General features: G+C 68.4%; 1 protein-coding gene across 3 annotated transcripts; it reads left to right on the top strand.

Annotated features, from left to right (window-relative positions):
• Window positions 1-17,144: 17,144 nt before the first annotated feature.
• Window positions 17,145-52,995, top strand: LTBP4 (latent transforming growth factor beta binding protein 4). Of its 3 annotated transcripts, XM_030546717.1 has the most exons (30): window positions 17,145-17,220; window positions 18,072-18,304; window positions 19,230-19,332; window positions 19,612-19,686; window positions 27,580-27,702; window positions 28,210-28,374; window positions 28,930-29,088; window positions 30,573-30,677; window positions 31,048-31,176; window positions 31,288-31,413; window positions 32,225-32,350; window positions 32,553-32,678; window positions 35,197-35,322; window positions 35,563-35,688; window positions 35,902-36,021; window positions 36,797-36,922; window positions 36,995-37,120; window positions 37,824-37,946; window positions 38,310-38,441; window positions 38,730-38,861; window positions 39,165-39,290; window positions 39,521-39,664; window positions 41,021-41,218; window positions 44,414-44,482; window positions 45,020-45,148; window positions 45,916-46,065; window positions 47,387-47,539; window positions 48,361-48,807; window positions 50,854-50,994; window positions 52,061-52,995. In XM_030546717.1, exons 2-30 carry the CDS (start codon window positions 18,083-18,085, stop codon window positions 52,213-52,215), a joined length of 4,182 nt encoding a protein of 1,393 aa, XP_030402577.1. In that variant the 5' UTR covers window positions 17,145-17,220; window positions 18,072-18,082; the 3' UTR covers window positions 52,216-52,995. The 3 variants fall into 3 exon arrangements, with proteins under 3 accessions (XP_030402577.1, XP_030402578.1, XP_030402579.1); XM_030546718.1 differs by lacking the exon at window positions 35,197-35,322 and having other exon boundaries at window positions 31,045-31,176; XM_030546719.1 differs by lacking the exon at window positions 36,797-36,922 and having other exon boundaries at window positions 31,045-31,176.
• Window positions 52,996-54,222: the final 1,227 nt, after the last annotated feature.

Genomic DNA, 54,222 nt, shown 5'->3' with positions numbered 1-54,222 from the left:
CAGGAGAGTCCCTGAGGCCCCTGCCCGGGGTGGGGGCTAGCTCTCGACACCCCCAAACACCACAGCCTGAGCTGGGAAGAGTTCCAGACTTTTCTACACCCCCCCCAGTTCTTCCGTACCCGGCGTTTGCTCTGGCGAGGGAATTGTGCCAAACACGGGGGGGGGGGGGTCTTTGTCCTCCTGCCTGGCGGGAGGCAGCTTTTGTACCAATCCTGTGGTAATTTGGTGGTTTTATATGCAAGGGGGGTGTGAAACAATCACAATGAAATATTGAGAGACGTCAGGGCCCGGCTGGTGGAAATGCAGCTGGATGGGGTGCGGGGTGCAGGGAGCCCCTGGTCTGCCCCGCCAGGGGGTCTGGCTGGGTGTCCGTCTGTCTGTCCCTGCTCCCCACCGGGCACCTTGCGGCCCCATCGTCCAGCTCTGTGGAGCTCCCAGGCGCCAGCGGCTGGGGATTCCTGGCCTCCGGGGTCAGCAGTCAGGTCGGGAGGCTCCGTTCTCTTTCTGGACCCTCCACTGACCTGGCTGGGGTTCAGAATCTGCCCGTCCCAGCCCCTCCCATCTCTGTGCCACCCCCAGGGTGGCTTTAACCCACTGGGTAGCTAGGCCAAGGGCAGAGGGAAACTGAGGCACCATCAGAATAGGACAGGAAATCCCCACGTGGTTAGTGTGTGTCACTGGGTCTGCCTGGGTATGTGTCTGTGGGTCTGTCCGTCCCTCTGGCTGTCCCGTCAGCCCTTCTCCTTCCTCCCCTCACCACTGGCTGGGGGGGGGGGGGCGCTGTCCAGGGGTGGGATTACAGATCAAGCCCAGGCAGCAGGGTTAGCTCCTGTCCCCCCCATGCTCCCTCCCCAGCAACCCTCACAGAGCAGCCCAGAAACAACACAGGCGGGGGGCGGGGGCTGGAGCCATGACTCCCGGGTTCTCTCCCTGGCTCTGGGAGGGAAATGGGGGCTGGTGGTTAGAGCAGGGGGGGCTGCAGCCAGGACTCCTGGGTTCTCTCCCGGACTCTGGGAGGGGCGTGGGGGCCAGGACTCCTGGGTTCTCTTCCCGGCTCTGGGAGGGGAGTGGGGGCCAGGACTCCTGGGTTCTCTCCTGGACTCTGGGAGGGGAGTGGGGGCTGGTGGTTAGAGCAGGGGGGGCTGCAGCCAGGACTCCTGGGTTCTCTCCCAGACTCTGGGAGGGGTGTGGGGGCCAGGACTCCTGGGTTCTCTTCCCGCTCTGGGAGGGGAGTGGGGGTCAGGACTCCCGGGTTCTCTCCCTGCCTCTGGGAGGGAAGTGGGGGCTGGTGGTTAGAGCAGGGGGGGCTGCGGGCCAGGACTCCCGGGTTCTCTCCCTGGCTCTGGGAGGGAAGTGGGGACTGGTGGTTAGAGCAGGGGGGGCTGCGGGCCAGGACTCCCGGGTTCTCTCCCTGGCTCTGGGAGGGAAGTGGGGGCTGGTGGTTAGAGCAGGGGGGGGCTGCAGCCAGGACTCCTGGGTTCTCTCCCGGACTCTGGGAGGGGCGTGGGGGCCAGGACTCCTGGGTTCTCTTCCCGGCTCTGGGAGGGGAGTGGGGGCCAGGACTCCTGGGTTCTCTCCCGGACTCTGGGAGGGGCGTGGGGGCCAGGACTCCTGGGTTCTCTTCCCGCTCTGGGAGGGGAGTGGGGGTCAGGACTCCCGGGTTCTCTCCCTGCCTCTGGGAGGGAAGTGGGGGCTGGTGGTTAGAGCAGGGGGGGCTGCGGGCCAGGACTCCTGGGTTCTCTCCCTGGCTCTGGGAGGGAAGTGGGGGCTGGTGGTTAGAGCAGGGGGGGGCTGCAGGCCAGGACTCCTGGGTTCTCTCCCGGGCTCTGGGAGGGAAGTGGGGGCCAGGACTCCTGGGTTCTCTCTCTCCTCCCAGTCTGTCTCCCGGGATCCAGGCGCTGTCTCCCGCTCGGCCCCGCCCCAGGGCTGCAGCCCCCTCCAAGCACCTGCGCTGCGGGGCCCCTCCCCGGCCCCCGGCCATTGGCTGCGGGGAGGGAGGGCCGGAGACCGGGCCTGGCCGGGCTCCCATTGGCGGGCGGCGAGGAGCCGGCTCCGCGCTTCGCTCTTATCTCCTGCCGGAGGGAGCCCCGAGCCGCGCGCGCCGGGCCGCGCCCCCCCAACGCCCCGGGACCCCCCTGCGCCCCGATCAGCGCCCCGGGACCCCCCTGCGCCCCGATCCGCGCCCCAGGGCCCCCCTGCTCCCCGATCCGCGCCCCAGGGCCCCCCTCGCCCCGATCCGCGCCCCAGGACCCCCCCGCGCCCCCATTCGAGCCCCAGGACCCCCCCGGACCCCCCTGCGCCTCGATCCGCGCCCCAGGACCCCCGCATCCCGATCCGCGCCCCGGGACCCCCCGCGCCCCGATCCGCACCCCAGGACCCCCCGTGCGCCCCGCCCCGGGGGATGCTCCAGGGCTCCCCGCCAAGATGCAGCCCCCGGCCCTGGCTGCCCTCACCCTGCTGGCCGCGCTGCAGCTGCTGGAGGTGCGAGGTCTGGGCGGGGCGGGGTCCCAGGTGCTGAGCGCCGCCCCCAGGGACCAGCCCCCCCGCCTGGAGAAGCGCAGCCGGAGTCTGGCCCGTCGGGGGCAGCGGCCCCCCAAGGCAGGCAGGTGAGTGGGGCCCCCCTGGGGCTCTGGGCTCAGATCCGTCTCCATCCCCCCCCGGCTGCCCCCTGCCCGGCCTCTCCAGCCCCCTCTGCCCCCCACCCCTCTCCATCCCCCCGGCTGCGCCCTGCCCGGCCTCTCCAGCCCCCTCTGCCCCCCACCCCTCTCCATCCCCCCGGCTGCCCCCTGCCCGGCCGCTCCTCGCCCCTCTCCAGCCCCCTCTGCCCCCCACCCCTCTCCATCCCTCCCTGGCTGCCCCCTGCCCGGCCTCTCCAGCCCCCCTCTGCCCCCCACCCCTCTCCATCCCCCCCTGGCTGCCCCCTGCCCGGCCTCTCCAGCCCCCTCTGCCCCCCACCCCTCTCCATCCCCCCGGCTGCCCCCTGCCCGGCCTCTCCAGCCCCCCTCTGCCCCCCACTTCTCTCCAGGCCCCCGCCCGTCCCCCCTCGCTCCCTGCCCCTTGCCTGGCCGAGGAGCCCAGAGCTGGGGGCAGGGGCGAGTGGGGGGTGGGATCGGCTGAGCTGAGCCCAAGCCCCAGGCGGCCCCCCCAGCTCCAGGCTGGAAGCTCCGTGTGGGGGCTGGGCTGCGTCTGTTCCCCTCGTCAGGCGGCGGGGGGTGGCCGGGCCCGGCTCCATCTGGAAACCCGCTCGGGGGGCCAGGCAGGCGCTGAGCTGGCGGTGGCAGGGTCCTGTGCCCGCCCCCCGCCCACGCCCATCCCTCCTCACCCCCTGCCCCAGCCCATCCCTCCTCACCCCCTGCCCCGTCCCCTCTGCTCCCTGCCCCCCAACCCCTGCCCCCCATCTCGCCCCCTGCTCCCACCCCACCCATCCCCCCTCACCCCCTGCCCCCATCCCCTCTGCTCCTTGCCCCCCCAGCCCCTGCCCTCACCTCACCCCCTGCCCCATCCCCTCTGCTCCCTGCCCCCCCAACCTCTGCCCTCCATCTCACCCCCTGCTCCCACCCCACCCATCCCCCCTCACCCCCTGCCCACCCCACCTCACCCCCTGCCCCATCCCCTCTGCTCCCTGCCCCCCACCCACCCCACCACACCCCTGCCCCCCAACCCCTGCCCCCATTCCCCCTATGCACCGCAACCCCCACCTCGCCCCCCTGCCCCTCTGTCCCCTGCCCACACCCCCATCCCCCCTCGCCCCCTGCCCACCCCTACCCCCGCCCCCACCTCGCCCCCTGCCTCCATCCCCTCTGTCCCCTGCCCACCCCAACCCCCGCCCCCCATCTCACCCCATGCCCCCATCACCTCTGCCCTTCACCCCTGCCCACCCCACCCATTTCACCATACTCCCTGCCCACCCCAACCCTGCTCACCTCCTCGCCCCCTGCCCCCATCCCCTCTGCTCCCTGCCCCCCACCAATTCCACCACACCCCTGCCCACCCCAACCCCTGCTCCCCACCTCGCCCCCTGCTCCCATCCCCCCTACGCACCCCAATCCCCACCTCGTCCTCTGCCCCCACCCCCACCTCACCCCCTGCCCCTCCCCTCTGCTCCCTGCCTGCCCTACCCATCCCACCCCACCTCACTCCCTGCCCCATCCCCTCTGCCCTTCACCCTTCAACCCCTGCCCCCATCGCCTCTGCCCCCTGCCTGCCCCACTCATCCCACCACACCCCCTGCCCAGCCCAACCCCTGCCCCGCACCTCACCCCCTGCCCCTATCTGGTGCCCCCCACTCCTGACCCGCAGCCCCCTGCCAGCCCAGCCCTCCCAGTGCCCCCCACTCCTGACCCACAGCCCGTGCTCCCCCTGCCCTGGGCTCCCCTGGCCCTGCTGGTGCCCCTCACTCCCGACCCGCAGCCCCTGCTAGCCCGGCCCTGGGCTCCCTCCACCCCAGCTCTGTTGCCTCTCAAGCCTAGCTGAAGGGAGCAAGGTTTTGGTTCTGGTCCCCATGCTCTGGCCAGCACCTTGGCCCCTGGAGCCCGGCTCCTTTGCCATCAGCGAGTCTTCAGCCCAGAGCCCCAGTCAGCCGGCTGCAAACTCCCCTGCATGTAGCCCCAGGGGCCAGCTCTGTCTAGCAGGGCCTGCGGGTAACTGGGAGGGTGGGGAGGGGAGTGTTTGGGGAATTTGCATTTGAGGGAGGTCTGGCCCATGGCTGCCCCAAAGGAAAACGGCCTCAGAGGGCACCTGGAGGGGTCAGACCTGCAGCCACCTGGCAGGGAGGGTCTCAGACTCCAGGGTGAGATGCTGTGGGGGACAGAGACAGACGCGCTGAGGGATCTGTGGGGGGAGAATGGGCCCTGCCCTGCGGTCGGCGTTGGGCTGAGTCCCTGGAGCCCATCAGGGTCCCTGTCTCAGAACATCCTGGGTTGCAAGGGGGCCCCCACTCCTGCCCCCCACCCTCCACTCCTCCTTCTGCAAAACCACCTTGTAATGGGATCATGTAACTATGAGGGGATCATGGCGGAGGGGCACTGGCAGGGGGGAGCCCAGGGCTGGGCTGGCAGGGGGCTGCAGGTCGGGAGTGAGGGGTACCTGTACAGCTGGGGGAGGGGCAGGGCTGGGCTAGCAGGGGCCGTGGATCAGGAGTGAGGGGCACCGGCAGAGCTGGGTGGGGCAGGGCTGGGCTAGCAGGGTCTGCAGGTTGGCAGTGAGGGGCACCGGCGGAGCTGGGGGGAGTGGGGCAGGCAGGGGGGCAGAGGGGATGGGGGCAGGGGACGAGGTGGGGGTTGGGGTGCGTGGGGGGGATGGGAGCAGGGGCGAGGTGGGGAGCAGGGGTTGGGGTGGGCAGGGGCTGTGGGTCGGGAGTGAGGGGCACTGGCAGGGCTGGGGGGTCAGTGGGCTGGGAACTGGATCAGCCTTGGCCCTGGGTTGGGAGTCGGGGCCCGGTGCAGGGGTCAGATGCCCTGGCTGGCCTAGAGGTCGCCCCCCTGCCCGCACTGCCCCCCACAGGCCTGGCCCCCGGCTGTGCTCTGTGGGGCAGGGAGTGGGCGGCTGATGGCTTTTCCGTGCGGCTGGGGGGCTGCGGGGGAGGGGCCCTGGCAGCTCCTGGAGGAAACGTGGCTGAGGAATTTTGGGGCCAAGTTTCCACCTCCTGGTGCTGCCCCTCCCCCACCACGTCTCTGCAGCGCGGGGGGGGGAGCCTGATTCTGCCAGGAGAGGAGCCCCCACTCTGGGTGCGTGGCGGGGAGGGGCAGGGCAAGGGGGGCCCGGCCAGTACAGCTGGGGGGGAGGCAGCCCCAGCCTGGGGGCCGGTTCCTGTGCTTGGCTCCCAGCTGCAAAAGGCTTTTGGGGCACAGGAGGCTCTGCTAGAGGCCAGGATCCCCAGCCCCCCCCCGGCCCCCAGGACATAGCCCCCCCCAGATCCCCCTCCAGCTCCCCCTGGCCAGAGCCCCTCCAGCCCCCCAGGACAAAGCAGCCCCAGGCCCCCCAGCCACAGCCCCTCTAGTCTGCGCAGGTCAGAGCCCCTCCAGCCCCCCCTGACCAGAGCCCCTCCAGCCCCCCAGGACAAAGCAGCCCTAGCCCCCCCTCCAGCCTCTCCAGGACATAGCCCCCCCAGCCCCCCCTCCAGCCCCCCAGCCAGAGCCCCTCCAGCCTGTGCGGGACAGAGCCCCCCCAGACCTCCCTCCAGCCCCCCCGACCAGAGCCCCTCCAGCCCCCCAGGACAAAGCAGCCCCAGCCCCCCCCCTCCAGCGCCCCAAGCCATAGCCCCTCCAGCCTGCGCAGGACAGAGCCCCCCCCCAGGCCTCCCTCCAGCTCCCCCAGACAGAGCATCCCCAGTCCCCCAGGACAAAGCAGCCACAGCTCCCCCTCCAGCCCCCCCGGACAGAGCCCCTCCAGCCCCCTCCATTCCCACCCTTGGATCTGCTGTGGGGCCGGGGGGTGCAATGTTCACTCTAACAAATGAATTTTATGATGTGCCCCTTATGGAGATGACGTGTGGTGGGGTGGGGCCAAAGGGGTTCAGAGTGCAGGGGGGGCTCAGGGCTGGGGCAGAGGGTTGGGGTGCAGGGGGGGTGCAGGCTCCAGGGTGGGGCCGAGGATGCAGGGTTTGGGGTGCAGGCTGCCCCGTGGCTACAGTGGGGGGAGAGGACTCTCCCCCCCCCCAGCCCTCTGCAGCTGTCTGGGCCCGGAGGAGGGGTGCGTCTCCCCGCTGTGATAGTCTGCTGCAGGGCCCCACAGCTTAGGGGGAGCTTGGGTGGGGAGTGGGGGCTAGTGGTTAGAGGGGGGGCTGGGAGTCCAAACTCCTGGGTTCTCTCCCTGGCTCTGAGAGGGGAGTGGGGGTTGGTGATGGGGGGGGGGCTGTCCTTTCCCATCTGTCCTGTGGAATTGCCGCCTCCTGTCCCCCACCCCCCAGAGGCAGGGGACTTCCCCCCCACCCCCGGCCCGTTGTGCTGCCCAGGGGGGTCTGACCACGCCCCCCTCTCAGTTTCACTCTAACTTGTGTGGGGGCTGGAGGGGCTGGATCTGCTCTGTGCCCTAGGACTGGGGGGGCCAGGTCAGGCAGGGCCTTGGGGGGCGCCGAGTCCTGGGGTGGGGGTAGGGCTGAGCTGCCTGGCCCTGGGGTCCCCCCCTCACCATGCTCTGTCCCCTCTGCAGCCCCCCCCACGTGTGCGGCATGACCTGCTGCCCCGGCTGGAGCCTGGCCCCCAAAACCCAGAAGTGCACAAAAGGTACCGGGGGGGTGAGCTGGGACATGGGGGGGGCAGGAACACAGAGTGGGGCCCCCGTCCTCAGTGCAATCACTGAGGAATCATGTCCCCCCCCCGCGCAGTCTGTCTCATCCTGGCCCCGTCCTGCCCCCCTCTGCCCCCCGGTGCTGCTCCCAGTCTGGGCTGTAGGGAGCAGCAGACCCCCACCTGAAAGGCCCGGGGATGGGGGGGACTCCCGGGGGGAGCCTGGCCAGGTCCCCCCCTTTCCCTCCCTCTCTCCAGCCACGCACTTGGGGTCAGCATCAGCCTCCCCAGGCCAGGAGCGGGGACCCTGCGGAGGAAGCCGATCTGCCCCTGTTCTGGGTTCAGGGCACAGCCGCGGGGCCATGGGAAGGTGGGGGCTGTGGGGGGCCAGGGGGCCTGGGGCTGGGAAGTGGGGGGACGCGGGGGGGGGAAACTGAGGCCGGGAAGGGAGGGGGAGCTGGGGGCGGGGCTGAGCCTGGGAAATGGGGTGAAGCTACGGGAGCTGGGACTGGGAAGTGGGGGGGGCGAGCTGAGGGGCTGGGGAGCTGGTTCAGGATTGGGGGTTACTGGGGGAGGGAAGCAGCAGGGGCTGTGGGGAGGGAGGGCTGGGAATTGGGGGGAGCCGCGGTTGGGGGGCTGGGGCTAGGAAGTGGGGTGAAGCTGGGGGCTGGAAAGTGAGGGGGAGCTGGGGAGCTGGTTCGGGATTGGGGGTTACTGGGGGAGGGAAGCAGCAGGGGCTGTGGGGAGGGAGGGTTGGGAATTGTGGGAAGCCACAGTTGGAGAGATGGGGCAGGGGGTCACTGGGGGGGGCAGGGTGTGGGGGAAGGGTAGGTCTCTCCCCCCATGACCCCTCGTCTCTCCCCCCAGCCATCTGCACCCCGAAGTGCCGCAATGGGGGGCTGTGCCGGGAGCCCCAAGTCTGCACCTGCCGCCCGGGGTTCGCTGGCCACCGGTGTGAGCAGCTGGTGCCCACCGACCCCACCTCGGGGCTCCCCCCAGCGCCCACCTCCCACCCGGCCGGCGCCTCCACCCCGCACCCCACAGGCCCCAGTGCCAGGAGGGCAGCGTCCGTGAACTGGCGGCCACTGACGTGAGTGGGGTGATTGGGGAGGGGCAGGGGCCCTGGGGAGGAGGGTGATTGGGGTGACGAGGGCCAGGGGTGATTCGGGTGATTGGGGGAAGCGAGGGTCATGGGGAGGGGAGTGATGGGGGGGTGAGGCCTGTGGGGTGATTGGGGGTGACTGGGGGGGACCTCTGTGGTTTTGATCTGTTCCTCTAAAATCTCACAGCCAATTGTTCCCTTGGCTCTGGCCGGGCCCCGCAGGGGGCCCCCATTAGGCTGGCTGATTTTGGGTGCTCCAGGGCCCTGGTTTGGGGTGCCCGGGGGGGCGGCTCTAAGTTCTTTGGGGGCAGGGGCAAGGCAGACCCCCTCGCGAGCCCCCGACACCCCCCAGGAGACACAGCCCCCCAAGGGGGAACCACACAGGGGGAGCTACTGGCCGTGGGGGGCGGCACCCCCAGAGTGGAGCCCCCCCGCCTGGGGCCTGTGGGGCGATGCTCCAGTCTCTCCGGCGGCCAGTGGCTCCGGGGCTATTTATAGACCTATTAAAATTCTCTTCCTCCCAGACTGACCCCCCACCACGGCCATTTATCACCCCCCCGCCTGCTGCTGTCTGCCCCTATTTGGTAGCAGACACTCTAGGAGGGCAGTAGAGGGGGCCGGGGGGGGGGGGTTCAGCAGCATCGGGCCCCTGGCCTGCTTGGCCAACCCCCCTGGGGGGGTCTGACACCCCCCAGCCCCTCCCCCCCGAGCTGCTGGGGTTTCCTGTGCTGTTCTCAGCCTTGGGGGCAGGGTCTGTCCCTCTGCAGGGGTCACGTTCCCATGCGGGGGCTGAGCCGTGTGATTTGGGGGGGCTGGGGTGAGCAGGGCACCCTGGGCTCACCCCCCTGGGCCCCGGCTTGGGGGGAGCTGGCGGTTCCCTGGCCCTGCCCTTCCCGGCTGGCCAGGGCTTGAGCTCCTGCCCCAGCAGACCTGGAGGGGGAGAGAGACCAAGGAGCTGGAGGGGGGTGAGGGTTGCGGGGAAGGAGCAGAGGGGGTCCCTGGAGGACAGGGGGTTCCTCGGGGGGGGTCAGTGAGTGGGGAAAGGGTGGCATTGGATGACAGGGGTCACTTGGGGTCGGTGGGTGGGGGACGGGACAGTGGGGACACTGAGGGACAGGGGAGTCGCTCGGGACGTGGATGGGGAAGGGGCAGGGGCGGCACTAGGGGATGAGGGAGCCTGGCGGGGGGGTCGGTGGGTGGGGGAAGGCTGTCACTGGGGGTCAGTGGGTGGGGAAGGGGCAGAGGGGGCATTGGGATACAGGGGGTTTATGGGGGGCAGTGGGTGGGGGAAGGGGATCACCGAGTATTGGTGGGTGGGGAAGGGGCAGAGGGGGCACTGGGGGGCAGGTGGCCCCTGGGGGGGCACTGGGGGACAGGGGAGTCCCCGGGGGGGGAAGAGGCAGGGGCGACACTGGGGATGCGGGGTCTGAGGGGGGTCGGTGGGTGGGGGAAGGGGCAGAGGAGGCACTAGGGGGTCAGAAGAGGTGGGGGCACAGGGAGGTCCCTGGGCATGGGGCCCCCCACTCAGTGTCCCGCTCCCCCCCAGGCTGGCCGAGCTCCAGGCCGTGCTGCAGCGCCGGGCGGCCGGCCCCACAGACAAGATGGCATCGGTGCTGGCCAAGCGCCTGGAAGCCCAGCAGGGCAGGACAGCCCACCCCATGCCCCCCCCCAGCACCCGGCCCCCCCAGAGGCGGCAGACCCTGCACCACAGCCCCCGGCCTGGTAAGGGGACAGGGCAGAGTTGGGGGGGTGGGCCATGCAGGGGGCAGGAGATGGGGTGGGTGGGCGGGGAAGGGGTGGCACCACCAGCCAGGTCCCTTCCCCCACCACTTGCCCCAGGCAGGTAGGTGCTCCCAGCCCCCCCTTGGCAGGGAGGGGGCTCACTGGGGCCAGCTGCCCCATTGCCCCTCCCTCTGGCTCCCTGAGGAGGGGGCTCTGCCCCCCCCCCGACCCTGGCAGCTGTAAGAAGCATTTAGCTAATTAACTGGCGCTTTTCCCAGGGTCTGACATGGGAGAATGAAAGTGCAGCGGTGGGAGGGCACCAGAGATACCCCCTTGGGGCACCCAGAGCCAGGGCAGAGCCCCATCCCTCTCGCTGCACAGGGGTCACTGGGACTGGGGCATGTGGGGAGCCCAGGGCCGGGGTAGCAGGGGGCTGCAGGTCAGGAGTGAGAGGCACCGGCAGGTCTGGAGGGGGGGAGCCTTGGGCTGGGCTAGCAGGGGCTGCGGGTCGGGAGTGAGGGGCACTGGCAGGTCTCGGGGGGGGGGGAGCCTTGGGCTGGGCTAGCAGGGGCTGCGGGTCGGGAGTGAGGGGCACCGGCAGGTCTCGGGGGTGGGGGGGAGCCTTGGGCTGGGCTAGCCGGGGCTGCGGGTCGGGAGTGAGGGGCACCGGCAGGTCTCGGGGGGTGGGGGTGGGGCCTTGGGCTGGGCTAGCCGGGGCTGCGGGTCGGGAGTGAGGGGCACCGGCAGGTCTGGGGGGAGCCTTGGGCTGGGCTAGCAGGGGCTGCGGGTCGGGAGTGAGGGGCACCGGCAGATCTCGGGGTGGGGGAGCCCAGGGCTGGGCTAGCAGGGGCTGCGGGTCGGGAGTGAGGGACACCGGCAGGTCTGGGGGGAGCCCAGGGCGTCTCCTGTTTCCCACTCAGTGGGTCCTGTGCAGGGTTGGGTGACTGGGGTGAGGAGGGGGCAGGCAGGAGCTTGTGTGGGGTCATTGGTGAGGGGGGGCATCTGCGTCTCTGCTCCCCCCCCCAACTGTGGCAGGAAAAGGTGACATCACAGCTGTCTCCATGGCAACTGGGCATGACATCATGGGTGGATTGTCCCTCTGGGGATGGGCCAGCTCCCCCCACCCCCACCCCGTCTGGGAGACCTGGCACCCAGCCTCTGCTCACGCTGCCCCCACCCCAATGCACAGGAGGGCCCCCTGCTCCCCCCAGCTCAGCCCTGGGTCCCGCAGTATAACAGACAAATGGGGGGACTGCGCTGGGGCTGGGGGGTTGCAGTCAGGTCACAGCCGTGGCTCTGTGGGGGGGGGGGGCAGGGACACGGCCGCTGGTGCCCGTGAGCTCGCACTAGTGAATGTGGGCGACACCCCTGAGCCCCTGGAGCCGGGCAGGGGCTGCAGGGCCCTGGGTGGGGCCGGGCGCCGGGCCGGGGGGGTGGGTTAACGCAGCCGGCGGGGGCTGAGCTCCTCACAAACATTGTTGCTGGCGCCCGGCCCAGTCCAGCTCCGCGCACTGCTTCCAATTAGCTGTCAGGACACTCGCTGCGGAGCCGGAGCCGTGCACCGTCGCTTCCTGCCTGCGCCGCCGGCCCCGGGGGCAGACGCAGGCATGGCCGGAGCCCTCGCCCGCCTGCTGCTGCCCGCAGCCCTGCTCCTGCTGCCCGCCCGCCTGCCCCCGCCCGCCGCCCAGGCCCCCAGCCAGCTGCGGGTGCTGTTCACGCCCACGGTGTGCCGCGTGCACTGCGCCGGGCACCGATGCACCCACCGCTGTGAGCGGGGCAACGCCACCGTCCTGTACAGCGGGGAGCCCGCCGGCCCCGCCGCCCGCGCCACCGGCTTCCGTGTCTGTGAGTACCCGGGCGGTGCCCGGCTCCCGTCGCACCGTGCCCGGCTGGCAGCCTCAGTCCTGCACCTGCACCCGCTGGCTGGGCAGGGGGTGGTTTGGGGTTCCCAGCACTCCCCCCGCCCAGTCTCTGGCTGAGGGAGGGGCTGTGGGGTGTGTGGCAGGGAGCCGAGCTGCCCATCTCGCCCTGGACGCCATTTCTGTGGGGTAGAAGGGGCTGGGCTGCTCCCCCCACTTGCCCCCTGTGCTCCTGGGGGGTTGCCCCCACCTCGTCCCATCAGGCTGAGCTGAGGCAGGGGCCCCAGGCTGCATCCCAGACCCCCGGTCTGCCCCACAGGCTGGGAGAACCAATGCCCCCTATACAGTCCCCTGGCAGCCCTATGCTGTGGGGCAGGCCTGAGTGTCTGGAGTGCACCATGCCCCCCCCCGCCCCCAGCTCAGTCGCTCCTCGGCCCAGCACGGGGGGAGGGCTCGGGGGCTGAGGCTGAGGAGTTGCTGTGGGCGGTGGCTGTCAGAGGACAGGGCTGGTTGGGGGGCTGGCGGGGGACAGGTCTGGTTGGCGGACTGGGGGCCTGGCAGGGGCTGTGCTGGCTGGGGGACAGGGCTGGTTGGGGGCTGGGCTGAGGGGCTGGCAGGGGGGCTAGGCTGTCTGGGGGGCTGGGCTAGTTGGGGGCTGGCAGGGGCTGGGCTGTGGGCTGGACTGGCTGGGGGGCTGAGTGGTCGGGGGGCTGTCTGGGGGGCTGGCGGGCTGGGCTATGGGCTGTGCTGGCTGGGGGACAGGGCTGGTTGGGGGCTGGGCTGGGGGGCTGGCAAGCAGGCTGGGCTGTCTGGGGGGCTGGTGGGGACTGGGCTGGCTGTGGGCTGGTCTGGTTGGGGGGCTGGCTGTGGGCTGGGCTACCTGGGGAGCTAGTCTGGTTGGGGGGCTGGCAGGGGCTGGTCTGGTTGGGGGGCTGGCGGGGGCTGGTCTGGTCAAGGGACTGGCTGGGAGGCTGGCGGGGGCTGGGCTGGTTGGGGGTTGGCGGGGGCTGGACTGTCTGGGGGACGACTGGGCTGGCGAGGGGGCTGGGCTGGTTGGGGGGCTGGCGAGGGCTGGTCTGGTTGGGGGGCTAGACTAGCAGGTGACAGGGATGGCGGGGGCTGGTCTGGTCGGGGGGCTGGTTGGGGGACTGGGCTAGTTGGGGGGCTGGCTGGGGGGATTGGCTGGGAGGCTGGCAGGGGCTGGGCTGGTTGGGGGTTGGCGGGGGCTGGACTGTCTGGGGGACGACTGGGCTGGCTGGGGGCTGGCAAGGGGGCTGGACTAGCTGGGGGGCTGGGCTAGTTGGGGGTTGGCGGGGGCTGGGCTGGTTGGGGGTTGGCGGGGGCTGGACTGTCTGGGGGACGACTGGGCTGGCGAGGGGGCTGGGCTGGTTGGGGGGTTGGCGGGGGCTGGGCTGGCAGGGGCTGGGCTAGTTGGGGGGTTGCCGGGGGCTGGACTGTCTGGGGGACGACTGGGCTGGCTAGGGGCTGGCGGAGGGCTGGACTAGCTGGGGGGCTGGGCTAGTTGGGGGGTTGGCGGGGGCTGGGCTGGTTGGGGGGCTGGCAAGGGCTGTAGGTTTAGCTCTGGCCGGGAGCTGGGGGAGGCTTTTCCCAGCCTGTCCCAGCTGCTCCGGGTCCCACCCACGCTGGCCCATGAGCTCATCCCCGGCACCTCGCGTGTGACCCCCGCTCCCCCCCAGCCCCGGGTGGGTGTGGACCCCTCGTCTGGAGCCAGCTCCGCCCCGGCTCCACGGCTGGACCCACCCGAATTTCCGGGGGCGAAACCTGGGAAGTTGGAGAATAAACAAGGGCCTCAGCAAGGGAGTCCCAGTCCCGTCCTCCCCCCCCCGCACCCCCCAGACGCCTGGGTTCTCTCCCTGCTCGGGGAGGGGAGTGGGGTCCAGTGGTGGTGGGGGGGAAGGGGGCTGGGCACCAGAGCACCTAGGTTCTACCTTGAGCGAGGCCCTTCCCCTCCTGGTGCCTCAGTTTCCCCCGGCGTGGGGCTGAGCCAAGGCACCATGTCTCCAGTGAACGTTACCCAGACGAGGTCCCCATGTCCCCAGCGCTCTGGGCTGGGGGGTGTCTGCCCAGCCTGCGCCCCATCCCTGGGGAGTCTGGGGGAGGCAGCCCCCAGGGGCAGGGGCCAAGCCCCTCCGGGCGGTGAGAGCACGAACCATGGCCTGGCCTCCTGGGTCCCTGGGGCACCCTCTGGCCCCGTCCTGGCACGGCCCCCTGAGCTCTGGCCAGCCCCTGCCATGCTCTGGGCTCACCCCCTGCCCTCCCGGCTGGACCCACAGCTGCGCCCTGGGCCAGTGCCGTCCACCCCATAGGGACCAGCTGGCTGTGGGGCCGGCAGCAGGGTCCCACACAGTCTGGGAGCAGGATAGGGGGGATGGCAGGACCCAGCACCCCCCTTCCTCAGCTGTTCCCAGCTGCTGTGGCTGGTGGCATCCCTGAATGGGGGGGTATTCCCCGCCCTGTGGGGCTCAGTCCTGGGCACCAGCTGCCTCCTCCCCCCTGAGCTCATCCCCTCGCAGGCCCTGGGCAGAGCAGGGGGTGCAGGCAAAGCCCCCCCAGTTCCCCCAGGAGGGCTCTGCCCCCTTCCCGGGAGGGGCTGGCTTAAGCCCAGGGAGCCCTGTGCCAGGAGCTCCGAGGCTGCCTGACCCCCCCCCCATCTCGGTTCCTGGCGTCCCCTCGGTCTGACCCTGTCCCAGCTGCTCAGGCCCCGCATGGGGCAGGCGGGGACGCAGGCTGCCAAGGGGGTGGGGGAGGGGCACAGCTGGCTGGGCTAGGAACATCTGTGCATTGGGACCACAGCCAGGCTTGGGGGAGGCAGCTGGGGCGGGGGGGGGGCACTCGGCTGCCGTGGGTCCAGTGAGATGAGCTGCTGGGTCTCTGCCCATCCCTGGCGCAGGCTTGTTGGGCCCATTTCCCAGCCATCGCAACCCAGAGGGACCCAGGCGTCCGGGGGCCTGCCTTAGCCGTTCCCACATGGGGAGGGGGGGTCCTGGTGGGACCTCGGCCCTGCTGGGGGGGACAGTGGGGCTGGAGCTTTGGGTCCCTGGACGTCCCCCCATCATGGATACTCTGCGGCATCCTGCTCCATGCCGGGGGAGGGGGGAATTGGGGTAACTGGCCCCAGCACCCTTAGGGTTAATGGCTGAATTGTGTTGGAGAAACATCTGGATCCAGGCAGCCCCCCCGCAGCTGTGCCTTTGTGCTGGGACCTTGGAACAGCCAGACAAGGGCTGAGCCGCCTCCCTCCTGACCTGCAGCCCCCCCGCAGCCCTGCTGGTGCCCCTCACTGCCCCCCCGCAGCCCCCTACTCCCGCCCCAGTCCTGCCAGTGCGCCTCACTCCCGACCCGCCACCTCCCCCAGCCCTTCCGGTGCCCCTAACTCCCAACCCGCAGCCCCCTACTCCCTCCCCAGCCCTGCCAGTGCCCCTCACTCCGCAGCCCTCTATCCCCCCCAGCCCTGCCAGTGCCCCTCACTCCCGACCCGCAGCCCCCTACTCCCGCCCCAGCCCTGCTGATGCTCCTCACTCCCCCCCCCGCAGCCCCCTACTCCCGCCCCAGCCCTGCCAGTGCTCCTCACTCCCCCCCCGCAGCCCCCTACTCCCGCCCCAGCCCTGTCAGTGCTCCTCACTCCCCCCCCGCAGCCCCCTACTCCCGCCCCAGCCCTGTCAGTGCTCCTCACTCCCCCCCCGCAGCCCCCTACTCCCGCCCCAGCCCTGCCAGTGCCCCTCACTCCCGACCCGCAGCCCCCTACTCCCGCCCCAGCCCTGCTGATGCTCCTCACTCCCCCCCCGCAGCCCCCTACTCCCACCCCAGCCCTGTCAGTGCTCCTCACTCCCCCCCCGCAGCCCCCTACTCCCGCCCCAGCCCTGCCAGTGCCCCTCACTCCCGACCCGCAGCCCCCTACTCCCGCCCAGCCCTGCTGATGCTCCTCACTCCCCCCCCGCAGCCCCCTACTCCCACCCCAGCCCTGCCAGTGCGCCTCACTCCCCCCCCGCAGCCCCCTACTCCCGCCCCAGCCCTGCCAGTGCCCCTCACTCCCAACCCGCAGCCTCCTACTCCCGCCCCAGCCCTGCTGATGCTCCTCACTCCCCCCCCCGCAGCCCCCTACTCCCGCCCCAGCCCTGCCAGTGCCCCTCACTCCCGACCCGCAGCCCCCTACTCCCGACCCACAGCTCCCTACTCCCCCCCAGCCCTGCCAGTGCCCCTCACTCCCAACCCGCAGCCTCCTACTCCCCCCATCCCTGCCAGTGCCCCTCACTCCGCAGCCCTATACCCCCCCCAGCCCTGCCAATGCCCCTCACTCCCAACCCGCAGCCCCCTACTCCCTCCCCAGCCCTGCTGATGCTCCTCACTCCCGACCCGCAGCCCCCTACTCCCGACCCACAGCCCCCTACTCCCGCCCCAGCCCTGCCAGTGCCCCTCACTCCCAACCTGCAGCCTCCTACTCCCGCCCCAGCCCTGCTGATGCTCCTCACTCCCGACCCGCAGCCCCCCTGTTCCCCTCCCAGCCCTGCCAGTGCCCCTCACTCCCGACCCGCAGCCCCCTACTCCCGACCCACAGCCCCCTACTCCCCCCCAGCCCTGCCAGTGCCCCTCACTCCCAACCCGCAGCCTCCTACTCCCGCCCCAGCCCTGCTGATGCTCCTCACTCCCGACCCGCAGCCCCCTACTCCCGACCCGCAGCCCCCTACTCCCGACCCACAGCCCCCTACTCCCCCCCAGCACTGCCAGTGCCCCTCACTCCCGACCCGCCACCTCCCCCAGCCCTGCCGGTGCCCCTCACTCCCGACCCGCAGCCCCGTGTGTGTAGCTCAGTTTCTGGGCTGGCCCAGCCCCATCTTTCGGGACGCGCTGGTTTAGCCAGACACAATCCAGGCCCTGTCACGCAGCCCCTCGCGGAAGGCGGAAGGCGGCGTTTGGCTCCCACCCGCCATGTGACACAACCAGATCTCCCCAGCTGGCCCCTCCCACCACAGGAAGCCCTGGGAGGGGCACTTGGGGGGGGTCCCTGGGTCCTGCTCTGCAGCACCCTCGGGGGAGACGCCCCCAGTACCTTCTGACTTCTGCCTTTGCCTTGCAGTCCTGTGCCCCCTGCTCTGCCAGAATGGGGGGGTCTGCATCAGGAAGGACCAGTGTCTCTGCCCTCCCAGCTTCACCGGCAAGTTCTGCCAGATCCAGTCCCCCCGGCCCCAGGCCCCAGCCCCAGGGCAGGAGGTCGACAGCCCGGGGGGGGCACAGCCCCTCACCAAATCCGTCTACACCCTGCCCCTCACCAACCACCAGCAGGAGCGGGACGGTAAGGGGCCCTGGGGGGGCTAGGCTGGGATCGATGGAGGGGGGGAGTGTCTCCCCAGGGGAAGGGGAGGGGCCGTGCATCATGGGGGCTTCACAGGGACTGGATCCATATGCAACCTCATGCCACTGGGGCGGCCCGGACCCTGGTTCTGCTCCATCCCCTGCCCCTGGCACTGCCCCTCTCTGCCCCATTCCCCGCCCTGGCACTGCCCCTCTCTGCCCCCATCTCCTGCCCCCGCTCCAGCACTGCCCCTCTCTGCCCCATTCCCCGCCCCGGCACTGCCCCTCTCTGCCCCCATCTCCTGCCCCCGCTCCAGCACTGCCCCTCTCTGCTCCATCCCCTGCCCCTGCCACTGCCCCTCTCTGCCCTATTCCCCACCCCGGCACTGCCCCTCTCTGCCCCCATCCCCTGCCCTCACCCCGGCACTGCCCCTCTCTGCCCCATCCCCTGCCCCTGGCACTGCCCCTCTTTGCCCCCATCCCCTGCCCCCAGCACTGCCCCCGCTCCAGCACTGCCCCTCTCTGCCCCATCCCCTGCCCCTGGCACTGCCCCTCTCTGCCCCATCCCCCGCCCCGGCACTGCCCCTCTTTGCCCCCATCTCCTGCCCCCAGCACTGCCCCCACTCCAGCACTGCCCCTCTCTGCCCCTATCTCCTGCCCCCGGCACTGCCCCTCTTTGCCCCCATCGTCCGCCCTCAGCCCCTGCCCCCAGCACTGCCCCCTTTGCCCCCATCCTTTGCCCTGGCACTGCCCCATTCCTCGGCACTGCCCCCTCTGCCCTCATCCCCTGCCCCCATCCCCCAGCACTGCCCCATCCCCTGCCCCCGGCACTGCCCCTGTCTGCCCCCTCAGGTGCCCTGTCCATGGTGAACGTCCACGTGCAGCACCCCCCCGAGGCCTCGGTGATCATCCACCAGGTGGAGCGGGTGAGCGAGCCCAGCACCCCAGGGGAGCCGCCCGCCAACGCCCTCCCTCCCGCCCGCCCAGCCCTCTACAGTGTCCTGGCACAGAGCAGCCCCCGGGCCAGCGGGTACGATGAGGACGCCGGCTATGGGTACTGCTTCCGGCAGCTCCACGCCGGAGAGGTAACAGCCGGGGGGGCTCAGAATGGGCAAGGGGAGCTGGGCACAGGCTGACATTTGTAAGGAGCCTCACACCCACCCGTGACCACGTGCAACGCTCACCTGCTGGCACTTGCGTTCACTGAGCGTGCCAGGGCGGCCAAACCCCGCCATACTCGTGTGGCACAAAGACGCTCAATCACCCAGCACATGCACTCCCGCCAGCCGATGCCCCATTCGCACACTTGGCGTGCAAACAGCCGTGCATCCCGGTACGTGCACTCCCACCAGCCAATGCCCCATTCGCACACTCAGCATGCAAACAGCCGTGCACCCCGGTACGTGCACTCACGCCAGCCGATGCCCCATTTGCACCCTTGGCGTGCAAACAGCCTTGCACCCTGGTATGTGCACTCCCGCCAGCCAATGCCCCATTTGCACCCTTGGCGTGCAAACAGCCTTGCACCCCGGTATGTGCACTCCCGCCAGCCAATGCCCCATTTGCACCCTTGGCGTGCAAACAGCCGTGCATCCCGGTACGTGCACTCCCACCAGCCAATGCCCCATTCGCACACTCAGCATGCAAACAGCTGTGCACCCCGGTACGTGCACTCACGCCAGCCGATGCCCCATTTGCACCCTTGGCGTGCAAACACCCTTGCACCCCGGTATGTGCACTCCTGCCAGCCAATGCCCCATTCGCACCCTTGGCGTGCAAACAGCCTTGCACCCCGGTACGTGCACTCCCGCCAGCTGATGCCCCGTTTGCAACCTTGGCTGTGTGAATCAACGGGCGCTGGGCAGCAGCTGGGTACGATTCCAGCCACTCAGCCAGGAACGTCTCTGGCCGGGGGCTCCCAGGGGCCATGGCCAGGCCTGGACCCACCCACCCCCCTCCAGGAAGACCCCCCCCCAGCTGGCCGCACTGACCCAGCCCCTTTCCCTGCAGTGTAGTGCACCCCTGCCCGGCCTGCGGACCCAGGACATCTGCTGCCGTGGTGCTGGCGTGGCCTGGGGTGTCCACGAGTGTCTGCCCTGCACCACCCAGACAGGTAGGGCTCCAGCCGTGGGGAAGGGTCAGTGAGGGTGGGGGCGGGGCTGGGGGCAGTGAGAGGCAGGGACGGGGCTGGGGTCACTGAGGGGCAGATGTGGAGGCTGGGGTCAGTGAGGGCTGGGGGCAGGGGAGGACCTGCCGGGGGGCCCCGCCCTGGGGCTGTTGGGACACTAGGGGTAGAACATGGAGCTTGGGTGGCCCTGGGGAGGGCAGTGTATGGGGGGCAGGAGGGAGGGGAGAGGCATTCCTGGCTCTGAGCCCCACTCTCTCCCCACAGCGAATGCACCTGGGCTGGGACAACAGGAGGCCCCGTGTCCCAAAGGTTTCCAGCGGCTGAACGGCTCCTGCCAGGGTGAGTTGGGCCGAGGCCTGGGCTGGGGGAGGGTGTCCAGTGGGGGGTGTCTAGTGGGGTGTGTGCGCCCAGGGGGGAGTGTCCGGTGGGGGGGGGGGACCAGCGTGACAAGCCCTTGGTTAATGAGGGAAGGGAAAGTCCCAGCAGTCCAGCCGGTCCAGCCCCCCGAGTCCCAGGCCAGGAGCGTCTCCCGCAGCCCCCACGGAAGAGCCCCCAAGGGCCCCACCTCTGTCCTTGTTCCCGGGTGTGACGGAGCAGGGCTGGGGCAGGCTGACTGGGATGCTGTGGGGGAGCGTTACTGGGACTGTCTGCGTTGGTGCTGGATGGGGGTGGGATGTCGGGGTGACGTCACTTGAGGGATGATCCTTGAGCGTAACCTGAGTCCAGGAGGGGGTTGGGGCAGGTGACACCTTCTGCCTGGAACACGACAAAGGCTGGGGGAGCAGCCGGGTGGAGGCTGGGGGAGACCCCGGAGGGGGTTTCAGTTTGGAGCTGGCTGGGGAAATGGAGGGAGGCCCAGAACTGGGGTCTGGGCTCCCCCTGCCCCCAAGATGGACCTGACTGAGGGGTCCTGTTCTCTGTACCTGTGAGCCCTGCTTGGGACTGTGTTCCTGTCGGCTAATAAACCTTCTGTGTTACTGGCTGGCTGAGAATCCCGGGGAATCGCAGGAGGAGGGGTGCAGGGCCCGGACTCCCCCACACTCTGTGACAACTGGTGGCAGCGGTGAGATGTACTGCACCCCGGGGATGGTGCTTCCTGCAGTGTCTGGGGAGCAGTAAAACGAAGGGGGATTGACGAGAACCAGGCGCGCTGAAGGCTCAGAGAGGAGCAGTTTTGGGGGGCAGAGAAGCTAAGTTTAACCCCTGGGAGTGTGTGGCCAGCGAGAAGGACTGTTGCAATGACTGGGTCCCCGGGTGAGTGGTTCCGGGGCGGGGGAGTCTGCGGCTCAACCCTGGGAGAGAGGTGGTGACCTGAAGAAGGGCTGCCACGGGCAGGGTTCTTCCTGGAAACCGTGGGGAGCTGAGAGCAGACAGGCCTGGGAGTCCACAGCAATCTGGGACCCGCGGGAAGATGTATAACCATCACCTTAAGAGTGACCTGGGGGAGCTGTGCCAATGGAGGGGGCTGTGCATGGAAAGCTCACCAGAGAACAGCCGATTGCCCAGAGGAGCCGATCCCTGTCCCTGAGGGAAGTAGCCCAGCGGATGCAGGGCTGGCACCGGTGTCTGTCCCGGCTGGGAGGGGTCAGACTGCTGCCCAGGGCATCCCGAAGCCCCTCCTACCTATGGCTAGGGAAGGGGCTGGAAGGAGCCTGGCAAACACCGAGGGCACCGTGACCCCCCCCCGGCCAGCAGGGGATCCTCCCGTTGGAGCTCCCCATGCCTGGAGCTGGGGCGGCTGGAATGGAAGAGGAGCTGAAACTGAGAGAGCTGGAGGAGCAGGAGAAACAGCTGCAGCATGAGCTGGGGGAGTGGGAAGAATGGGAAAAGCAGCGGCAGCACGAGCTGGAGCTGGAGAGGCTGAGGAGCAAGGGGCCCCCGGCTGCCGTGAGTGAGGGGGGGGCCCAGGACTGCGCGGAGCTTTGACAAGTGCATCCTGGCCCAGCGTAAGGAGTGCGAGGACATGGATGAATTCCTGACGGCCTTTGAGACGGCCTGCAAGCTGCACAGGATTGACCCTGCAAACAGCCTCCGGGTTCTCACCCCCTTACTGGACCCCAAAGTTGTGGGGCTGTACAGCCGACTGGAAGGGGTGGAGACAGGGGACTGTGAACTGTTCAAACAGGCCCTGCTGCGCGAGTTTGGGCTGAATCTCGAGACATATTGGGAAAAGTTCCAGAGTCAGCGTAAAACCCCTGAGGTCACATATCTGGAACTGATCCTCCAAATGCAGGGATATGCCCACAAGTGGGCAGATGGGGCCCAGACGAAGGGGGACCTGATTAAACTGATCGTCCTAGAGCAACTGTATGAGCGGTGCCCACCCAACCTGAGGCTGTGGTTGAGGGACCAAAAGCCAGAGAACCCGCGACATACAGGGCAGTTGGCCGATGAGTTTGTGAAGAGCCGGTCAGGGGTGGCAGGGAGGAGTCCCAAAGGAACAGACCTGCCGCGATGCAGAGAGAGAGTGATCCTGGGACCTCCCATAGGGGAAGCATGGAGACCCCCCCTTCCAAGAGGAACATCCGGCGTCAGGACCAACCGACCAGCTCGGGGGGACCCATGGGACATGGACTGCTATTACTGTGGCCAGAGGGGCCACATACAGACCCAGTGCCTCAGGCTCAGGACAGACCGAGCAGACTGGACCCACAGAGAGTTAACTGGGTAGCAGCCCAGCTGGACGAGGGGCAGGGGTCCCAGGAAAGGGGGGCTGGCAGCTTATCAACTGCTCAGGAGGGAGGAGGGCCCCAAGCCACCTCCTCTGCAGAGCTGGATGCTCCGGATGTCAGGTTTTCCGTTTACAGGGTGGGCGCGGGGCTGTCCCTGCAGAGCGAGTGCCTTGTTCCTCTGGAGGTGGATGGGAGGAAGGTCAATGGATACTGGGACACGGGCGCTGAGGTGACGCTGGCCCAGCCCGAGGTGGTAGCTCCAGATCGGGTGATGCCCAACACCTATCTGACCCTGACGGGGGTGGGTGGGACCCCATTCAAGATGCCCATGGCGAGGGTGCATCTGAAATGGAGGGACAAGGCGGGCCCCAAGGAAGTGGGGGTGCACCACCATTTGTCCACTGAGGTGTTGATGGGGGTGACCTAGAGGACAGGCAAGCAACCCCCAGACCACCCTAGCCGTGACCTGTTGCTAGCGCCGGCGAGGGGCACTATGCCCTGACCTCAGGGAAGGTACCACACTGGAGGCGCAGGACCCTACCCTGATGGGGAGGGAACGCCCAGAGACACAGCTCAAGGAGGCTGCGGCCTCAGACCCAGCCGATGAGAGAGAGCCGGTCCCCATTCCTGTCCCAGCTGCTGAGTTCCAGACCGAGTTGCAGAAAGATCCCTCCTTGCGGAAGCACAGGGACCGGGCTGACCTTAGTGCGGTACAGACCATGAGGAGAGGTTGCAAGGAGAGGTTCCTGTGGGAGAAGGGGTTCCTGTACCGAGAACGGGCTCCCCCAGGGGAAGTAGAGTCATGGGGGATCAGGAGGCAGCTGGTGGTTCCCCAGAAGTTTCGTCACAAGCTGTTGTACCTGGCCCATGACATCCCTCTCGCAGGGCACCAGGGAATCCCGCACACCAGGCAGAGGCTGCTTGTCACAAACTCCAAGGGCACGTTCCCACTCATGGCCCCGTGAGGTCCCTGGGGGTGCCCCTTTCCGTGTGACAGCCCTTCTCGGGGGGCCACTCTCTCTGGGGGTCAGGCCCCTCCATGTCCTGGAGCCACACCTCTCTGAGCCTTAGCACGTCTGTCTCTGCCGTGGGCCCCCTCACAGAGTCCCCTCGCTCTGGGCCCCTGGGGCCTCCACCCCCAGAGGGAATAATGCCCCCGCCCTAGCCCTTTTCTCTAGCCCGGAGCAACTCTCAGCCAGCGTAAAACGGGAGGGTTAATTGAGCATCCGAACCCAGCAGAGGAAACTCAGGGCCTCAGGCCTGGCTCCCTCAGCCCAGCACATCCCAGTCCCCCTGCAGCCAGGGGGGCTCTGCTGCTCCCCCTCTCCAGCCCCGAGCCCCCCTGCTTCCCAGCTGGGCATCTGAGATCACCGGCCCCAAGGCCCCTCTGTCCATTGTCCTCTCTCCAGGGAAATGGTCTCCTGGGCCTCCTCTCCTCCCTCCTCTGGCTGGAACTGGCTGGTCAGGTCACCGGGGTCTCTCCCCACAGCCCATTGTCCTTCCACTGGCCAGAACCGGCTGTGCCTCCTGAACTGGGCCTCCGGGTCACTAGTCGCTGGGGTCTCCATCCTCCAGGCCATCGGCCGGGCTCCCCAGTTCCCTCTCCGATCCTGTGTCCCAACAAACTCCCCTCCCCTCCCCTCGTTAAACCAGTAACACCTGGGGACACTGAGTCCCACCCCCTCTGCATGCAACCCACTGGGAAATCCAGGGAAAAACAAGATAGTCCCCCGCTCTGTCACACTGCTACAGAACTTTTACTGGCCTGGAGTCTTTACCCATGTCCGACAGTACTGCCAATCCTGTGACCCCTGCCAGAGGGTGGGGAAGGCCCGGGACAAGGGGAAAGCGGCTTTGAGGCCTTTACCCATCATAGAAGAACCTTTCCAGAAGGTGGCCATGGACATAGTGGGACCTCTCAGCAAGACGACCCGGTCGGGGAAGAAATACATCCCGGTGGTGGTGGATTTCGCCACCCGAAACCCTGAGGCGGTGGCCTTGTCCTCTATTGAAGCAGACACAGTGGCAGATGCGCTGCTGACAATTTTCAGCTGGGTGGGGTTCCCCAAGGAGGTCTTAACGGACCAGGGGTCCAACTTCATGTCGGCCCTGCTCCGGTGCTTGTGGAGAAATGTGGGGTCCAGCACAACTGGGCCTCAGCGTATCAGCCCCAGTCCAACGGGCTGGTGGAAAGGTTCAACGGGAAGCTGAAGATGATGCTAAAAACATTTATGAACCAGCACCCGCAGGATTGGGACAAGTACTTACCTCACCTGCTGTTCGCGTACAGGGAGGTACCCCAGGAATCTACCGGGTTTTCACCTTTCGAACTGTTGTATGGAAGGCGGGTAAGGGGGCCCCTAGACCTGATGAGGGACGAATGGGAGGGGAAGGCCGCTCCCGAGGGAGAGTCAGTGGTGGAGTATGTCCTGACCTTCCGGGAAAGACTGGCCGAGCTCATGGGCCTGGCCAGGGAGAATCTGGCCCGAGCCCAGAGGAGGCAGAAGGTCTGGTATGACCGCACGGCACGGGCCTGTGCCTTCGCCACCGGGGATCAGGTGATGGTTCTCATCCCCGTGAGGAGAAACAAACTCCAGGCTGCCTGGGAAGGGCCCTTCAAGGTTATCAAGTAACTGAATGAGGTAAACTATGTGGTGGAGCTGTCAAACCGGGCACATCACCGTCGGGTGTACCATGTGAACATGATGAAACCATACTATGACAGGGGGAATGTGGTGTTGACCGTGTGTGGACATTGGGAGGGGCAGGGAGATGACCCCTTAATAGATCTATTCCCTGGGACAAAAGCTGGTTCCCCCCTGGAGGCGATTCCCCTCTCTGATCAACTGACCCCGGGCCAGCACGCTGAGATCAGGGGGGTGCTGCATCTGTACCGACAGCTGTTTTCCAACCAGCCTGGACGCACTAATTTGACTGTCCACCGGGTGGAGACCGGGTCACATCCCCCTATAAGATGCTCCCCTTTTCGGGTCACTGGGAAAACCGCCCAGGATCTTGAAAGAGAGGTCAGGGACATGCTGGCTTTGGGGGTGATCCAGCTGTCTTCCAGCCCTTGGGCCTCGCCGGTGGTGCTGGTCCCCAAGAAGGATGGGTCAATCCGGTTCTGTGTGGACTATCGAAAGCTCAATGCCATTACCGTATCTGATGCCTACCCCATGCCCAGGCCTGACGAGCTCCTAGACAAGCTGGGAGGTGCTCGGTACCTCACCACTATGGATCTTACCAAAGGCTACTGGCAGGTGCCGCTGGATGCAGATGCCAGGCTGAAATCGGCCTTTATCACCCCTCTGGGGCTCTATGAGTTTCTGACCCTGCCCTTCGGCCTCAAGGGAGCACCGGCCACCTTCCAGCGCCTGGTGGATCAGCTACTGAGGGGGATGGAGAGTTTTGCCATGGCGTATATTGACGACATCTGCGTCTTCAGCCAGACCTGGGAGGACCACGTGTCCCAGGTTAAACAAGTCCTGGACCGACTCCGAAAGGCTGGGTTAACAGCAAAGGCTGAGAAGTGCAAGGTGGGGATGGCTGAAGTATCTTACCTGGGCCATCGGGTGGGGAGTGGCTGCCTGAAGCCGGAACCAGCCAAGGTGGAGGTGATCAGAGGCTGGCCTGCTCCCCAAACCAAAAAGCAGGTCCAGGCCTTTATTGGGATGGCGGGGTACTATCGAAGGTTCGTGCCCCACTTTAGTGCCATAGCCGGCCCCATCACTGAACTGTGCAAAAAGAGGAAGCCAGACAAGGTGATCTGGACTGAGCAGTGCCAGGAGGCTTTCCGGGTGCTGAAGGAGGCTCTGGTTAGTGGCCCAGTTCTGGCAAACCCAGATTTTGACAAACCCTTTATGGTGTTCACCAACGCCTCAGACACGGGACTGGGGGCGGTGTTAATGCAGGAGGATGAAAAGGGGGAGAGACACCCCATCGTGTACCTGAGTAAGAAGCTGCTACCCCGGGAACAAAGCTACGCGGCCATCGAGAAGGAATGCCTGGCCATGGTGTGGGCCCTTAAGAAGCTAGAGCCATATCTCTTTGGGCGACACTTCACCGTGTACACCGACCACTCTCCCCTGACCTGGCTGCACCAGATGAAAGGAGCCAACGCCAAGCTCCTGAGGTGGAGCCTGCTCCTGCAGGACTATGACATGGACGTGGTCCATGTGAAGGGAAGTGCCAACCTGATAGCGGACACGTTGTCCCGGAGAGGGGACCCTGAACTTCCCCAGGTCACTGGGCAGAGTGACCCCGCTCAGTTCAGTCTCGAAGGGGGGAGAGATGTGACGGAGCAGGGAGTGGGGAGGATTGACCTGGGGATGTTGTGGGGGAGTTTTACTGGGACTGTCTGCGTTGGTGCTGGATGGGGGTGGGATGTCGGGGTGACGTCACTTGAGGGATGATACTTGAGCGTAACCTGAGCCCAGGAGGGGGATGGGGCAGGTGACACCTTCAGCTCAGAAAACTGGACAAAGGCTGAAGGAGGGGCCAGGGGTGTGGCTGGGTGAGACGGCGGGAGGGGGTTTCAGTCTGGAGCTGGCTGGGGACGAGGAGTGAAGTGCAGACGTGGGGGTCTGGCTCACTGCCCCCCAGAATGGACCCGGCCGAGGGGTCCGGTTCGCTGTATCTACAAGCTCTGTTTTAGACCCTGTTCCTGTCATCGAATAAACCTCTGTGTTACTGGCTGGCTGAGTCTTGTCTGACTGCGAAGTGGGGGGGCAGGACCCTGTGGCCCCCCCAGGACCCCGCTGGGGCGACTCGCTGTGGGAAGCGCACGGAGGGGCAGAGGATGCTGAATGCTCCAAGGAGAGACCCAGGAGGTGAAGACGTGTGAGCTTCTTGCCCTGAACAAGTCTGCTCCAAGGGAGAGGAGGCTCCCCAAAGTCCTGCCTGGCTTGGTGGGGAGCAGTTCCAGAGCATCGCCCGGGGACTCCGTGACAGGGGGGAGACCCAGAACTGCAGTCTGGGATCCCTGCCCCCCAAGAGGGACCTGACTGATGGGTCCTGTTCTCTGTACCTACAAGCCCTGCTTGGGACTGTCCTCTGTTGGCTAATAAACCTTTGCTGGCTGAGAGTCCCAGAGAATCACAGGAAGGCAGGGGTGCAGGGCCCTGACTCCCCCATACTCCGTGACACTAGGCAGACGTGGTCCCCTGGCCTCCTTCTGGCCCTTTGCCCCAGCAGGTCACACCCGGCTGCCTCTGTGCCCGGGGCAGCCCTCCTGAGTGCCACATGTCCGGGCCATTGGAGTGGCCGGTGTCTTCGTGGACTCCCATGGGCATGGGGCCCAGACCCCAGCCTGGGTCTCTGCAAGGAGCCAACTGCCTTTTCCCATCCCCTCATTACTCATGCATCACGCAGGGGAAACTGAGGAACGCACACCCTTTGTCTAAAATATTCTGAAAAATCCCCACTCAGCCACATATGACACCAGCACTTCCCTCTCCAGGAAAGCGGCTGTGTGGTGCCAGCCCCTGGCCCCCCGTCTCTCTAAAGCACCAGAGCAGCCAGCTCCCTGGCCCTACTCTGACCCCCTTCCGTTTCTCCCCAGATGTGGACGAGTGCCAGGAGGGCGGGTTCTGCCAGAACGGGCTGTGCACCAACACACCTGGCAGCTTCTCCTGCCTCTGCCACACAGGCTACATCCTCGACTCCTCCCGCAGCAGCTGCATTTGTGAGTGGGGGGCGCAGGGGGGAGGGGAGAGCTGTGGGGTGGGGAACAGGCCCCCAGGAGGCCAGAGTGGGGGGCTGGCTGGCTCATGGGACTGGGGAATGGGACGGAGGGGCCGAAGGGGGGGCTGGCTCGGGGTGGGGCATGGGCTGTGTGGGGGCTGGCTAGGGAATGGGCCGGGGGGCTGAGGGCCGGGGATGGATGGCTGGCTTGGGGTGGGGCACATGCCGTGTGGGGGCTGGCTAGGGAATGGGCCGGGGGGCTGAGGGCGGGGGATGGCTGGCTCAGGGGGAGGGGCACATGCCGTGTGGGGGCTGGCTAGGGAATGGGCCGGGGGCCGAGGGTGGGGGCTGGATGGCTCAGGGCAGGGACCGGGCTGCAGGGAGCTGGCTTGGAGGGCCGTGGAATGGGCCAGGGGGCGGCTGGCTGGCTCAGCGCCCAGGCGCCCCGGGGGAGCGGCTCCGTGGGGGGACTCAGCGCCCGACTGTCCCCGTGTCTGTCTGTCCCCAGCCCACCACGTGATCTCGGAGGCCAAGGGCCCCTGCTACCGGGTCCTGCGGGACAGCACCTGCTCCCTGCCCACCCTGCGCAACATCACCAAGCAGATCTGCTGCTGCAGCCGCGTCGGCAAGGCCTGGGGCTGGGGCTGCGAGCGCTGCCCGCATTTCGGCTCCGGTGAGCCCCGCCAGATGCCTGGGTTCTCTCCTGGCAGTCGGGGTGGGGAGCCAGGACGCCTGGGTTCTCCCCGGGCAGCTGGGGCTAGGGGTGGGGGTGGGGAGCCAGGACGCCTGGGTTCTCCCCGGGCAGCTGGGGCTAGGGGTGGGGGTGGGGAGCCAGGACGCCTGGGTTCTCCCCGGGCAGCCGGGGCTAGGGGTGGGGGTGGGGAGCCAGGACGCCTGGGTTCTCCCCGGGCAGCTGGGGCTAGGGGTGGGGGTGGGGAGCCAGGACGCCTGGGTTCTCCCCGGGCAGCTGGGGCTAGGGGTGGGGGTGGGGAGCGAGGATGCCTGGGGTTCTCTCCGGGCAGCTGGGGCTAGGGGTGGGGAGCCAGGACGCCTGGGTTCTCTCCTGCCAGTGGGAGTGAGGGGTGGGGGTAGGGAGCCAGGATGCCTGGGTTCTTTCTTGGTGGCGGGAGGGCAGTGGTGGCTGGTGGTGAGGGGTGGGGAGCCAGGACGCCTGGGTTCCTGCACAGCTGGGGGCTCTGGGCTTCTGACGCTGCTGCTTCCCATGCAGATGGCTTCAAGGAGATCTGCCCAGCGGGTCCCGGCTACCACTTCTCCGCCTCTGACCTACGCTACAACACCCGCTTCCTGGGGTCCGACCTGCCCCGTGTGCCCGTCAGCCGCCAGCATGGGGGGCGCACGCCTGCCCCACCCGCCCTGCCCGCCACGTGTGAGAGCTCCCCCACTGCACCCCTCTTGTGCCGCGCCCCTCCCCTGCCTGTCCCTGTTCCCCATCCACGTCCCCCCACAGCCCCCGTCCCTGTTCCCCATCCATGTCACCCCCACAGCACCCCACATCCACGTCCTCCCCACAGCACCCCCATCCGTGCCCCTCCCGCACTGTGCCCCGTCACAGACTCCCAGTCGTGCCCACTCGTGGTCCCGTGCAGTCCGTGGGGGGTGCCCCTTCAGTGCCACAGCCCTTCTCGGGGGGCCACTCTCTCTGGGGGTCAGACCCCTCCACGTCCTGGAGCTGCACCTCTCTGAGCCTCAGCACGTCTGTCTCTGCTGTGGGCCCCCTTAGGGAGACCCCTCGCTCTGGGCCCCCGGGGCCTCCTCACCCCTGAAGGGGATGATCCCCCCTGTTCTCTAGCCCGGAGCGACTCTCCCCCAGCGTAACACAGGAGGGTTTATTGAGAGCTGAACCCAGCACAGGAAACTCTCTGGCCTCAGGCCTGGCCTCCCCCAGCCCAGCACATCCCAGTCCCCCTGCAGCCAGGGGGGCTCTGCTGCTCCCCCTCTCCAGCCCCGAGCCCCCCTGCTTCCCAGCTGGGCCTCCGATATCCCTGGCCCCAAGCCCCCCTGTCCATTGGCTTCTCTCCAGGGACACAGGGTCGTAAACAGGCAGGCCTGGGTCTCCTCCCCTCTCAGCCCCCCTCTGGCCGGAGCCGGCTGGTCAGGTCACCGGGGTCTCTCCCCACAGCCCATTGTCCTCCCACTGGCCAGAACCGGCTGTGAGTCCTGAAGTGGGTCTCTGGGTCACCGGTCGCTGGGGTCTCCATCCTCCAGGCCATCGGCCGGGCTCCCCAGTTCCCTCCCCGGTCCTGTGTCCCAACAAACTCCCTCTCCCCTCCCCTCGTTAAACCAGTAGCACCCGGGGACACCGAGTCCCACCCCCTCTGCATGCAACCCCTGGGAAAACAAGGAAACCCAAGAACCCCCCCACTTCATCACAGCCCCTCCCCCGCCAAGCCCCACCACAGTACCCCATCCAAATCCCCCCACAGCACCCCCATCCGTGCCCCTCGCCCGCTTGTCTCCCTCCCCCACCCATCCCTGTTCCCCCATCCATGTCCCCCCCACAGCACCCCCATCCATGCCCTTCCCCCGCTTGTCTCCCCCGGCCCATCCCCATTCCCTCGCCAAGCCCCACCACAGCACCCCCCATCCATGTCACCCCATCTGTGCCCCTCCTCCACTCTGCTCCCCCCGTCCTGCCCAGTATGTGCCCTCCCCATTGCATCTCAGACCCATCCCTGGCAGACCCAGCAGAGGGGCTGGATGGGCCACGGAGCCTGAGGCCCCCACCCCGGGGCAGGGGATGGGAAGGTTCCTGGGTGTCCCTTGGTCTCACCCTCCCTTCCCCCATACCCACGTTTGGGCCAAGCCCCTCCCCCACTCCCCATCCTCACCCCCCTCCTTGTCCCCCTGCAGCCCACTGGAGTGCCCAGCCCACGGCACCAGGGGGGCAGCGCCCTGCCCAGCCCCCCACAACCCTGCCACCTATCCCCAAAGCTGCCCGGGAGGGGCCGACCTCAGGTAGGGATGGGGGGGTAGTAAAACAGTGGGGCAGGCTGGAGGGTGGAGACACTTGGGTGGGGGCGCTGGGGGGTGAGGGGTAGGGTGGGGCTAGGGATCTTGAAGGGTGGGGGTGCTGAGGAGCAGGGCAGGGGATGGGGGTGCTGGGGGGTTAGGGGTGGGGCGGGGATAGGGATTTTGAGGGGTGGGGGCACTGGGGGCTCCGGGGTAAGGCAGGGGGTGGGGGCGCTGAGAGGTGAGGGGTGGGGCAAGGATTGGGACGCTGAAGGATAGGGCAGGGGTGGGGGATCCCAGTGAGGGGTTTGGGGGAGTGGGGGGGCAGCTGGTGGGGGGCAGGGGGCAGACCCCAATCACCCCCCATTATCAGCAGAGCCCAGCAGTGTGTGTGAGCGGAACCCCGAGATCTGCGGCCCGGGGCGTTGCGGCCCCCGCCAGGGCAGCTACACCTGCCTCTGTCACCCCGGCTTCTGGCTCAGCACCCAGGGCACCCACTGCATCGGTGAGGGGGGCACCGGGGGGCGGAGGGTGGGGGGCTCGGCCTGGGCCAGCGAGGGGCCCCTGCATCCCCACGTGGCTCAGGGAACCGTCTCTCCCTGTCTGTCTGTGCCAGACATGGACGAGTGCCGGCAGCGCCCGCGCCCCTGCGCCAACGGGCGCTGTGAGAACACGGTGGGGAGCTTCCGCTGCGTCTGTGCCCCCGGCTACCGCGCTGCCCCGCCGGGCCCCGAGTGCCGAGGTGAGAGACGGGCGCAGGGGCCCCAGGGCAGCAGGCACTGGGTGGGGGGCCCCAGGGAAGTGGGCAGCCCCAGGGCAGCAGGCGCTGGGCGGGGAGTCCTAGGGCAGCAGGCGTGGGGTCCCCAGGGCAGCGGGGGCCCCAGGGCAGCGGGGGGCCCCAAGGCAGCGGGTGCTGGGCAGGGGGCCCCTGGGCAGCAGGCAGCAGGGAGTCCTAGGGCAGCGGGCACTGGGTGGGGAGTCCTAGGGCAGCAGGCATGGGGGGCCCCAGAGGGCCCCAGGGCAGTGGGCGCTGGGTGGGGGGCCCGGGGTCCTGCTGTCTGGGCTCTGCAGGGATGTGCGCCTGGCGTAGTCACTGGCTGGCACCCAGCATGGGCAGTCCGTAGGATCTCGGCCGTTCCAGGCAGCCAGAGCTCAGCCATCCCAGAACAAAGCCTTTTGTCCAGGCCATCCGTCTGCTCTGCCCGCTCTCCTTCCTTAGGCCAAGGGGAGCCCAACTCCCCTGCCCCCCCGTCTCCCGGCCGTCGGGCTCCAGACAGAGCGAGAGGTGGGTGGCCAGACCCTCTGGCTTGTTGGTCGCCAGCGTACCGGTGGCTGGATCTGCCACTGTCTTCTCCTGCTCCATGGAGTCGGGGGCGGCCAGAGCAAGGACCTGCCCCTGCTAGGGAACAAGGCCGCAGAGGGGAGAAACTGAGGCACACACAAAGTATTACAAAAAATTCCCCCTTTGGCACCCCATGGTCCTTGGGGCTGGGGGAGTGAGTCCCTGACCCCCCCCCCCGACACTGCTCTCTCCTCCTTCGTGTGCTCTGCAGACATTGACGAGTGCGCCCAGAGCCCCCGCCCGTGCACCCAGGGCCGTTGTGAGAACACGCCCGGCTCCTACCGCTGCGTCTGCCCCGCCGGGTACCGGCCCAACCCCCCTGGCACCAGCTGCACCGGTAACACAGCACCCAGCAGGGAGCAGGAGGTCATGGGGGGCAGACGGGGGGCTGGGCAGTGATCTAGGTGTGATGCCACTTGGGAGGCAGCTGTGCCCTGGGGGCAGATGGGGCTGGGTGGGGTGGTGCCATGGGGGAGGGCCGGGCAGGAGGATGGGGGTTGGGGGTAACTGGGGGTTCACAGCCCCCCTGTGCCCTGCAGACATCGACGAGTGTGCCCAGATCCCCCGCCCGTGCGCACAGGGCCTCTGCGAGAACACAGCCGGGAGCTATCGCTGCACCTGCCCCCGGGGCTTCCGTGCCAGTCCAGCCAGCACTGAGTGCCTGGGTAGGTGCCCCCACCCCCAGTGACTGCCCCTTCCCCAGGGGTGCTCTGCCTCTGGGGGTATCCTGCCTCCAGTGACTGCCCCACCCCTGGGGTGCCCTGCCCCTAGGAGTGCCCCTGCCCTGCCCGCAGGGGTTCCTTGGTCTGCCCCACTCTTCCCCCCCAGGGGTTCCCCTCCACTGCCCCGCCCCCAGGGGCTCCTGGCTACACCACACCTCACCCCCGGGGGTTCCCCCTATAATGATGCTGCCCTTGGCGGGACCCTACTGTGGGTGCCAGTTCAGGACAAATTGCTCGGAGCCGGGCAGTCACAGCCCCAGGCTGGGGTTTCTCTGCCCACCAAGGAAACCAAACAGCCAGCCAGAGAGGACTTCGGGCTCACCCCCTGGCTAACCAGTCACACAAGCAATTCCTCAGACACTCCAGCTTCCCGGCATCCCCACCAGTACCACCGTCATGGGGACGACTGGCTATGAAAACCAATGCCCCAGTAAAAGAAATCAAGGTCTCCTGGTCCCAAAGGGCCAAGCCCAGACCCAGGTCAATCTACAAGTCAGATCTTCCCCACAAATCATGCTGCAGCCAATTCTTAGTCACAAAACTAAACTTTATTACAAAAGAAAAGAGAGAGAATTGGCTGGGACTTGAGTTCAGTGTCTTGTGGTCCAGATCTGGAGCAGAGACGGTGAGTTTGTAGCTGCCAAAAGTTGTTAGAAATAGTCTGGAGGTTAGAGTCCAATGTCTGTGCTCAGGGTGGCTCCAGTCTGTGACTGGGGATCCTTATGGCTTAAGGTTTCCCCCTCTTGAAACCCAAAGCAGATCTGAGATGAAGCAGGATTGTGGCCCAGGCTTTTTACACATTTCCAGCAGCCTCTTGGCCTGGGAAACCAATTGGCTCAACGTCCCTTCTCCCAACCATGCTGGCAATTAGCCCAGGGGAATTTACCCATTAACAGTTCCCTTCCAGGTCACCACAACCCTCAAAGAGAGCGAGAGACAATGACGCCATTTCTCCCAAGTGTCCTCCTGAATGTTCACACTCCCGGCCTGAGCTTTGAATCAAAGCCAGCAACAGACCCCGGGTCACAAGCCCTGAGCACAGCCCCCGTCCAGGTCTCTGGCAACACGGCTGCAGTGCCCAGCTCAGTGCTGTTACCCCTGTGACGGTGCTGCCCGTGGGAGCCCTCTGAGGTCACTCAATTAGTGTGAACTGCAAACAAAACGGGGCAGACAAACCCCAAACGCTGGTGGATCTTCCAGTACTGAGATTTACCAGCCAGCGCATAACAGCTTCTGTAGCACTTCCCTGGTTCCTCAGATCCAAACCCCGCAGTTCCCTTCCAGTGCCCAGCCTCAGGCCCCTGTCCAGACACACACGTCAGATATGATGATGGTTACTGAAAATCTTCTCTCATCATATAAAAGAAAAGGTTCTTCCAACCCCAAAGGATCAGCCACTCACCCACATCCAGTTATAACTTAGATCTTACCCACAATACACGCTTAGAGCCAGTTCTTATTAACTAAGCTAAAATGTATTACAAAAGAAAAGAGAGAGAGTTGGTTAAAAGATCAATGAACAGACAGACGTGAATTCAATTCTTGAGGTTCAGACACAGCAGAGAGGAGCTTGTAGTTGCCAAAAGTCCTTTTAGAAACCGTCCAGAGGTTACAGTCCAATGTCCTTATTCAGGGTGGCTCCAGTCAGTGACTGGGGATCTCAATCCTTGTGGCTTAAGGTTTCCCCCTCTTGAAACCCAAAGCAGATCTGAGATGAAGCAGGATTGTGGCCCAGGGTTTTTATACATTTCCAGCAGCCTTTCGGCCTGAGAAAACAATCGACTTAACTCTCCTTCTCCCAACCAGCCTGGCAATTAGCCCAGGGGAATTTATCCATTAAATGGTTCAGATGCAGGTTCACAACCTTCGAAGAGACACAGAGACAATAATACTATTTCCCTCAAGTATCATTATAAATGTTTTAATATTCCCTTTGAGCTTTGAATTAAAGCTCTAGCAATAGACAAGGCTTGTTTGCCGCCATCCCAAGCCCTGAGGACACAGCTCCCCTTCTACCTCTAAGAAGGCCGATTTGCATTTCAAAGCTCTGCTCATTTACATATTTTCCTAACAAGTCTCTAAAGTTGGGCCCTGGGTCAGGTCAGTCTGGGAGGTTAACTAACTCCTTCTGGCCCTGTCACCTGCCACACCCCCGCTCTGCCCTGCCCTGCCCTGCCCTGCCCCACCACTGGGATTCCCCTGCCTCCGGGTGGGGTTCCCCACCCCCCTCTGTCAGGGAAGCCTGGGTAGGGGCCCCCACCCCCAGTGACTGCCCCTGCCCCCTGGCGAGCCCGGTTTTGCAGGTTTGCCCAGCTGTCGCTCCCCCCGGGCACGAGGGCCCCATGGCTCCAGACAGAACCTGAGCAGAGGCGGGGGCGGGGGCAGCACGGCCTGGGGAGGGTTCCCTGGGGGTCCCGTCTCAAGGCCCAGCAGCTCTGATGCCAGGCCGTGACCGTTGCAGACCTGGACGAGTGCCGGCAGAGCCCCCAGCCCTGTGAGCCCGGGCGCTGTGAGAACGTGGCCGGCGGGTACCGCTGCCTCTGCCCTGGCGGCTTCCAGCCCAGCCCCGCGAGCACCGAGTGTGTGGGTAAGAACTGGGCTGGGAGGCAGGTGCAGAGCTGTCCCCGGTGTCTGGCTGTGCTGGGGGGCTGGGGTGGCTGTGGCTGCGACAAGCACCCCCCACCAGCATGTCCCTGCTCCAGGGTGGGGTGAACCCAGGGGCATGAGTGTGTGGGGCCCAGGGCACTGCCCCGTGGGGAAGCACGCAGCTTGGGGGCAGTGGGCTGTGCCAGGCAGCCCCCCGCTGTCACTCTCTCTCCCCTCATAGACGTGGACGAGTGCCGGCAAACCCCGCGGCCCTGCAGCTACGGGCGCTGTGAGAACACGCCTGGCAGCTATCGGTGCGTCTGCCCGGCCGGCTTCCGGCTCGACCCCCAGCAGCACCAGTGCCAGGGTGAGCTGGGGGCTGCCAGGCACTGGGAGGGGACTCGGGTGGGGCATAGGGCACTGGAGGGGCAGGGAGGGGGCTCTCGGGGTGGGGGCAGGGCTCTGGGGTGCAGGGTCGGGGCTCCATGCCCAGCCAGGTGTCTGAACGGCCCCTGGAGAACCGGCCCCGGGGGGGCAGCATGCGGGTCGTTAACCCCCTGCCCCTGGTTTGCCCGCGCAGACATTGACGAGTGCGAGAACCACCTGGCCTGCCCGGGGCAGGAGTGTGTCAACTCGCCCGGTTCCTTCCAGTGCCTGCCCTGCAGGGATGGGCACCGGCTCCGCAACGGGCGCTGCACAGGTACAGGCCCCCCCGCGGGCCCTGGGCCCCCCACGCTGACCCCCCAGTGGACCCCTCCCCTTCCTGCGGGCGCTGCATAGGCACAGGCCCCCCCGCGGGCCCTGGGCCCCCCACGCTGACCCCCCAGTGGACCCCTCCCCTTCCTGCGGGTGCTGCATAGGTACAGGCCCCCCCGCGGGCCCTGGGCCCCCCACGCTGACCCCCCAGTGGACCCCTCCCCTTCCTGCGGGCGCTGCATAGGTACAGGCCCCCCCGTGGGCCCTGGGCCCCCCACGCTGACCCCCCAGTGGACCCCTCCCCTTCCTGCGGGCGCTGCACAGGTACAGCCCGGCCCTGGCGCTGCCCCCCCCGTGGGCCCTGGGCCCCCCCTACGCTGACCCCCCCAATGGACCCCTCCCCTTCCTGCGGGCGCTGCATAGGTACAGGCTGGGCCCCCCCGTGGGCTCCCCCTACACTGACCCCCCATGGGCCCCTCCCCTTCCTGCGGACACTGCACAGGTACAGCCCAGCCCAGTGCTGCCCCCCGCGAGCCCTGGGCCCCCCCCACACTGATCCCCCCCACGGGCCCCTCCCCTTCCCACACTCACCCCACCCCCATGCGCGCATCATAGGTACAGGCTGGCCCTGGCACAGACCCCTCCCCCCCGGACCCCTTCCCGGCTGTCCCCTCCCGCAAGCACTGGGCCCCCCAACCTGCCTTTGTGGGGGCTGCCCCCCAGGCTCTGTTCCCCCTCAGCTCTCCCGCCCCCGCTCTTACTCTGCCCCTCGCTTGCAGACATTGACGAGTGCTTGACAGGCTCGCCCTGCGGCCCCCACGGCCGCTGCTCCAACACCGAGGGCTCCTTCCGCTGCGAGTGCAGCCAGGGGTACCGGGCGGGCGCGCCAGGGGGCCCCTGTGCAGGTAAGTGCGGGACACGGGGGGGGCTGACGGGGCCGGGCCGGACCCCCACCCTGCTGACTCCCTCCTTTGCAGATGTCAACGAATGCCTGGAGGGCGAGTTCTGCTTCCCGCACGGCGAATGTCTCAACACTGATGGCTCCTACACCTGCCTGTGCGCCCCGGGCTTTGCCCCCGTGCCCAGCGGCACCACCTGCCTCGGTATGGGACCCAGGTGTCCGGGGACCGCGGTGCTTCCTGCGGGGGGATGGGGGAGGACCCAGACATCCGGGAACCAAAGCGCCTCCTGCGCGGGGATGGGGGAGGACCCAGGCATCCGGGGACCACAGCGCCTTTTGCAGGGGGATGGGGGAGGACCCAGGCGTCCAGGAACCAAAGCAGCTCCTGCGGGGGGGATGGGGGAGGACTCAGGCGTCCAGGAACCAAAGCGCCTCCTGCGGGGGGGATGGGGGAGGACCCAGGCGTCCAGGAACCAAAGCGCCTCCTGCGGGGGGGATGGGGGAGGACCCAGGCGTCCAGGAACCAAAGCGCCTCCTGCGGGGGGATGGGGGAGGACCCAGGCATCCGGGGACCACAGCACCTCCTGCGGGGGGGATGGGGGAGGACCCAGGCGTCCGGGAACCACAGCACCTCTTGCAGGGGGATGGGGGAGGACCCAGGCGTCCAGGAACCAAAGCGCCTCCTGCGGGGGGGATGGGGGAGTACCCAGGCATCCGGGGACCACAGTGCCTCTTGCAGGGGGATGGGGGAGGACCCAGGCGTCCGGGGACCATAGCGCCTCCTGCGGGGGGACCCAGGCATCCGGGGAGCAGAGGACACCGCATTTGTGAGGGGAGGGTCCGGGTCCCCTGGGGCGAGCGGGGGAGTGTCCATCCAGCCCGCTGAGCCGTGTCTCCCTTTGCAGACGTGGACGAATGCCAGCACGGGGGTATGTGCGAGGGCGGGCGCTGTGCCAACACGGACGGTTCCTTCGACTGCCACTGCCCAGCCGGCTTCCGCACGGGCCCCGACAAGCGCGCCTGCCAGGGTGAGATGCCGTGGGGAGCTCTGTGGGGAGGGGGCTGGGGTCCCCCCTTGCTATGTCTGGTTCCAGCCTCCACCCAGGCACAGCACTTGCTGCAGCCCCACAGATGCAGGCTGGGACCTGACACCCCCTTGCCCCCGGGCAGGGCCTGGGGCAGACCAAGTGCCAGGGGCGGGGCCAGGGCTCTGCCCCTCACCCCACGTGTGGGGTCCTCTGTCCCCTTCCCACTGCCCAGAGGCCGGGATCCCATCCTGTCACTGCTCTGCTGGACTCTTCGCAGCTCCGTGGGGGTGGGAGGGACCCGGGGGGCTCAGCCAGCGCCCTCCCACCCCAGCCTGTGTGGCTGACTGCCCCCCTGCCCCCCAGACATTGACGAGTGCCAGGAGTACGGGGGAGCCCTGTGTGGGGTGCAGCGCTGTGAGAACCAGCCCGGGTCCTACCGTTGTGTCCCCACCTGCGAGCCAGGCTACCAGGCCGGTGCTGCCGGGGCCTGCGTCGGTGAGTGCCGGGGTGTCGAGGGGGTGGGGGGCTGGCAGGTTCATGCCCCCGGGTGGGGGGATCCCGTCCTGGAGCGTTGAGGGTAACATGCCCCGTTCCCAGGGGTCACGCTGGGCTCGCACCTGCTGGACAGCCCCTGCCCCAGCCATGGAGAGTCCTGGGGGCTGCAAAGAGTCCTTGCCCCCCAGGGGCACAGAACCAGCCCTGCTCCCCTTAGCCCTGGGTTGGGCTGAGCTGCCCCCTCATCTCCCATGGCCAGATCCTGATGCTGCCCCCCCCCGCCCCTAGACGTTGACGAGTGCCAGGAGTATGGGAGCGCCCTGTGTGGGGTGCAGCGCTGTGAGAACCAGCCCGGCTCCTACCGCTGCGTCCCCGCCTGCGAGCCAGGCTACCGGGCCGGTGCTGCTGGGTCCTGCGTCGGTGAGTGCCCGGGGGGCAGGGGTGTTTGTCCAGGGAGGGGCTGTGCCAGTGAGCACTGGGTTTGAGCTTGGAGAACAGGCCATGGGGGTGGGCCCGTGGGAACCGTGGGGAGCGGCCTGTGGGCGACGTGGGAACCGTGGGGGAGCCTGCGGGCACTGTGGGAACCGTGGGGGGGCCTGCAGGCAATGTGGGAACCGTGGGGGGGCCTGCGGGTGCCGTGGGAACCGTGGGGGGGCTGCGGGTGACGAGGGAACCGTGGGGGGGGCTGCAGGCACCGTGGTGACCGGCTGTTGGCTGTTTCAGATGTGGACGAGTGTGCGAACAGGACGCTGTGCGGGGACCACGCCATGTGCCACAACCTGCCCGGCTCCTTCCACTGCCGCTGCGACCAGGGCTATGAGATCGCCCGCGATGGGCGCCACTGCCAGGGTCTGGGGGGCTGCTGGGGGCGGGGGGCTGCCGGGGGGCAGGCCACGGTCTGGGGGGCTGCCTTGGGTGAGGGGCTGCTGGGGGGCAGGCCACGGTCTGGGGGGCTGCCTTGGGTGAGGGGCTGCCGGGGGGGCAAGCTGGGGGTAAGGGGGGCTGCAGGGGACAGGGCGGATGGGGGATCTGGATGGTGGCTCCCCCGCCCCCCTCACCAGCTGCCCCTCGCCCCCCAGATGTGAACGAGTGCGAGACACTGCAGGGCGTGTGCGGAGCCGAGCTCTGCGAGAACGTGGAAGGCTCCTTCCTCTGCATCTGCCCCAGCAGTGCCCAAGAGTTTGACCCCATGACGGGACGCTGCACCCGCCTGCCCAGCCCCCGTGAGTGGGGGGCAACGCTGGGGGAGGGGTGCGGGGAATGGGGACTGGGCACTGGGGGAGGGGGCTGCTTGGGGAGGGTGCAGGGAGGAGGGACTGGGCCCTGGGGGTGGGGGTGCCGGGGAGGGGAGTGGGGACTGGGCGCTGGGGGAGGGGGTGCCGGGGAGGGGACTGGGCACTGGGGGAGGGGACTGGGCACTGGGGGAGGGGGCTGCTCGAGGAGGGTGCAGGGATTGGGGACTGGGCTCTGGGGGAGGGGGTGCCGGGGAGGGGACTGGGCACTGGGGGAGGGGGCTGCTCAAGGAGGGTGCAGGGAGTGGGGACTGGGCGCTGGGGGAGGGGGCTGCTCAAGGAGGGTGCAGGGAGTGGGGACTGGGCGCTGGGGGAGGGGGTGCCGGGGAGGGGACTGGGCACTGGGGGAGGGGGCTGCTCGAGGAGGGTGCAGGGAGGGGGCATTTGGAGGTGTGTGGTCTGTGGGGGTCGGCTGCAGGACCTGCCCAGCGGGAGCTGAAGACCTTGCCCTCCCGCGCCATGCTGCGCAGAGAGGTGCAGCCGCTTGGCCCCACACTGGGTGCCACGCCCGGATCTTAGACAAGCCAAGGGATGTTCCGGGAGAACCAGCCCCCCAGCAGATAACCAGCCCCCCGCTCTGAGCTCAGCAGACTCCGGAGATGGGGTCTGAGGGGCCAGTTCTCCCCGAACAGCTGCAGAGATTCTTGAGGGGCAGCTGCACTTGCAGCCCCCGGGAATTCCTCTCGCAGGCCAGAAATGCCCCCAGCCTGGGCTCAGCCCTTGCCCCACAGTCAGTCCTTGTTTCCAGGAGTCTCTAGGCCGGCGAGGAACCCTGGGCATGTCGCTCCCCTGCCCTAAACAGCTTTGCCTGTGGCAGGAATCCTTTATCTCGGGTCTCAGGCCTTTCCCGGGGAAAACAAGATGGAGTCCGGTACCAGGTGACTTTTCCTCATGACCAGTAATGTCAGAGCGGCCATGACTCAGAGGCTGTGTAGCATCTGCAGGAGGAGGAGAGATTAGCTGCTTCTACTGTTCCCCCAAGGGCCATGGACTGTGCATCCGCCTGGGGGGTTCCCCGGGTGTAAACATGGGGTAACAGGAGCTCAGATAATGTTCCTACCGTCAGCGACCCCAGGGACACCTGCACCCCGAGTCGGGACCTTCCCACGACCCCTCACAGAACCCAGCTTGTGTCCAATACGTCAGAATTAGCCCACCCATATCCCGATATTACCAGGAATGGCCTGGGGCGTATTGGCCACAGGGGGCTCCTGGGCGGCATCTCCCCAGGCCGATGTCCTGGCCTGCCCATCTCACTGGGGCTTCCCACCCCCCTTTGCCTTGCAGCCCAGCCCCCCGGCCGCCTGCCCGTCCCCCAGCCCGAGCCTGGAGCGCACGTGCGGGACCCCAGCCGCCAGGAGTGCTACTACCAGGCCTGCGAGAAGGTGCTGGCCAGGAACGCCACCCGCCAGGAGTGCTGCTGCAGCCTGGGCCATGCCTGGGGCCCGGCCTGCCCGGCTCAGCCCTGCCCCGACCCGGGCACAGGTATGGGGGGCCTGGCCCCGACCCGGGCACAGGTATGGGGGGGCTTGGCCCCGACCCGGGCACAGGTATGGGGGGGCCTGGCTCAGCCCTGCCCCGACCCGGGCACAGGTATGGGGGGGCCTGGCCCCGACCCTGGCACAGGTATGGGGGGCCTGGCCCCGACCCGGGCACAGGTATGGGGGCCCGGCTCAGCCCTGCCCCGACCCAGGCACAGGTATGGGGGGCCTGGCCCCGACCCGGGCACAGGTATGGGGGCCCGGCTCAGCCCTGCCCCGACCCTGGCACAGGTATGGGGGGCCTGGCCCCGACCCGGGCACAGGTATGGGGGCCCGGCTCAGCCCTGCCCCGACCCGGGCACAGGTATGGGGGGGCCTGGCCCCGACCCGGGCACAGGTATTGGGGCCTGGCTCAGCCCTGCCCCGACCCTGGCACAGGTATGGGGGGCCTGGCCCCGACCCGGGCACAGGTATGGGGGGGCCTGGCCCCGACCCGGGCACAGGTATGGGGGCCCGGCTCAGCCCTGCCCCGACCCGGGCACAGGTATGGGGGGGCCTGGCCCCAACCCGGGCACAGGTATGGGGGCCTGGCTCAGCCCTGCCCCGACCCGGGCACAGGTATGGGGGCCTGGCTCAGCCCTGCCCCGACCCGGGCACAGGTATGGGGGCCCGGCTCAGCCCTGCCCCGACCCGGGCACAGGTATGGGGGCCTGGCTCAGCCCTGCCCCGACCCGGGCACAGGTATGGGGGCCCGGCTCAGCCCTGCCCCGACCCTGGCACACGTATGGGGGGGCCTGGCCCCGACCCAGGCACAGGTATGGGGGCCCGGCTCAGCCCTGCCCCGACCCGGGCACAGGTATGGGGGCCCGGCTCAGCCCTGCCCCGACCCCGGCACAGGTATGGGGGGGCCTGGCCCCGACCCAGGCACAGGTATGGGGGCCTGGCTCAGCCCTGCCCCGACCCGGGCACAGGTATGGGGGGGCCTGGCCCCGACCCGGGCACAGGTATGGGGGGCTGGCTCAGCCCTGCCCCGACCCGGGCACAGGTATGGGGGGCCTGGCCCCGACCCGGGCACAGGTATGGGGGGGCCTGGCCCCGACCCGGGCACAGGTATGGGGGCCTGGCTCAGCCCTGCCCCGACCCGGGCACAGGTATGGGGGCCCGGCTCAGCCCTGCCCCGACCCGGGCACAGGTATGGGGGGGCCTGGCCCCGACCCGGGCACAGGTATGGGGGCCCGGCTCAGCCCTGCCCCGACCCGGGCACAGGAATGGGGGGCCTGGCCCCGACCCGGGCACAGGTATGGGGGGCCGGCTCAGCCCTGCCCCGACCCGAGCACAGGTAGGGGGGGGCCTGGCCCCGACCCGGGCACAGGTATGGGGGCCTGGCTCAGCCCTGCCCCGACCCAGGCACAGGTATGGGGGCCCGGCTCAGCCCTGCTCTGACCCGGGCACAGGTATGGGGGGCCTGGCCCCGATCCAGGCACAGGTATGGGGGCCCGGCTCAGCCCTGCCCTAACCTGGGCACAGGTATGGGGGGGCCTGGCCCCGACCCGGGCACAGGTATGGGGGGGCCTGGCCCGGACCCGGGCACAGGTATGGGGGCCTGGCTCAGCCCTGCCCCGACCCGGGCACAGGTATGGGGGGGCCTGGCCCCGACCCGGGCACAGGTATGGGGGCCCGGCTCAGCCCTGCCCCGACCCGGGCACAGGTATGGGGGGCCTGGCCCCGACCCGGGCACAGGTATGGGGGCCCGGCTCAGCCCTGCCCCGACCCGGGCACAGGTATGGGGGGGCCTGGCCCCGACCCGGGCACAGGTATGGGGGCCTGGCTCAGCCCTGCCCCGACCCGGGCACAGGTATGGGGGCTGGCTCAGCCCTGCCCCGACCCAGGCACAGGTATGGGGGCCCGGCTCAGCCCTGCCCCGACCCCGGCACAGGTATGGGGGGCCTGGCCCCGACCCAGGCAGAGGTATGGGGGGGCCTGGCCCCGACCCGGGCACAGGTATGGGGGCCTGGCTCAGCCCTGCCCCGACCCAGGCACAGGTATGGGGGCCTGGCTCAGCCCTGCTCTGACCTGGGCACAAGTATGGGGGGCCTGGCCCTGACCCAGGCACAGGTATGGGGGCCCGGCTCAGCCCTGCCCCGACCTGGGCACAGGTATGGGGGGGCCCGGCCCCGACCCAGGCACAGGTAGGGGGGCCCTGCCCAGCCCGGCCCCCACCTGGGCACAGAATAGGGGGCCTGGCCCGCCCCCCCCCCCCACTCTGCAGGTTGAGGTAGGGTTCACATCCAGCCTTGCTGCGAGCCCACAAGTGATAGCCCCCCTGCCCTGCCAGCCCCCCTCCCTGTCAAGAACAGGCATCTTTCAAACTCCCTCTAACCCCAGCGCCCGCTGCGGCCCTCAGGTCTTGCCCAGCCAGTGCCCCCGGGTTCAGGAGCTGGGTGCTCGCCAGGACCTGCCCTGGCAGCTGGAGCTGCTCTTCTGTGGCTCCTAAACCAGCCAGCCCCTGTGCCAGGCCCCGAGCCCCAGCCCAGCATCCCAAACAGGACCCACCCTGTCCCCGTTCACTGCGTCCTGCTGGACAGCCCCAGCCCCCAGCCCACCCCAGCTCGTGGGCAGAGGTTCTCTCCTGGCTCTGGGAGGGGAGTGGGGTCTGGGCGGGGGGCTGTGTGCCAGGACTCCCGGGTTCTCTCCTGGCTCTGGGAGGGGAGTGGGGTCTGGGCGGGGGGCAGGGGGCTGAGTGCCAGGACACCTGGGTTCTCTCCTGGCTCTGGGAGGGGAGCTGGGGTTGGGGACTGGGGGGAGCTCAGAGCCAGGACTCCTGGGTTCTCTCCTGGCTCTGGGAGGGGAGTGGGGTCTGGGCGGGGGGCTGTGTGCCAGGACTCCTGGGTTCTCTCCTGGCTCTGGGAGGAGAGGTGGGGTTGGGGGCTGGGGGGAGCTCAGAGCCAGGACTCCTGGGTTCTCTCCTGGCTCTGGGAGGGGAGTGGGGTCTGGGCGGGGGGCTGTGTGCCAGGACTCCTGGGTTCTCTCCTGGCTCTGGGAGGAGAGGTGGGGTTGGGGGCTGGGGGGAGCTCAGAGCCAGGACTCCCGGGTTCTCTCCTGGCTCTGGGAGGGGAGTGGGCCCTCCCTGTGAGTGCTGGGGGGCGCCGTGGGACACGGGGAGGTTCCCGGCTCTCATGCGCTCTCTCTCCGGCTCCAGTGGAGTACCAGGCCCTGTGCCCCCGTGGGAACGGCTACGCCGCGGCAGGACCCCTTGGCGCGCTGACAGGTGAGTGCTGTGCAGGGGGCAGGGGTGGGTAACAGCTGGCAGGAGCCAGGTCTCTGGGTGCCCCTGACTCCGCCCGCTCGCTGCCACGCCCCAGCCATTAAACAGCCCCTTGGATGAACCCCAGTGTGCTGGGCCCCCCAGGGGCCCCACTCACCCACATGCCTCCCCCCGCTGCTTCACCCCCGGAGCCGTGCCCAGTGAGGCTAGCGTCCGTCTCCCTCCAACCTCTGGGGGCAGATGGGGCACCCCAGGCCAGCCCCCGTCCCGGCCAAGCTGCCAGGGGACCCGTTTCTCCTCTGTCCGGCCCAGGTCCGAGGGCTCCCCAGCTCCACCTGCCCGCTCTTGGGGTCAGGTCGGGAGGTTCACGGCATCTTTCTGGAACCTCCCCTGGCCCGTCCATCCCACCCCCCGTGGCAGACTCCCCGTCTCTGCGCTGCCCCCCCCCCGAGTAGTGAGGCCAAGTGCAGAAGGAAACTGAGGCAGGCAGAGGCCGCCAGACAGTCCCCCCGTGGTCAGGCCGCGTGTCTCCCCCACCAGACATGGACGAGTGCGCACTCTTCAGCACCCAGCTGTGCCGGGGGGGCGTCTGCGTCAACAAGGCCCCCGGCTACGCCTGCTACTGCCCCAACGGCTACTACTACGAGACACACCACCTGGAGTGCATTGGTGAGCCCCCCCCAGCCCAGTCACTGCCCCCCAGGCCCCCTCCCCCCAGCCCCTCAACCCAGCCCCTGCCCCCCAGGCCTCCTCCCTCGGCCCCTGCACCCCAACCCACCTCCCACCCCCGGCCCCAGCCCAATGGCTACTACTACGAGACACACCACCTGGAGTGCATCGGTGAGCCCCCCCTAGACCTCCTCCCCCTGCCCCCCAGCCCCTGCCCCCCAGGCCTCCTCCCCTGGCCCCTGCGCCCAAACCCACCTCCCATCCCCAGCCCAATGGCTACTACTACGAGACACACCACCTGGAGTGCATCGGTGAGCCCCCCTGACCCCCCCAGGCCTCCTCCACCGGCTCCTCAACCCAGCTGCCGCCCCCCAACCCAGACCCTGCCCCCCAGGCCTCCTTCCCCAGCCCCTGCACCCCAACCCACCTCCCACCCCCGGCCCAAAGGCTACTGCTACGAGACACACCACCTGGAGTGCATCGGTGAGCCCCTCCCCGGGCCCCCAACCCAGCCCCTGCCCCCCAGGCCTCCTTCCCCAGCTCCTCAACCCAGCCCCTGCCCCTCCAAACCTCCTCCCCCAGTGCCCCAACCCAGCCCCTGCCCCCCCAGACTTCCTCCCCCGGCCCCCCAACCCAGCCCCCAACTCCCAGGCCTCCTCCCCCACCCCCCCCAAACTGGCCCCTGGCCCAATGGCTGCTGCTCTGAGATGCGCTGCCGTGAGTGGCTGTGGGGGTGACGCCACGGTGACCCCCCGTGTCGGTCCCAGATAATGATGAGTGCCGTGATGAGGAGGCAGAGCCCTGCGTGGAGGGGGGCTGCGTGAACACTATCGGCTCCTTCTACTGCGCCTGCTCACCCCCCCTCGTGCTGGACGGGTCCCAGCGCCGCTGCGTGGCCAACGACAGCCAGGCCCTGGGTGAGTGACGCCCCCGCCCGGACCACCCCCACACATGCTCTGGCGTTCCAGCGTGGGCCAGGGTGAATTTCTCAGTCACCTGGTGCCCAGCCAGGCACAGGAGCACGTGTGGGCCCGTTTCTGGCCCTGGCTCTGTGGCCCAGAGTCCAATCTGAGCCCCCCGACACCTCCCCTCTGTGCCCCAGCTCAGCCCCTGCAGGGGGTGGGGGAATCTCCTTCCTCGCTGTCCATGAGGCGTGGCTGCCCCGGCCGCAGGGGTCCCCATGTCCATCTGGACCTACCAGTGACCCAGGCCCATCCAGACCCCACAGCAGTGCCACCGCCCCAGCCCCTGGCTTTACGGCTTCAGCGCCCGCAGGGTCCCCGTCCCCAGTGCCCCAGGCACTCGCTTCCCAAAATATTACAGGCAACTTGTGGGTCATCCCCCCCGGCACCAACAGGGAACAGCTCAAGGGCCAGCTGGTCCGTGTGCACACGCTGAGACTCAGGCACTCAGCTCGGGGGGGCACTCGCACGTACACAGTGAAAGGGCACGTGCAGGTCTTGGCTCACTCATGGCACACTCATCGCACAGCACTGTCCGGCTCGTGCTTCATCACTTCATGCACACTCATGGAACAGCACTGTCAGACTTGCACTCCATCACCCACGTGCGCACACTCATGGCACACTCATCGCACAGCACTGTCTGGCTCACGCTCCATCACGGCCTCATGCACATGGTCATCGCGTGCTGATGGCATGGCACTGCTGGGCTCACATGCTCTTGCTCCCACGTGCACATGCTCATTGCACACGCATGGCACAGCGCTGTCAGGCTCGTGCTCCATCACGCCCACGTGCATTTGCTCATCACATGGCACTGGTGGGCTCACATGCTCTGTCACACCCACGTGCACACACTCAATGCACACTCATGGAACAGCGCTGTCAGGCTCGTGCTCCATCACGCCCACGTGCATTTGCTCATCACATGGCACTGGTGGGCTCACATGCTCTTGCTCCCACGTGCACATGCTCATTGCACACGCATGGCACAGTGCTGTCAGGCTCGTGCTCCGCCCACGTGCATTTGCTCATCACATGGCACTGGTGGGCTCACATGCTCTGTCACACCCACGTGCACACACTCAATGCACACTCATGGAACAGCGCTGTCAGGCGTGTGCTCTGTCACCCACATGTACACACTCATTGCACACCACTGTCTGCCTCACATGCTCCATCACGCCCACGTGCACACACTCATCACATGCTCACGGCACTGTCAGGCTCACACACTCCGTCACTCACACCCACCACACGCTCGTGTCTCCCCCAGACGAGAACCAGGCCGTGTGCTGGCAGGAGGTGGGGCCGGACCTGGTCTGCAGCCGCCCGCGCCTCGACCGGCAGGTCACCTACACCGAATGCTGCTGCCTTTACGGGGAGGCCTGGGGCATGGACTGCGCCCTGTGCCCCGCCCGAGACTCAGGTGAGGGGCCCAACCCACAGACCCTCCCCGCAGCTGGGGGCCCTGCAGTGAAGTGGGGGGCCCAGAGGGGGGGTGGCCAGGGACCCTGCAGTGGGGGTGGTTGGGGGCCCTGGGGGTGGCAGCTGGGGGCCCTGCAGTGGGGGTGGTTGGGGGCCCTGGGGGTGGCGACCGGGGACCCTGCATTGAGGTGGGGGGCCCAAAGGGGGGGGTGGCCAGGGACCCTGCAGTGGGGGTGGTTGGGGGCCCTGGGGGTGGCGACCGGGGACCCTGCACTGAGGTGGGGGGCCCAAAGGGGGGGGTGGCCAGGGACCCTGCAGTGGGGGTGGTTGGGGGCCCTGGGGGTGGCGACCGGGGACCCTGCACTGAGGTGGGGGGCCCAAAGGGGGGGGTGGCCAGGGACCCTGCAGTGGGGGTGGTTGGGGGCCCTGGGGGTGGCGGCCGGGGGCCCTGCAGTGAGGTGGGGGGCCCAAAGGGGGGGTGGCCAGGGACCCTGCAGTGGGAGTGATTGGGGGCCCTGGGGGTGGCGGCTGGGGGCCCTGCAGTGAGGTGGGGGGCCCAAAGGGGGGGTGGCCAGGGACCCTGCAGTGGGGGTGGTTGGGGGCCCTGGGGGTGGCGGCTGGGGGCCCTGCAGTGAGGTGGGGGGATCAGGGGCCCTGCAGGGGCATCCAGGGTTCCTGCACCCTACAGTGAGGTGGCCGGGGGCCTTGGGCGGGTGCCCAGGGGCCATGCACCCTGCAGTGGGGTAGCTGGGGGCCCTGGGCGGGTTCCTGGGGGCCCTGCAGTGGGGTCCCCACCCCCCAGCAAAGATCTCTCCCCCCCAGATGACTTTGAGGCATTGTGCAACGTGCTGCGCCCCCCAAGCTACGGCCCGGCCCGGCCCGGCCTGGGCCTGCCCTATGAATACGGCCCAGAGTTCGTGCCCAGCTATGGGCTGCCCTACGGCCCTGAGCTGTTCACCAGCTCCGCGGCACGGGGACCCCAGCCCGGCCTGCGCCCTGACTACGACCCCTACGCCCTGGGGGGCTACACCGGCCGCCGCGACTCGCTCTACGGCCCCCCCACCTATGAGGCCGGTGATTTCGAGGACCTGGCCTACGTGGATGCCCGCCCGGAGGAGCCGCCCGCCCCCTACCGGCGCCCTGACTCCCCCCGCACCTACCGGCCCCGCAGCCCTCCGGACCCTGAGCCCGACCCCGCCTGGCACTATGCCCCCCAGCCCGCCAGCCCCTTCCCCGAGCAGCTGGGCCAGGCCAGCGAGACCCACACCGGTGAGTGACGGGGGGAGGAGCCCCGGGCAAGGGGGGCGACAGAGGGGTTGGGGAGCCAGGAGAAGACATCTGGCATTGGGGCACTGGGGGTGATACAGGGGTTGGGGGGCCAGGAGCAGATGCCGGGTATGGGGGCACTGGGGGGAGATGCAGGGTTGGAGGCCAGGAGCAGATGCCGGGCATTGGGGCACTGGGGGAGATGCAGGGGTTGGGGGGTCAGGAGCAGACGCCAGGCATGGGGGCACTGGGGGAAATGGAGGGGTTGGGGGCCAGGAGCAGACGCCGGGCATGGGGGCACTGGGGACGATGCAGGGGTTGGGGGGCCAGGAGCAGACGCCGGGCATGGGGGCACTGGGGAAGATGCAGGCGTTGGAGGCCAGGAGCAGACGTCGGGCATGGGGGCAGTGGGGGAGATGCAGGGGTTGGGGAGCCAGGAGCAGACACCGGGCATGGGGGCACTAGGGGAGATGCAGTGGTTTGGGGCCAGGAGCAGACACCGGGCATGGGGGCACTAGGGGAGATGCAGGGGTTGGGGGGCCAGGAGCAGACACTGGGCATGGGGGCAATGGTGGAGATGCAGGGGTTGGGGGGCCAGGAGCAGACACCGGGCATGGGGGCAGTGGGGGAGATGCAGGGGTTGGGGAGCCAGGAGCAGACACCGGGCATTGGGGCAAGTGGGGGTGATGCAGGGGTTGGGGGCCAGGAGCAGACGCCGGGCATGGGGGCAGTGGGGGTGATGCAGGGGTTGGAGGGCCAGGAGCAGACACCGGGCATGGGGGCAGTGGGGGAGATGCAGAGGTTGGGGAGCCAGGAGCAGACACCGGGCATGGGGGCAGTGGGGGAGATGCAGGGGTTGGGGAGCCAGGAGCAGACACCGGGCATTGGGGCAGTGGGGGTGATGCAGGGGTTGGGGGCCAGGAGCAGACACTGGGCATGGGGGCAGTGGGGGAGATGCAGAGGTTGGGGAGCCAGGAGCAGACACCGGGCATTGGGGCAGTGGGGGTGATGCAGGGGTTGGGGGCCAGGAGCAGACACCGGGCATGGGGGCAGTGGGGGAGATGCAGAGGTTGGGGAGCCAGGAGCAGACACCGGGCATGGGGGCACTGGGGGGAGATGGAGGCGTTGGGGGCCAGGAGCAGACACCAGGCATTGGTCACTGGGGGGTGATGGAGGCGTTGGGGGGCCAGGAGCAGACGTTGGGCATGGGGGCACTGGGGGAGATAGAGGGGTTGGGGGCTAGGAGCAGACGCCGGGCATGGGGGCACTGGGGGAGATGCAGGGGTTGGGGGGCCTGGAGCAGATGCCAGGCATGGGGGCACTGGGGGAGATGGAGATGTTGGGGGCCAGGAGCAGATGCCAGGCATGGGGACACTGGGGGGAGATGGAGGCATTGGGGGCCAGGAGCAGACACCGGGCATTGGGGCACTGGGGGAGATGGAGGGTTTGGGGGGCCAGGAGCAGACACCGGGCACTGGGGGAGATGCAGGGGTTGGGGGCCAGGAGCAGACACTGGGTATTGGGGCAGTGGGGGAGATGGAAGGGTTGGGGGGCCAGGAGCAGACGCCGGGCATGGGGGCAATGGAGGAGATGCAGGGGTTGGGGGCCAGGAGCAGACACCGGGCATGGGGGCACTGGGGGAGATGGAGGGTTTGGGGGGCCAGGAGCAGACACCGGGCACTGGGGGAGATGCAGGGGTTGGGGGCCAGGAGCAGACACTGGGTATTGGGGCAGTGGGGGAGATGGAAGGGTTGGGGGGCCAGGAGCAGACGCCGGGCATGGGGGCAATGGAGGAGATGCAGGGGTTGGGGGCCAGGAGCAGACACCGGGCATGGGGGCACTGGGGGAGATGCAGGGGTTGGGGGCCAGGAGCACACACCGGGCACTGGGGGCAGTGGGGGAGATGCAGGGGTTGGGGGCCAGGAGCAGACACCAGGCATGGGGACACTAGGGGAGATGTAGGGGTTGGGGGGCCAGGAGCAGACACCGGGCCAGCCCAGCGGGGAAAGGGCGAGCGGGGCCCCAGCTGATGCCCCGGTGCCCCCCCAGAGCGGTTTGAGGGGCTGCGGGCCGAGGAGTGCGGGGTCCTGAACGGCTGCGAGAATGGGCAGTGCGTCCGCGTGCCCCACGGCTTCACCTGCCGCTGCGACCCGGGCTTCCGGCTGGACACCGCCCACATGGCGTGCCTGGGTGAGCCCTGCCCCCCGGCCAGCCCCAGCTCCACTGCCACATGGCCTGCCCCACGGCCAGCCCCCCTTTGCTGTCACATGGCCTCCCTGGGTGAGCCCTGCCCCATGGCCAGCCCCCCTCCACTGCCCCATGGCCTGCCTGGGTGAGCCCTGCCCCATAGCCGGCCCCCCTCCACTGCCCCATGGCCTGCCTGGGTGAGCCCTGCCCCATAGCCAGCCCCCCTTTCACTGCCCCATGGCCTGCCTGGGTGAGCCCTGCCCCATGGCCAGCCCCCCTCCACTGCCCCATGGCCTGCCTGGGTGAGCCCTGCCCCATAGCCGGCCCCCCTCCACTGCCCCATGGCCTGCCTGGGTGAGCCCTGCCCCATAGCCAGCCCCCCTTTCACTGCCCCATGGCCTGCCTGGGTGAGCCCTGCCCCATGGCCAGCCCCCCTCCACTGCCCCATGGCCTGCCTGGGTGAGCCCTGCCCCATAGCCGGCCCCCCTCCACTGCCCCGTGGCCTGCCTGGGTGAGACCCTGCCCCACGGCCAGCCTCCCATAGCCAGCCCCCCTCCACTGCCACATGGCCTGTCTGGGTGAGCCCTGCCCCACGGCCAGCCCCCCTCCACTGCCCCATGGCCTGCCTGGGTGAGACCCTGCCCCATGGCCTGCCTGGGTGAGCCCTGCCCCATAGCCAGCCCCCCTCCACTGCCCCATGGCCTGCCTGGGTGAGACCCTGCCCCATGGCCTGCCTGGGTGAGCCCTGCCCCACGGCCAGCCCCCCTTTCACTGCCCCATGGCCTGCCTGGGTGAGACCCTGCCCCATGGCCAGCCCCCCTCCACTGCCCCATGGCCTGCCTGGGTGAGACCCTGCCCCATGGCCTGCCTGGGTGAACCCTGCTCCCCTGCCCAGCCCCATAGCCGGCCCTCTCCACAGGCCCCTGCCCTGCCTGGGTGAGCCCCCCAGCCCTGATTCCCTGAGTATCCTGCAGAGCCCGTGCCCGGCCCCGCCGACCTACCCCACCGTGCCCGAGTGCGAACGCCCAGGGACCCCCGCACTCCTCACCTCGCCCTCTCCTCCCCACAGATATCGACGAGTGCGCCGAGGCCGAAGGCCCCCCCGCGCTCTGCCTCAACGGGCGCTGCCTCAACACGGACGGCTCCTACCGCTGCCTGTGCCCCCGCGGCTACGTCCTGAGCCAGCCCCCCCCCTCCTGCATCCCCGCCCGGCCCCGGGCCTGAGGGGCAGCTGGAGAGCCCGTGCCGGGGGGCGGGGGCAGGGAGGTATTTATTGTGTGGCTCTCGGGCTGCCCACCCCGGGAACAGGGGGCAGGGGCCCCCAGGAGGTGAGTCCCCAGGGGTTGGGGCCAAGCGATTCCCCCCTGGAGCATGAACCCCGGTCCGTGCTAAGCCCAGCCTGCTCCCGGGCTCAGGGAGCGACTCCAGCTGGCAGCACTAGGAGGCTGTTACCCTGAGACCTCTCCGGCAGGCTGACCCCGGGGCAAGGGGGGCCACATGAGGCTTCTCTCCAGTCAGTGGGTCCCCCAGCCCCCTCACCTAGACCCCCACAGCCCTCTGAGGCAATTTGATGAGCGCCCATGGCTTTGAGTGGGGTAACAGGTGTGGGGCTCCCCCCAGAACAGGCTGGGGTGATGGGGGCCCCCCAGGGACTGAGGGGGGCACAGGAGTCAGGCGGCAACTGGAGGTGGGGGGGCCCTGGGGGCTGGCATCCAATTTACCCCACTCCCCTCTCCTGTGAGAACCAGCCTCGGCCTGGGGGGCCCAGCCTGGCGGGAGGGTCTGGGGGGCTCGGGGCCCACTGGTGAGGGAGGGGGTCCCTGTGCGCCCGGCCCTGAGAATGGGGCCTCTGCCTGCAGCTGGTGGGAAGTGAAGAATTAACAGGCCAGGCAGCACCGTGGCCCCACTCAGCCCGGGGGCGCAGGGGGGTTGCTGAAGCTACGGGCCCCTGGGCCTCCCCCACCCGTGTTACAGGAATAAAGGTTTTCTATAAAAGGAACGCAGCATCTGTGCAGTGTTGGGGGGGCGGGGTCATCTCCCCCATCACAGCCCTGGGCCTCCACCCCCCACCCCCAGCCCTTCTCCTGGGGCCGTGGGGCTGGCACCCAGCCCACATGCACGTTCCCTCTCCCCCACCAACTGCCTCGCTCCCAGGAAAATGGAGCCTCCCATCCCTGGAGACCAGTGCCGTCATCCCCACCTCACACAGGGAAACTGAGGCCCAGGGGAGGGATTTGCCAAAGGACGGTGCCTCAGTAGCAGAGCCTGGAAAAGAACCCAGGAGTCCTGGCTCCCAGCCCCCCTGCTCTAACCACTAGCCCCTACTCCCCTCCCAGAGCCGGGACAGAACCCAGGCGTCCTGGCTCCCAGCCCCCCTGCTCTAACCACTAGCCCCTACTCCCCTCCCAGAGCCGGGACAGAACCCAGGCGTCCTGGCTCCCAGCCCCCCACAAACCCCTAGCCACCACTGCCCTCCCAGAACCAGGACAGAACCCAGGAGTCCTGGCTCCCAGCCTTCCCACTCTAACCACTAGCCCCTACTCCCCTCCCAGAGCCGGGACAGAACCCACGCGTCCTGGCTCCCAGCCTCCCCGCTCTAACCACTAGCCCCTACTCCCTTCCCAGAGCTGGGAAGAGAACCCAGGAGTCCTGGCTCCCGGCCCCCCCATCTAACCACTAGCCCCTACTCCCCTCTCAGAGCCGGACAGAACCCAGGAATCCTGGCTCCCGGCCCCCCCCATCTAACCACTAGCCCCTACTCCCCTCTCAGAGCCGGACAGAGAACCCAGGAGTCCTGGCTCCCGGGCCCCCACATCTAACCACTAGCCCCTACACCCCTCTCAGAGCCGGACAGAGAACCCAGGAGTCCTGGCTCCCGGCCCCCCCCATCTAACCACTAGCCCCTACTCCCCTCTCAGAGCCGGACAGAGAACCCAGGAGTCCTGGCTCCCAGCCCCCCCCATCTAACCACTAGCCCCTACTCCCCTCTCAGAGCCGGACAGAACCCAGGCGTCCTGGCTCCCGCCCCCCCATCTAACCACTAGCCCCTACTCCCCTCTCAGAGCCGGACAGAGAACCCAGGAGTCCTGGCTCCCGGCCCCCCCCATCTAACCACTAGCCCCTACTCCCTTCCCAGAGCCGGGAAGAGAACCCAGGAGTCCTGGCTCCCGGCCCCCCCCATCTAACCACTAGCCCCTACTCCCTTCCCAGAGCCGGGAAGAGAACCCAGGA

Source organism: Gopherus evgoodei, unplaced genomic scaffold (assembly GCF_007399415.2).
Source record: "Gopherus evgoodei ecotype Sinaloan lineage unplaced genomic scaffold, rGopEvg1_v1.p scaffold_48_arrow_ctg1, whole genome shotgun sequence".
Lineage (NCBI taxonomy): Eukaryota > Metazoa > Chordata > Testudines > Testudinidae > Gopherus > Gopherus evgoodei.
The sequence above is the reverse complement of the archived record's forward strand: the minus strand, read 5'-3'. Positions and strand labels throughout refer to the sequence as shown.

Excerpts from the sequence above, each read along its gene's own strand:
- LTBP4 (XM_030546717.1), top strand. The coding sequence starts at position 18,083 with ATGGTGAACGTCCACGTGCAGCACCCCCCCGAGGCCTCGGTGATCATC. Across the intron at positions 28,375-28,929 it reads CTGCCCGCATTTCGGCTCCG|ATGGCTTCAAGGAGATCTGC; the intron begins GTGAGCCCCGCC and ends CTTCCCATGCAG. Across the intron at positions 30,678-31,047 it reads CCGGGAGGGGCCGACCTCAG|AGCCCAGCAGTGTGTGTGAG; the intron begins GTAGGGATGGGG and ends CATTATCAGCAG.